Raw genomic sequence first — 51,855 nt, forward strand, 5'->3', positions numbered from 1 at the left:
CTCGCCTTGAATGCCTCAAGTTCACTTTTAAAGGCCTCAAAGTAGCCTTCTCCTGTCTGCAAAGAAAAAAATGAAGTATTCGTTCTTTAGCAATTTGTTCTTTTGAATTGTAAGCTTACACAGTGCTGAAAAAAAAATCCAGGCAGTAATGACATGTTATACCTTTTGGGGAATAACAACTGTGAACAACTCAGGGATAAAGTTAGTCAATTTAAAGTTATGTTTCGTGTAGATTTCTTTTTAAGACAATCTGTAGCATTTATATGCATAAGTAAAGTAGCTGATTTGTCTGAGAACATGTAAAACCAAACCTAATTTTAGCCTGTAATTTATTCCAACTCAGAAGGTATCCTTACAACAGGTGCTTGTTGAAGCCCTTTGATCAAAAGTAAAGCACAAACTAACCCACATTTTAACTATACTAGTTTAGGTAATATTAACATCCATTAGAGTCTTGAACAACTAAACACAGTCTATAACAAATCACAGTTTCAGTTTTCCCACCTTTTTCCTACAAAGCTCTGGATTGTCCTATTTCAGTCATGAGAAAGGGACACTTTATATAGCTGCCTCACAGTAAGGGGAGACTTTGAAAACGTTTGTAATTAGTTACAATAGTCAGACCAGTTTAAGATCAGTTGGTGTTTGCTGTTGTTACTTAGTTATTACTTGTCTGCGACACACCTGCATTTTGCTTTCCACCTACAACAAGCAAAATTCACTAAGCTTTCATTTAAGCAGAACCAGAATTATAACGAAATGTTCTATCTAGAAAATAATTGCTATCAAAACTCTTTCCCATAAGCCTAAATCAGTCAAAAAATTATTTAGCCTCACATGGTTGGAAGAAATCCCTTCTAAAACACTTGTACTGTATCAAGAGTTTCTCACATTATTACCCAAGTTGACTTACTTTGGCTTTTTGGAAAAAGAGACGAAAACATCCTCTTGGATCCACATTGCAGCTTCTGGCAATTTCTATAATAAACTGCATTACAACTGCTTGGTGTGCTACTTGCTCCATCAGAGCTCTTTTCTGAAAAAAAAAGAAAAAAAGTTAAAGTTATGATTTAAAGATATATTTCTAAAATTCAGCAGAATTTCCTTTTGTTCCAGTTCCTAAGCAGATGTGAACTGATGCTTACAGAAACAAGAGGACTCATAGTTAGCTATAACTAGACATAAATGTGACAATGCACTATCAATAAAGTAGAGGGGGCTGGAAGAACAGTTAAACAGCTAATGAAATTGGTCACATTTCTACTATGCAAATAAGAAAATGTGCGCTTCTAAGATTTAAACATCTTCATACCTGTTCAGCTTCTAGATGAAAACACCACAACATGAGATACCTAGATGTTTCTTCACATACAAGGTATGGGTGATCAGACAAAAACCTTTGACTATCATCCCATCTGCTCAGCATGCCTAATAAGAGAAACACAGTTAAGATATTCTAAAAAGATAAATTATTTAATGCAGCAAGGAAGTTACCTGTATTGATACCAAGGATACATAACAACTTGGCAATTTACTAAACTCAGAATAATAGCATGCAGCTAAATTTGGGGGTTTTATTTATACATCTAACCAATGCTGAAAGAGCACTACTAGAAGGCATAATTAGTCTTTGAAGATACTAAAAGTAGATTATAACAGTCATGCACTTCTAGTAATGCTGATAATTTATTTTTAATCAGTTTTCACAAGCTAACAAAATGGTGCAGATATCTACTAGTTACAACACCAAATAGCTTAAAAATTTTATGGACAGATATTTACATTAAGTGATTCTAACAAACACAATTCCTCTAAATGTTTGCAAATAAAAGAACAGAACCTGTAACCTGTCAAAAATTAAAGTGCTTCTAAGATACAGTTTGCTAGACTTTTAGAGAATTCAAATTAATTATACAAACAGTTTGATTACAAAAACAAACCCCCACCAGTATTGGAAAGTTAATTAGAACTTTGAATGGCAGTATCATGGCACTAACTTCAAGTAACAAGCCAAATGTAAAAATCAGAACTCAATACTCATAGCGCTTCTTCAAGTTGTCCTATCTCTGACAGTCATTATTGGCAACAGGTACTAGATGTACAGCTTCACCTGTCCATCAGCACATAATTACAACAGGGCTGAAGATAATTCAATGGTAATGACCTGAGCTAATCTTAGTTCTAGCAAACAAATGCTGAAAGAGAAAGCAACAGGTTGTATTTCTTTTGACTGTTTTCAAGTTACTCTGTGTAAGTTCTTCATTGTTTTGAAGCCAGAAGAGGATCCAGAAGCAGGACTCATGCAATAACGAAGTCCACACTGCCGCTCGGCAGCAGCTAGCATGCAACAAGTGACTTCAGAAAGCATTAATGTACTGTGGCTTTCTACAATGGACTTGTGTATCACAAATTAAAATAATAACATGGCTTTGAACACAGGAAGTATAAAAAAAAATTACCTTCTGTAATAAGACTGCTTCTTTAACAGTCTAATTTGAATTTAGACAAAGAGTAATTTTGCCCAACTCTCAGCTAGGAAGCCTACAAGATAATATCCTCTTTTTTTACCTGCTGAAATGAACAGCAGGAGAGATGTTTTCTAATTCCAATATCATTACACTGAACAGTTAAGGTACTTAAAAGAACCTGTGCCAATTTACTACTATTTGCATACTCTTGACAGTGTTTTGCCTTTACTTGATACTTGAAAGGCTTGCTAAGGTTAACAGCCCTTTCTTTAAAAGCCCTTTTCTTTTTAAAGCCCTTTCTTTAAAACAGCTTTAAGTCACCCAGAAGCCAAAAAAAAAGTAAAAACAACTTTGTAAGAACAACTGAATTCTGCCAATACAGTCTTATTCTTGATTGTTCCAGAATTCCAAATATGGCTGTACAATACTATAGCATGAAACCAGTCCGAATGGCAAGCACTTCAGAGAACCATAGAAATTTTACATTACGTTACAAGATCAGCTTTGTGCTCAGTCGGATTTAAAAATTACAACAGAGCTAAAGTGACACCTAGCGGATAACTAAGTATAGTTTTAAACACACAATTCTGAGCATACATACTCTCAGTGCAGGTGTTAACAAATATGTCCATTTAATCAGCCATTACCCTTATAAATTAACAAGTAACAGAAAATAATTTAATAAAACATTTAACTTAATCTCCTTCAAAAAAGGAGAGAGCCATGGATTACCCATGCACTTTTATATACATGACTTATATGTCTAGGAATGTCCCTGCCTTTTCCCACTGGTGTGGGATATCCCTGGAGTCCTGATAAAATAAAACTGAACAGTCTGTCATTTAGGTCTTTCATTTATTAGCATTCATTCTGTACAAGAAGGAGCAAATCAACAAATTCTGTAGGAGCCACAAGATGTTGGAAAAACACACTCACCGAAGTGTCTAATCTTTTGTTCATGTTTTTGCATAAGTGGTTCAGACACAGCCTCATCTTCAATTTCTTTTCTTTTTTGATTAATAAAACTCTGAGGAAGAGAAAGATTGTACTATCACATAAAATCCACACATACTGTTTAGTGACATAAAGGAGTTATTATACTTTAATATGTTACTATTTAAATGTCTATGTTCTAATTTTAGAGTTGTATCATATTTGAGGAAGATTTTTTTCAGAAAGTGTCTTACCTAGTAACAGAATTTCAAAGTTTCCTTAAAATCTCTGAAAAACTTCTGTTTTCATATAGGAACTTACTGATTTATTAGTAATGAGAATCATGTACATTGCAGTCTGGATCAGGAGAAATTAGGAGATGTGATAGTGATGAGAAACTCATTTTTGCTTTTTTATGTTCTTCATGTCCATTTGTAGCTCTGCAGCCTATTATTGTATAACTATATAGATTCATAACTACAATTTTACCTACTCAGTTAGCAAGAAAGACAAAATACATTCCTAAAAGCTCAATCCTCATCTAGTTTCTTCTGAAACCAAGGACAACACTCCACCATAAAGCACTAGACAGGAATGGGGGCTTCAGAAGAGAGTTGAACAAAGAGGGGGAATTATCTCAAAATCTGTGTTTTTAATTGGACATTCTTCTCAATTATGCTAATTTGCTACACTCATAAAACTGTAGTTTATGTCACATGTGCACCTTCAGTGCATTTTTCAGTGTGTATTTCGGTGTGTAGCGCATGTGAAGGGACCCTTCACAAAACGTTAACCAAATTTATCACCCGACTGTGTCTTGCTTGTGACTTTAGGGCTCAGGAAAAGGCAATGATAGCTGTTGAAATTAAATTGTGAAATCAAAGATAAGATCCTCCTATTAAAAAAAGGTCATGCTAAACAATTTGTATTACAGTAGACAGTATTAGAGGCAAACTAACAGTTTCATACTCTGGGTCAGATAGGACATTTAAAGACCAAAGAGTTTTAACCATCCCTGCCCAGGCAAGAACATCTTCCACTGGATTAGGTTGCTCCAAAACCAGTCCAATCTCTTGCTTCTAGGGATTGGGTATCTACAGCTTCCCTGGGCAACTGGTTCCAGCGTCCTAATATCCTAATAATAAAAAAGAATCTTGCTTACATCCAATCTAAACCTACCATCTTTGAGTTTAAAGCCATTTCCTCTTGTCCTTCAGCTCAGGCTGTGATAAAAATGTTCTCCCTCTTTCTTATAAGGCGCTTTAAGTACTGAAAGGTCACATGAAAGTAAATTAGGGCTACCTGGAGCCTTCTTTTCTTCAAGTGAACAACTCCAGCTCTCCAAGCCTTTCCTCAAAGCAAAGGTGCTCCAGCCCTCTGATTAGCTCTGTAGTGCTTCTCTGCAGCTGCTCCAACAGGAGTCCTTCTTGTATTGGGGACCCCAGAACTGGGTGCATTACTTTGGGGTGGGTTTCAGCAGAGCAGAGCAGAGGGGCAGAATCCCCTCCCTGCCCACCCTGCTCTGGATGCAGCCCAGGACACGTGTGGCTCTCTGGGCTGGCAGTGCCCATGGCTGGGGCATGTCCAGCCTCTCAGCCACCAGCACCCCCAATTCCTTCTGGGCAGGGCTGCTGGGATCTGTTCATGCCCAGCCTGTGCTGACACTGGGGGTTGCCCTGACCCAGGTTCAGCACCTTGCACATGGCCTTGTTAAAACACATGAGATCCCCATGGACCCACTTCTGCATCTTGTTCAGGTCCTCTGGAAGGTTTCCTTCATGTCTGATAACTGCACCACTCAGTTTGATATCTGCAAACTTCCTGAAAGTGCACCCAATCCGTCGGTTTAATTTTAATGAAGACATAACACTGGTCCCCGCACAGACCCCTGACGGACACCATCCTTGTGCCATTGGACTCTGAGCCATTGACCCTTTGCATGCCACCAACCAACTACTTCCTTATCCACCTAACAGTCCACTCATCAAGAGAAGGATGCTGTATGAGAACACATCCAAGGCTTTGCAGAAGTCCAGATAAATGACATCTGTAACCCTTCACCTATCCACTGATGCCACCGCCTCGTCACAGGACACTGATAAGGCCACTGAAGAATTGGTCTGGCAGGACCTGCCCTTGGTGCAGCTGTGCTGAATGTCCCGAACCACCTCCCTGTCCTACAGGTGCCTGAGCACAGCTCCTAGAAAGGTCTATTCCATGGTATATTCCATGACCCTCCCAGGCACAGAGGCAAGTGACATATTGTGTTTTTGTGCTGTACATGACACAGAAGACACTCAGAGACAAGTAACAACTGGAATGAACAAAACAGGTTAGTACTTGCTTCCATGCACAATGATGTAGGTCATACCTTATTAAAAACTTCTTTACTAACAGGATCTGTGTTCCATAGATTCTGTCGTTCTCTCTGGTTTAGCGCTTCTTCTTTTCTTCTCCACTCTTCCTCTCTCCATCTCAACTCGGCAGCTTCAGTCCTTGCTTGAGCAGATTCCTGATCACAGGATTCTGAATTATGCAGTGCTAAACTACCAAATTTTTGCTGGGCTTCTGCTAGGTTCCATGTGCATTCTACAGAGTGCTTCACAAATTCTCTTTCTTTTTGGCAGGCTAATTCAATCCCTTGGCTGTATGTCTGTGAGGAAAATCAGACATGCTATTTATGGAGAGAAAAATGTTGATTTACAGTTTCTATAGAAGCAGACTGGCCTAAATCCCAAAGCTAATAAAAATGCACCTGGAAGGCACCTTAGATATGCAGCATTATAACAGCAGAAGTGATGAAGCATGGCAATGTACAGCTATGTCTTCCAGAAAGAGATTTCCAATTTGAGTCACCCTAAGTTTATTTGCAAAATCATGGATCATATGCTGCTATCAGCAATAGTCTCCAGACTGCAAAAATACTTTTGACACAGCTGAAATCCCTCTGGCTGTCTTAGGACTGGAACATTAGCAGCAGCCAAGTGTGAGAATACTCTGAATATAAACTTCTGATAAGAAAGGATTGGGCTTACGATGTCAGATCACAACAGTAAAGTAACTGCTGCCTGCATTTCAGTATTAGTACCCAAACAAATGGCCAACATCTTCTCTTGAACTGGCACAAGAAGTGGTATTTAAGTTATAAAGCAGCCAAGGCCCAGCACAAACACGTGCTCCTTCAGGTCAAATCTGTTGAGGATGTCACCACTCATAGCTGGGAGAGAAAAGGGACACCTTAAGCAACCCTATTTATATTATTTCCAGGTGTGTGCTCAGAATTCACACTCACTAATATGCCAAGCCTTTCCCACCAAGAGTGAAGAAAAATGCATCCATATGCATTAGTTCCTCAGCCTTCCACTGCCACGTTATGAAATCTTCAGTGCTGATAGCCTCTGGCAGGGGCATACGAAGGACAATTTGTGAAAGACTATCTGAAGGAAACTTTAACGCAAGTAAATCAAACTTATTGTCCCAACTTTGTTTGAGAATTACAGCATTTTTATTTCTGCAGTAACAAGAAGAAAATTCCACCGTTGGAAGGGTAACGTAATGGCAGCTGCTTGCGAGACCACACAGAATTCCTCACAACGCGTTTACAAATCGCCGCCTCGCCCCGGCCAACAGAGACACATACCGCCTCCCTATCTGCTCCCTGAGCACGGGGACGCCGGGATAACTCCATCCCAGCTCCTTCCGCATCGCCTGCCCGCGGTGGAGCTGTTACCAGGGCGGCCCGCCAGACCCCACCTGTCCCCACCGGCCCTCGGAGCCCCGGCGGGCGCTCCGGCACGGCCCCGTCCCGACACGGCGACCCCGCTCCCGCCGCCGCCCCTCCGCGGGCCGCGCCGCCCGGCACCAACCCGCACCGCGCTCCCGGGCGCCAGACGCGGGGCGGGGGGCCGGGTCTGCGGGGCACGGGCGTACCTGCACCTCCGGCAAGCGCTGGCGGAAGGCGGCAGCCTGTGTCCGCTCCTCGTCCTCCTCCTCCAGGGCGCCGCCGTCCCGGGAGCGCGGCAGCCACAGCGCCATGCCCGGTGCCGTCCCGGCGGCGCGACCCGTTCGCCGGAACTGGGGTAGCGACACTTCCGCCGATAGCAGCGCGGCTGGGAGCGCCCGCCCTCGGCGCGTCGGGAGGAGCGAGTGGCGGGCGCGCCTCAGGGGCGGCACTAGAGGCAGCGCGGCGGGCGGGGCGGGCCCTGCCGCGGGTCCGCCTCGGCCCCGGCTCCGCCCCGGCCCCGGCTCCGCCCCGGCCCCGGCTCCGCCCCGGCCCCGGCCCCGGCCCCGGCTCCGGCCCTTGCTTTGGCGGGCGCCCCTGTCCGTGCGTCCGCCTTTCTCCCTGCTTCATCGCTGTCTCTGCTGCTGGCCCGGTCCTGTGCCGTCGGCTGTCCCTGTGCCTTTCCCTAATCCTGCCTTTTCCGTGCCGCTGAAAGGCCGCTCACCTCTCTGCAGGCTGCTGCACGGCGCTGGCAAACAACCACGTGTGTGTATGTGTGTACATATATATACGATCCTTCAGTCCTAAGAGCTCCTGGGGTGCTGTCTAGGGTGTTGTAATAGCTTGGCTCTCATCTGGGAATGGAAGTTAGGATATAATGAGGCCATACCTTTGTGATAGCGCCCCTGCAGAGATTAAAATGTGCCCTCGTTGTAGCCCAACTTTTTTACCCATGGATTGGCTGTTTAGCTCTTCTCCCAAACACGAGGTGATGACTGATTCTTTGGGGGTGGTAGGTGTGGAGTCTGCAAGAAAAATACGCCAGGATAACTTTACATTAAATGGGAAGGTAGGGGACCTGTTGCTGTGTGTTGTTTATATAACAAAAGGATTACTGCTGTGGCCAAAGGGATAATACTAGTATGTTGCTCACAAAAGTCCTCATCAGATAGAAGAAAAAGAAAATAATGGTTTTCATTCAATCATTTTCTTGTAATCAAATGTTTCTGTGTAATGCTAAGGCCTATGAAATTTAGTCCCTGTTACAGGGGACGATAAAAGCCAAAAATACAAAATGAAAGAACTCCCAATGATAGCATTTTGAAGTTATCAGTAATAACACCAGGGGCCACTGAGTCCATTCTGAGATAGGGTCCTGCAGACCTGGACTGGTGCACATGCCTAAGACTAGACCAAGGAGTTTCATGTGAAAGTATTATTTTCTTTCATAAGATTACATTTTCTGGTGTGTTTCTGGCTGAGAAACCAAGATATTTCTCAGTTTGTGCATCTTGGACGAACACAAAAAGAATGAATACCTTCCCCCTGTTACTCCTCTCTTGTCTCATAAAGTGTGCTTTGAAAAGGTATCTTTAGTTTGTTGTATGTTTTGGGATAGAAGTGGATGTCTCAAGTCTTGTATGAGATGTAATTCAGGTGTAATCTTATTTATCTTTACAAGTGATAAGTTATTGTTCTTTCACATGTATCTCAGCATAATAAGATGCATTATTAGGCCCATTCCTCAAATGGAACTTTACATTTCTTTAAGATTTTATGATCTGGAACGTTGACATAAGTGGTAATGAGAGGTCACCGCCCACATGGACAGTTCTTACCTAATATTAGTAACAGCAATAGTCTATATGAGGATAATTGAAGTTATTTTGATTCAGATATGATTGATCTGGGATCCATATGATGCCCTAATAATAATATGGCTATTGTCTGTTGAGATTTCTGTCTGTATAGAAGACACATGATGTAAATGAAGATCTAAATTAATGATGGACTAGTGGTTTTAGTGCCCCTTTACATACCTGGAACTGATCATAAGAGGAGTCTCAGTGTTTTTCCTGTACCTTACTATATGTTAATGTATGTTGTGTTTGAAGATTGTTTTTTAAGAAATGGTGTAGGCTACTGTGGCTACTGACAAGCAAGCCCATGCTGAAGCCATCTGCAAAACAGGTATGCAACAAGTTTAGAGGAACAGTATATTTCTTATCTATTTGATCCAAAGTCTTCTTGATGGTTTTCCAAATTACTCTTACTACCTGTGTGTTTCTCTAAAATTGTTTACATCTGGCTCTCAAGACGCTTTTCTTTGAGTAGCATGATTGCTTTTCCTTTCCCCTCTGGTTGTCCTTGACACAAGTGGAAAACTACACATGGAACTATTATTCTCATTAATGCCTTTTCCCAGTCTCAAGGCAGATGCAGCTCTGAGCACATGACTCTTCGATGTCTATGCAATGAAACCCCACAGCCATGTTATGACCAGAAGTGGGAAATATAACCACTTCCAAAGAGTAGTTTCTTACACGTTTACTAAACCAAGTAATTCACATGAAGTACGTCTTGTTAGATAAGTTCATCTTTTTTCTTACCACACATTAGGGTTTTTTGTGCCTGTCACCTTCATCAGTAGGTGTTGACAAACAGTGAAGTAGCACATTTTCTTAGAGAAAACGTTGCTTAGGTCAACCATCTTTAAAAAAGACTATTGCTAAAATATTGTCTGAAAACACTCCTGTCATTCAAAGAAGGACGTTGATGCCTTAAAAAAAAAAGAGTAACAAATATTAATAAAACAAGAAGAATGCAGTTGAATGCATCTTCTCTAAATAGGTAGAATGTCTGACATTTATGCCCAAGTAAAATCAGTGGTAAAATTCCAATTTACTTCAAAGGGGTCAGAACTTCACTCCAGGGTGTGCAAAGAGCATTTGAATAAGACATAATTCATTGTAGCAAAATAGACAAGAGCTAAAGGCAGACAAATTTGAATTTGTTTCTTAAAAGGTATTTCACAGGTGATATCTTAACTGATTTTGTTTTTATATGACATTCAAACATACTTTACATAATACAGAGAAACATAAAGGAAAACTTCCTTACATTTTCTAATTTCCCCATAACTTCTGTGGAAAATTACTGTCCTTTAAGGTGTTTACAGTTACAGCTTTTAATATTTTAATTTGAGATGTGTCCTATAGGATTGGCCAAGAATTCAAGTGTTTTTCAAATATATATTTCCCAATTGTACTTGTGGTTCTTCTGGTTTACAGTTCAAAGAATTTTACTCAGGGTACTGTAAACCTGATATTTTTTCCCTACAAATTACAGGCTGTTCTGAAGTTGATGCCTATATGAATGAATATAAAATTTCAGCTTTGTTTTTTCCAAAACATTGCATATCTTAAAAAATGTAAATCACATCCTAAAATACTCAGTAACTTATAATATTAGCTAAATGTTTTGCTCAGTGGCAGCTTGGCAAAAATATGAGAATTATTTTTAATAGATATTAAAGTGTTCCTGTGAATGCTGGTTTGTTTAATGAGTGTTATAATTAATTTATTTGCTTCTTACTGTTTTTCCATAGATATTTGAAGGTGCTTTAGATCCTGCTGCGGAAAGGAAAATACAGAAAGTATGATATTTGAATAGGTGATAATTAAAATTGAAAAAGTAGATCCATGTATTCACATAATGAGTCTGACTGTCTTTCTAGAGTACATGACCTGGTACATGTTGGTCCCCCTTTATGTTGCACTTATTTGAGCCACTTGAATGTCAGCCTTTATAAGCAAGCTGCCCTCAAATAAATTACATGATTTTTCCATTCTTAGGACAGGCTGTGTCCTGACACCTAGTGTGATACACTAGGCTGACCTGACACTGTGCTTTTGATTTTTCTATCAGCAGTTTTGCATTTTGAAGTCTGACAAGTCATGTCACATTTAATGGTTAGGCAGTCTTTTAAAAGCCAAAATCTATTGCTTGTAGGGGGATGTAGGAGAGAAAAGAAATATTTATAACAATGGCCTGTCTACATTCTGTCTTGCCATTGCTAGTAAACTTTCAACAGTCAGTCATACCTACAGAAGCACATGTTTAGTTAAAATATTTTCATCCCTTAGCTTTAATTCACTTGGAATTCCTTTGTCTTAAAAGGGTTTCAGGTTTTTGTCTTTCTGGAGCAAGCCATTCCTGTTAAAATCAACAGAAGCTCAAGCAGAAGCCACTGACTGTCCCATTGTCCTGATGGATTTACAATCCATCAGGTGTCAATCACAGAGATCGACTGTCCTGATATTACTTTTATGTGTGTATCTATTCTAGTAATAATGAAAATAATATTAGAACAAACACTTAAGGAACCAAAGTAGAAAGTAGCTCTGCATCTATCTCCTTTCTCATCTATCATTTATCCACTCTTCTCATTCCTTTGCTGTTCTTCCTCCATTCCTTTCTGTATGGGTAGCTTTTGATTACAGTCCCAGGTGTAAACAGTACATCTATTCTATCATTCAGACACCCTGCTATATTTTATTTTTCATCTCTCACTTAATGTAATAAAATTTGAATTAACTCATCTTGTGTCTTCAGGTAATAGGCAAGTAAATATTTTTCCATATACTAATTGATTTGTTACTGTAAAAGATATTAGTATCAGGATACTAAGGAAACTGTGTTAGTTTTATGTCATGCCCCCTAGCTTTCTCTCCCTTATAATTTTAAGGACCTCCTCCCCTGGTATTTCTTTCTACTCCATAATTTCTTGTATATTGTGGATACACACTTGAGTAGAAAAAAAATTCTTTTCTGATTTGAATAGTTTGAATGATTTGTTAGGATCAGTCATGATATTTATTTTCTTCATCCTGATCTTCTTATTTCTGATAGCAGTCTAGTTTTCTGGTTACATTCAACCAGAACACAAAAATGTAAAGTTCATCTTGTTAGATAGTCATCTTCAGGCTTCATATAGTGTGTTCTTGTAAGATGGAAAAAAGGCAAATGGACATCGGTTGGCAGGTGAGTGCTACTGTTGAGGTCATGGATTATGGAGCATTCATGTATGTTCTAAAACTGCAGGCTATTTGCTAAAATTGGTTATTATTCTGTTACATCAAATAAAAAAAAATGCTTTATGTTCCCCATGTAACAAATATTTCCTGTACATTTGGTATTTGTTTCCAAGATATTTTGCTTGAGATAGTAATCTTTCCCTTTCCTTTTTGCTTTATGCTTTGAAGAGTTGCTGATATATTAAAGGGTAATTTGTGATATTATTCCTGGTTCAAAAATCTCAGCGATACTGGAGAAGGATGCAAAAACTAAATTGAGATAATCTATTATTATTATCTCTACATAAAAGCCTAAACAAGGGAAAAAAAAGAGAGTGATCTAGCTTAGTACAGAGAGTGCTCATTTTCTTGTATGATTACTTTCATGCAAGCTTTGTGGGTATCATGCTGTCAGATGAGTAGGTGTAGTGTATAAAGGTTGTTTGTCCCCTGGGCATAGCATACTTTTTCTGTGTGTCAGGACGGAAAAGACTGATACCTCTAAAAGGGATGAGACTCTTTTACGTAATGCCAAAGGATTTAACAATATCATCACCATATTCTGGCCCTTTAGAATATCTGTTCTTTATTCTGCATAGTACTGACATGTCCTTCATCCATCAAATGCCATCTCTTTTAATTCTTGTTGTTGTTTGGCTCTACAAAATTATGCAGCTTTGAGATTTGGCTTACTTATTGTACTGTGGGGTATACTATCTTCTTTCAACTTTTTAAATTTAAAAGATATTGACAAACGCAAAGTCTATTCCTCACAAGAGGAACCAGTGCCTGCCTATGTCCTTGGTACGGCAGAAGTCAGATCTCATATGGCAAAACTTAGTATTGCCTTCTTTTCAGAGTGTCAAAAGCTCACAAAAGTTTTTCTTGGTTGTTGTAAAGCTGGGATCCATTAGAAAGGCAGAAAAGCGGTGCAACTAAAAAAGATGAAACTTTGAATACAATCAAATGTGGTAAACTCACTATTAACTTCTACTGAAAATTGTCAGCCTTGTAGCATGGTTTGCAGGGTTTGCTTTTCCTCTGATTAGAAGTGAACATGTCCCCGCTTCTGTAAAGACACAGAACCTGTCCAAGTGAAGGCAGCAGCTTTTTTAGCAGAATATACATTGTGGCCATCTTAGTGTCACACCTCAGGAAGGCTCTAGTTTCTGCTATAGTTTATAAACCAGATGCTTGACAGTGTGCCATATAGCTTTTCTCCTGTGCTGGGAGCTTATGAAAGTATTTTCTTTCTCTGTCTGTGCCACCTGTATGGCGCAGCACTGACCTCCTTTACTCAGAACACAGTTAATAGGCTTCTGAAGGGAAAAAAGAGCTAAAGACAAGTGTGTTGTAGGGCTTGACAAGACTTTGCCATGGTAACCCAGGATGATTCAGCTCCCTCATCCAAGTATGTACAATCCCAGGTACATCATATCTGGTCATGGTAATCTGGGGTACCTTACTTCTCCCCATCCACATATGCAGAGTCCCTCATATGCTTTATGTTATAAAACATAAAGCATGTTTTATCTTGTGAAAGTAATCAGGATAGCTTGCTTCCTTCATCATCTGCACTCAACTTTGCACAGGTACCAGTGTGATGACCAGTTCCCAGTCTTGGAATTCAGACAAAAGCAGTGAGATCCCTGGGGAACAAAACAGAACTTTGCGCATATATGTAAGTCAAGCCAGTTAATCAGTGCAACTTTTATTATCTGTCCCTGCACTGCTATCTTTTGAGCTGTACTCCCATGCAGTTCCACTGGTCCCCCATTTGATTAGGATTTGTGTACTGATAATGCCATACTTTCAGCAAAGCCAAAGTTGTTGACTGTTGTGCCTTGTCCTTGAGAGACTGGCATCACCTTTTTGCTTGTAATGCATGGATACTTACACCCTCAGTTTGTAGGACACTGCTTGCATGCTGTATGGCTCGTTGGCCAAATTACACAATGTTCATTTACTACATGCTGGCTCTCTGGAGGAAATACATTTTGAAAATTATGGTGATTATCTTTCAACACTACTTTATGATGACACATCTGCTGAACAAACATTGAAGTGTTGTAATTTCATATCAAAAGTTTTTATTTTATTCCTGCAGTAGGTGGATTAGAATATTTAATTCTTTTCCCTGTGTGAGACAGTTTCTAATTGTACTGAAAACACTGAAAAATCAAGATCAAGATTTAGTAATCTGTGTATAAACATATGCCTTATACATATTTTATAAAATATGCACTAGCACAACATCCTCTATCACAGCTGTGGACATTCTCTACAACCTAAATAAGTAGTGTGCCTTCAAGTCTTGTAGTTGTGTCCATCCCCAATGTACTTTTCTTTAATGCTTTGAAAGTTAATGACAGCATCAAACTTCAGGACTGCTCTGCTAAACCAAATCTTTCAAAACCAGTGCAAACATAAATGGTTTCCCAACCTCTTACCCTCTTAATTTCCTGTTCAGAAAACAAAGTAATCAGCTGCAGCAAAGTAAGAGTTCTGGGGATATATTGAATAAGCCATTTTCTGGAGAAGTAGTTATCTTTTAGTCAAGCAGGCAGAAAACCCCTGATGTTGTTGTGTTCTTTCCTATATACAAATACAGGACCAAATGGTTTGGGCTTGCTGTATTTCTCTGGTTTTGTTTGCTGTGTTCAGGAATGCAAACTGAAATGTTCCCTGACAACAGAGAAGGACAGTATGCTGATTTCCAACATCTACAGGATTCTTAATCCTGTAAATATGTGCCATTCTTGTACCACGCTTCCTAGGCCCACTAATGTTCCAACCACCACCTGCTTCTGAAAGCATCACTGTGCGCGAGACGAGCAGCATTCTGTCAAAAGCATTCACTCATTCATTCACATTTATAAATGTATGAAGTTTTCATTGCACAGCAATGGCAATTCTATATAACAACCCTGACAGCTATTTTTGATAGGTGTCTCTTTCTTCTTTTAGTAGAGGATGACTGCGCATTTTTTGAAGGGAGTACAGGAGACTTTCTGTTCCCAGAATGCAAGCTGACTCCTGCCTGTTGTGATATGGATAGAGAATTAGCGATGACAGTTTCTCCTTATTTTCCGGTAAGTTGCCTGAAACTAGTGCTTATCATACGTGTCTGAAGAAGGGACTGGAGTGGCAGTGGCAATTTTGTGTGGAATGGAGTTTGACTCTCTTTTTAATTTTCTTGAGCAGAGGGGAGTGCTCCTGCGCGCTTTTGAATATAGAAGTGCTGAGAGAATGTTCCAAGTACAGGCCATCCTAACAATTAAATTTGTTAGTCACACCCTGTAGGCTGGTAGAAGATCTAATAACAAAACATTATGTTTAGCTATATGCCTTCCTCCACAGATAGTGTGAAAGGTCCAGTCACTTAAAAGATTTTCAAGATTCTTTGTGCCAGTGGCCCTTGGGGATGCCAGATTGCTGTCCATTTTCTTTATCTCATGTACATGCCTTGTTTTTTTCACTTTGCCTGTTCTCACTCTTCTCTTGGGGGTATTTTATTTTTGTAAGGCCTCCCACTGCCTATTTTTTCTAGGGTTCATTGTTTCCAGAAGGAGAAACAGCAGCCTAGAATAATTATTTTTTCATACTTCTCACTACATTATGGATTAGATTATGCAAAAGAAGCAATGAAACTGACTTCAGTTTTATTAATATGAGTGTATTTCAGCATACAATAGCTTTGAACAGGGAGGGTCATCTTTCCTGTGAACTCACTTTTGCACTGATTCATTCAGAAGGTTCTCATGCTTACTCTACAAACTAGTAATGGCATTATTTCACATCACAAAATCAGGTATTATATATAAATTGCAAGTATAGAAATACTGGACTTAAAAAAAAATCTAACTGTTACAAAGTTCTGCCTAATACAGGAATACTTTCCATACATTTGGAATAGAAATTTAGAAATATATGCTCAGGTTAACTGAACATTACATTGTACAATTTTTTAACTTGGTCCTTAAGAACCTGATGAAGACAAAGAAGGTGGTGACATGTTTTAAAAGAACAGGTGATTTGAGGGTACCCTCAAACTAGCTTAGATCCAGAAGGAGAAATGGCAGCATCACCTCATTTCTCTGGCTAGGTCTGGGCCAGCCAGATTCTGCATTCAAATTACTAATATGTCATCATATTTCCTTCCAAGTGTACCTTACGTCTTTCCTTCTTTATCACTACTGCTTATATATTATCCTCTTTGCATAAGGGTAGGGGCAAATGAAGTTTGAAGGTACCGTACCATGATTTCTCTGTCATTCTTGTGGAAGAAAGAGACTAGCTTCTAGAAATGCACAATTCAAAGTCTAAGGTAAGTGAATGGCTGTTGTTCATTAGTGTCTTTACAGTATTTTTCATGGCATTACCTGCCTTGAAAAGCAAATCTGAATTTCTTTTTCACATCACTTTAGAAAGTGTCTTTTGGGTTAAGCTAGTCCACCTCCACCATGGTACAAAAGGAGCTGCTACTTACAATTAAAAACTGTATGTGTTTTTTGTAGATCAAGGGTTTCTCCTCCCCTTTCTTCACAATACTGGCTTTATGAGGAAGTGTCAAAGTCACTACCAAGTGCCTGGGTCAGTGCCTCAAGTGTGTGTTTGGAACATGCTGGCCTTGTGCATCGTGTTCCCCTTCTGGTACAGTTTATACCAATTAAAAGAGCAGACTAAAATCAAAGTGCTGCTTTTCACAGGAAAACTGCCACTGTTATTTGCTGGTGAATTTGCTGTAAGGCTTCTTTAGCTAAAATGCCTCCTTTAGTAATTTCTGATTATGCAGTTTCAATGGAGGTTTTGAAGTGTTCTGATTATAAGAGTGATGCATATGCAGTGATTAACAGTTATTATCAAGGGAATAGCACCAAAAAATAGAGTTCTGCATGAAGACAACTATTGGAGAGCTTCCACTTCAGTACAGAAGGAAAAATTAGGTAAGCATTTATGCTAAGGATGAAGGTCTGGTTCCAATTTTTACAACCTATTACTGAGTCTGAGTCTACTTTTACTATTGCATTTGTATCTAGATATCATAGACAAATTTCTGGTGAAAATCAGGTTAATGAGTTAGGAATATTTAGGAAAGGAAAAGATATTCCTGAATTTCAAATTCAAAAGACACATTAAAATATTTTTTCTTTTTAACCTTCTCCTTTTATTTTGGACATAAACCAATCTGTACATTTCAATATTTGGTAAGGATTTAATGAGCAGGTTTTTTTCATATTTTTGAGCTAGGCCTCCTGTTTCCTTCTGAAATCTCTGGGCCTGTTTGCACTTACTGACGGGCCAAGTAGGCTGAGGCACCTGGTGATATGGCAATGTTTGTCTGTCCCCCTTAGATCCATCAAATTCTTTTTTTAGTCATTAAAGTTAATGGAAAAGGTTTCTGGGGTTTCATCTGTAAGCCTTTGAGTTTAGTCAGTGGGGTGTTCCATCTGAATGTTTCAAAGCACTAAAAATTACTAGGACAGTGCTCTTCTGATTATTTATATATATAGAGGAACATATCTCAGGTGATCAGCATTTCCAATCTAAAATGATAGCTAGCTAGAGTAACTTGCCTTTGCCTAGGTCCTGGTCTTGTATTCCTCAGTATGCATGTTTTACCAACCCTATATTTAAGAGTCATGTGTATTTTAAGTGCTACCACAAATATGTTGAGCTGTTATGAGTTACATTTTTTAAATCCAGCCATGGAGAATCATGAAATGCTTCAGCTTGAGATGGACCTCTGGAGGCCACTTAGTCCAAATTCCCCTTAAAGCAGGTGTGGTTAGAGTAAACTGCTTGAGGCCGTGTGTGGTTGAGTTTTGAATATTTCCAAGGACAGAGGATTCATAGCTACTCTGGGCTGACCACCACCATGGTAAAAAAAGAGTTTTCCCTCCATCTAATTAAAAGTTACACCATTTATTCTTGCCTGAAAAAAAGCCTGGCTTAATCTTCCCTATATCCTCGCATTAGATAGTCATAGACAACTGCACAATCTCAGAATAACAGAATTGTTTCTATTGGAAAACATTTCATGAGACCAACTCTCTTGCTCACAGCTAGAACTTGTTACTCAAAATCATGCCCAGTTGCTCATTGAATGTCTTAACCTTTCTGGGCAATGTGTTTGACCAGCCTCACAGTAGAACAGTGTTTTCTTGTATTCAGATGGAATTCCATGGTTTTCAATTTGTGCACATTGCCTCTTGTCTCTGAACAGCACTGAAAAGTGCCTGGCATTGCCCTCTTCATTCCAACCCCTCAGGTATGTGTACATGTGGGTAAGGCACCCCCAAGCCTCTCTTCTCCAGGCTGAGCAGTCTCAGGTCTCTCAGGCTTTCCTCATTTGGAAGATGTTCCAGTCTCCTAGTCATCTTTGTAGTGCTTCACTGTCTTATTTTTGTACTGGGGAGCTCACAGCTGGACACAGTGCTCTATGTGTGGCTTTAGAGATGAGTAGAGACAAAAGACCACCTCCCTTCACATTGCTTTTAGTTCCCTTCCTAATGTGGCCTGGGAGGCTGTTGGCTGCCTTTGCCATCAGCTTGCATCACTATATCATAGTCAGCTTGTTCACCAAAGTCCTCAAATCCTTTTCTGCAGGGCTGTTCTTCAGTCAGCCAGGCCACAGCATGTATGCTGTGTTTTTCCTCCCCAGACACAGACATCTGCATTCATCCTTGTTGCTCTTTAAGAGATTTCTCTCTGACATCCTTTTTCTGTTGGACCAAGAGCCTCTGAATCTTACCTTATCTCTGATCTACAATCACCTTATAGATCAGCTAGTCCTTCTAGTTGTGTACTGTGTACTTGCTGAAAGATGTACTCATGGTTATTGGTGAAGATGTTTAACAGTGCTGGTCCCAAAACTTGGATACGCCACTAATGTCTTGTCTCTAAACCAGGGATCACAGCAGTCTGGGCATGGCAGGTAAGCTGTTTTAATGCACCTCTTTGTATGCTTCTTTAACCTGTATTTTGCCAGCTGTTCTGAGTCTGTTAGGAGAGCCAGTGTCACAAATCTTACTGAAATTGATGTAAACAACTTCCACTGTTCTCCCATCATCCACCAAAACAGTTACATCATCCACATTGTGGAAAGTTATCTGGTTAGTCAAGCATGGCCTCCTCTTCATAAATCCATGTTGACTACCATGTTGTGCTTCACCTGTTTGGAAAAATGGCTTCTAGGATTAGTTGTTCCTTTATCTGCCCAGAGATTGTGTTGAAGCTGCTCTGCCTGTAGTACCCTTGATGTTTCATGTTGCCACTCTTGAAAATAGAGGTAACATTTTCTTTCCTCCACTCTTCAGGAATCTTTCCCAGTTGCCATGGCATTTTGAGGTAATAAAGAGTGAACTTGCAGTGGCATCATGCAGCTTCCCCAGCACTTGTGGGTCCAACTTCTTATGCTTTAGGAACTTATATATGTACTGTTTGTTTAAGCTCTCTTTAATCTATTTTTCCTTTTGTGGAGGGCCAGGCATGTTCCAAACTTTCCTCTGTCTTCTAGCGCTTGGGATTCCTCAAGGACAGTTTTACTAGAAAACATGGAGGCAAAGAAGTATTGAATATCCCAGACTTTTCCATGTTCTTTTTTATCAGCACCTCTACCCCATCCAGGAAGAGTTCATATTTTCCCTGGCTGTCCTTTTATTCCTTTTGCTATTTGCTACAACTACACATAGAACTCTCTTTTGTTACCCTTCATGTGCAGAAATGTTGCTAGATTCATCTCCAGGCTGGCCCTGGCTTTCCTGGTGCTATCACTACAGCTCTGTATCCCTCCTGCACAATCTGTCCCAGCTTTCACTGCGGTGTGTGTTTCCTTTTGAGTTCAGTTAGGAACAACATAGTCATTCCAGTCTCCAGCCGCCTTTCTTCTTCTACTTGTTGTGATGGCGCTTGTTGATCTTGTAGGAGGTGATTCTTGAATATCAACCAAATCTTCCCTTCCCTTCCCTTCCCTTCCCTTCCCTTCCCTTCCCTTCCCTTCCCTTCCCTTCCCTTCCCTTCCCTTCCCTTCCCTTCCCTTCCCTTCCCTTCCCTTCCCTTCCCTTCCCTTCCCTTCCCTTCCCTTCCCTTCCCTTCCCTTCCCTTCCCTTCCCTTCCCTTCCCTTCCCTTCCCTTCCCTTCCCTTCCCTTCCCTTCCCTTCCCTTCCCTTCCCTTCCCTCCAAATCCAGAGCTGAAGAAGTTTCCCTGCATCTTGCACACTTCTCTACCATTTGAAGGAGATCCAAAAAAGGGAGGGAATTTGGTAAAAACAACAAAACCAACCAAATAAAACCCCAGTCCACAATCAAAATAACCTAAAAAACAAACAAATAAACAAAAACAAAACAGAAAACCTTTCCAAAACAACAGCAACAAATAACCCTAAAACAATGACAAAAACAACAACAACAACAACAACAACAAAACAACTCAGAAGAAAAACAAACCCCTCCAGATCCTCAAAACTTGAGCAAAACCCAGCTGCCTGCATCTACCCAGTTACTTGCATCAATGTGCTGACACTCTCAGCTGTGCTTGGAGAGATGCATACAGGCAATATCTGTCACTCATAAAAGCTCTTTTGAGTTGAAATTTGCAATGTTTATATATGAACTTTGCATGATGTGCCACTCGTGCTCTTGCCTGTGTTATTTCAATAAATTGAAGCAAACCAGTTTGATAAGCTTTTATTAATGCCACAGCCCTATCAACACTGTGCCCAAAGCACAGGCCTTTCTGATCCTCCAGCTCAGGGGTTCATCTGTGCCCCCAAAACTGGTCTTGATCCTCATGGTAAGAGGATTTGCAAACCCTGAAATCTGCTGCAAAGCTGTAATGTGAGGATGGGGCTATTTCACCCCAAATATTGGCAGCAAGTGTCCTGTGGGGTGGGCATTTTGGGGTGCATGTTTGTCAGATGGAGGCATCGCTTTTCTCTCCATCTTCTGCTGTCACAGAGCAGAGAAGGAAAGGCTTTTTTTTGCAAACCCACTTGTGTTTAGCATCACATCTTTTAACCTCAAAGTCCTTGGCTCTCAGTGTCCCACACCCTTCATCCATCTCGAGCATAGAGGTGCCAAGCCTGTAAAACAAAAATTGTGTTGCTGAAGAGGAGGAAACTCTCCAAATCTTGCAGAAAAGGAGATGTGGGGTGGGGTTGTTCTGCCCTTTTCCTGCACTGTCTCACTGTGCATGCATAATTTCTTGCTGGAGGATGACCAGATTTGAGGAGAGTTGCTGTACCTGCAGTAAGATCTATGAGGACCACGTGTGGAGCATGAAAAGCTCCACACATTTTTGCATGGGTTTGGTGGGAGCTGTGGGGTTACTGTGCTCCGGTACAGTTCCCCAACCTTTGTTCTACAGAACTTTGCTGGGGGGAATATGAGACTCTTGCAGAAACTCCAACATCTTGGAGAGATGGGTCAGAGCATGAATTGGGTCTGGAATGGAGCAAAGCTGCTGTTTACACCAGCAGACTGTGGATATACTCACATTTTGTGGTTGAAAGTTGTGTTGTCTACCCATCTCCACACCTTCTGATGTGACCTTAATCCAATCCACACTGGTGGTGGGCTCTTGCCTGTAACAGTCTTGATGTGCTCCTGGAAAATAGAAATGACCAGTTGCTCCCAAAATCTCCCTCTGGAGGGTTTCATGGCAATCAAATTCACAGAGTAAATCTGACTCTCAAATTCATGAGACATGAATTTCCCCTATACTTTGAATGCTTCTCCAAACCCTCCTGTTGATAGGCACTTTTTTCTTCCCTGCCCACCTAAAAATCAGGACTTTTGTGTCCTTTTTAAGCCTTCTTCTCCCTATTTACCTTTTCTTTCTTGTCCTGGAGCACCACCAACTGGGAGTCCTGGTTCTCACAGCTTTTCATGCCTTGAGTCCAGTTTCCCAGTTCCTCAGAAAGCCAGTAGCATCTTTCCCCGTGAAGCTGCCAGTCCTGGGGACACAGCTTGCAGCCAGCATAAGCTGAAGGGGAGAAAAAGCCATGAGACACTCTGAAAGGCTTTCAGGTTCTTCCCCAGCCACCAGCTGAAGGTACTGAAGGTACCCCATCCCACACCCCAGCTCTTTCCCCATTGCTGGGTTTTTCACATCGATGTGGTTTTACCAGCCACTGGAGAGAAGGAAGGTTACTGAGGCTGGGTGACCACAAGGACATTATTGGCCAGTGGAGGTGGAGGAAGAGTGGCAAGGAACCTCCTCCCTAGGGCTGATGCTGCTCCTCCATGGAGGAGGGATCAGCACAAATTGCATGGAAAAGAGGATTCTTCCTTGCAAGACTCCTCTTTGCCAAATAACTCTTGTGGTCTCACAACCCCAAGGGTCTCTCTTCTTGCAGTAGAAGATCCCCACAAAGGTCTCACCTGAACATCTCCCAGAAGAGTCAGATTGACAGGGGGATTACCTGTGGGGTTGTCCCCTTGGGGCTTGCAGAAATACCGCACCAGGGGTGAAAACATGCACTGCTCCACTTGGTTCCTTCCCTGGATCCCACTGCCTAGCTGTGGAGCGCTTCTCACCACTGGCTGTGGGGACCCCTGAAAAACTTGGAGCAGTAATCCGGGGTGAGAAGCTGCAGCCATTTGAGGATAAAAACCACAAACCCCACCAAACTGGGTTTCATTTTCTTATACAGTTGCTTAAGCCAGCCTGAAAAACATGGCTTGTATTCTTCACTCTTCTTTGATAGCTATGGGTATAATCCAGGTTTACTCAGAATGGGCTTATTCTTGATGTCGCATCTCTACAGGACAACCTTGTCCCCTCCAAAGACTTAAATGTTGAAATAAACCCCAATTTCCCCTCCCTGGCTGCTCACTGGAGTGTGAGGTGTAGATAAGAGCTGGTTACTCACCCCATACACTCAGCACCACCACCAGGACCAGCAGGATGAGTTGCCCCAGCCCCCCAGCTATGAGAAGGAGCCTGTGCCACCATGGACAGAAGGCAGGTGCTGAAAGAGGCCACATTTGCTTTAAAAAATGAAAGATGAAAATACTGGGGGTTTAGAGGAAAAAGAAAGCCCCTCTCTCAAGCTGGTGAGCTTGAGCAGAAGTTTACAGCTTCTTTGCTTCCTCCAAAGAAGTAAATCACCACTGATGTGGTCTAGGGTGAGGGTGGCTTCTCAGGTGGAGGAGGGTCTGCAGGAGCCTCAGGAGCATCCTTGGGCACCCAATGATGGATCTTGGGGGATGGGAAACCATTCTGAAATTGGCTTAATTTAAAGCTCCTGCTAGAGCTGGGAGTTGGTGAGACAAACGTCACTCCAGCTCTCATTTCCACCAGGATTCCAGACAGGATCTCAGCAGCTTTCCTTCCCATCCAGGTGTGTTGGCTCATGTTAGGTTTCTTGGCATGCATTTTGCCCACCAGGTGAAGAGTCTCAGAAGCAAAATGGCTTCCAGATATCTGTCACGCTCTCCCATCCCTTCCTTTCTCTTATTCTCCTCTTTTCAAGCCAGGATGCTACCTTAGAAGACATTTCACCCACAACAATGTTCTCCATGATCTTGGAAACCTTAACATGGAGATGAAGCAAGCAAGCAAACCTAAAAGTAAACAAATCCAAAAAACTTCCCAAAATTTGAAACAAGCATTTTCTCCCCAAAATAGCACTTACCATGATGCTTCTCAGCAGAAGAACTGTCCCCAGGATGCCTTAAATCAGCATAAACAATTTCCCCAGCCATGGTTGCGCAGAAGGTCCCAGAAGCAGCCCAAAAGTGACACTGTCCTTGGACAACCCCTTGCCTTGTGAACTACGCCCTCACAGCTGCATCTGCTCCAGGAAATGGTATTGGCCGGGGCTTTTATCTGCTTTTCAGTTTGTATATATGAACATATATATATGTGTGTGTGTGTGTGTGTGTGTGTATTCTACACCCTTCCCTTGTAAATGGAACTTGGTGAAGAGAGAATGGGTGTCCTGCAGCCAGGAAGAGGCGGCACACCTGGAGGTGTAGAAACATCTGTGGGTTTGGTGGCTGTGTTAAACATCTATAAAAGCAGAATTAATAAATAATCATTTCAAAAAGCCTTTAAATAAGGTTTTTGACTGTGAGGAGGTAGATCAGTGTGACCACAGGCAGGTGGGGAAGAGACAGGTGACATTTGGTGTTTCTTCCTCAGAATGTGGGCTGGGAGTGACTTGAAATGCCTTTTGCTCCATGTGACTTATTCTGCTGGTTTTGACATAATATTTGGTCTCTGTTTTATCCTGGGGCAAAGAGATCCAATGTGGTCAAGGGTTGCCCAGCTCCTGCCCAGGATGAGGTAAGAATTTGGATTTCCATCTGGCTGCCTGCTGCTAATGAATTTTATTTTGTTACTTTATTTTATTTTGACTTTTTCACCTGCAAGCCCATCTTCCCACTCCTGATGTGTCCTTTTACACCATCTAGACCTATGTTTCCTCCAGGTTTGGGATTCTTTGACTACTGCATGGAACCACCAACAATTTCCAGCCTACAGTAACCTTTCCCCCTCCCTTTTCTTAGGGTTTTTTGGTGTTAAGCCCAGGTTTTAGTCAGTGCCACAGTATCCCAAAGCAACACCTTTTTACAGAGGCAAAAATTACGTTTTTTTCCTCAAACACCCCCCCAAAAAAAAGCAAGCAAAATGCAGAAATTTTCCATGAGTAGCTACCACCACACAGAAATAGGGTAAATAAGAAGATAAACCCAAAGGCCTCAGTAAGAAAAGCACTGTGTTATTTTATTTTGAAATAATTTTAGAATTTTTAGTTAAAGTAAAATAAATAGTTTAATTTTAAATTTGTGTTTATGTACTTTTTATTTTTTATTTTTTTATTGTCTCATGATTATTTTTAGTTTCTTTTCCCCCCTCAGCCTTTTCTTTGTCACAGAAAGTTTTTGTGGTGAGCTGCTATCAGCCAGCCTTCCTGCCCTCTGCAAAGGCAGCTGCTCCAGTGGTGTGTGACCAGCGATTACAAAAATCCCCTAAAAATACAAAATAAATTAGGTTTTAGGGTAAAACCTGCAGCTGGGTAGCTTAATTGCAAAAACACTTATTTTTTTATAATTTTACAGTAAAAAACCTTATAAAATGTGCTGAAGGGAACTGTACTTCTCCCTTGTAGAATCCCTGAACGCTGTTCTGGGGTGCCCTGACATCCTGGAACAGAGTGATGTCCAGCAGTGTTTCCTCCAACTGCACACTAAAGAAAGCATTTTTGGACTGTCCATCTCCCTAGCTGAGAGTAAATTCCGGAAATGCTGGGAAAGAGGGTGAAGTGTTGCTGGGTGGAGCTGGAGGGGAACCCCTGGTTCCGTGGGTGGGCAGGTGGCCCCTTCTTCGTTGCCCTCGAGGAGGCACAGGAAAATCCCTAAGAGTACAATAAAATAACCCCAAACAACATTCTTTTTAAAATACTGAGTTTCTCTTCACAAGAGCAGGTTGTGCCTCAGCACTGGGCTTGTTCCCACAGAGCAGACACAGGTAACAGGGTTTGGGATGGCTTGGGGGCTGAGGGGAGGTGGTCTTAAATTTTGACTGGAAGAGAGAATTTCAATTGCAGGGAGAAGTTTTTAATTGCAGGAGAAAATTTAAATGAGGGGATATTAAATAAGGGAAGATTATTTTAAATGGGGGGAGAAAACTTTAATTTAGTAGAGAAAACCTTAATTTTGGAGAGAAAATATTAACTGAAAAGAAGATATTAATTGAGGGGAGAAGGCATTAATTGGGGGAAAACCTTAAATGGGGAGAAAAGTTTACAGGGAGGAAAATTTAATTACAGCAGAAAATTTTAACTGCAGGGAGAAAATGTTACCTGAGGAAACTTTAATTTTAATTTTTAAGATTTTAATAGGTGGGGAAAACTAATTTGGGATGAAAGTGTAATTGCAGGGAGAAAACTTGACATAGAGGGAGAAAATTTTAACTGAGGGAAGAAAAGTATAATTAACCAGATAAAACTAACTGGGGGGGAGAGGAAATTTTAATTGCAGGGACAAAATTTTAAATGTGCAGGAAAACTTCAGGGGGGGGAGAAAAGTTTAAATATGGAACAGGGATAAAATTTTAAATTGTGAGAAAATTTGAATTGAGCATGGAGAGCCTTTGTGACACCTCTGATAGATGAAACTTTGCTTGGCAGGTGAGGCAAGAGCACCTGTAGAGGTGGAACCCCAAAAATGGAGGAAATAAGAGTTTATTCCGGATTTTTGGGCATGGAAAGGAACAAGCGGGCAGGTAACTGTAGGGCAGTGAACTGTAGAATCATTGGGTTTGGGTTTTATTTTGATACTTCTGTAATTTGAGGATCAAACCCAGCTGAAGTAAGGTTGTAGGGGGGAAAATCTTTTTCTGGCACTTCCCTTGAGGGAAAATTTTTGCACTCAGCAGAAAGAATTTTTGCTCTAAACAGACCAATTTCAGACATGATGGGTTATTCAGATTTAGCATTAAACTTTCCTGAGGCTCTTGAGTAACTGATTCTTTAGGCATATTTTTTTACCCACAAATATTCCATTTTTTGGTTGATTTTTCATTTGTTGATTTTAAATTTTTTAATATAACTTTTTTTTTTTAAATATTTGGCTTCTGACTTACTTTCTAATATTTTTTCCAGGAAGAAGAGGTGAGAGGAGGGTTTTTCCCATAACATTTGGTTCATATGATGGAAACAAAAAGGGAAAATCTTAAACAAAAAATGGGGAAGTTGTACTAGATGAAAACACTAAGATTTTTGTATAAAACCTCTAGGAAAGAGAATTTTCTTTGCTCATGGTGAAGGGAAAGTGCATATTCTGGATCACAAGACACGGAAATGGAGGCACCATGACCCAAAGTGTGTTAGTTTAGGTGGAGAAAAAAAACACCACTGAATTTTAATAATGAGGTAAATCCCAGAAATTAAATCAGATTTTTAATTGTGGTACATTTCATGAGTTTGCATCTGGAGCTGGGGAGGAAACTGTTCCCCAAAGAGCTCCCATAAATTAAAAAATAGCTACTTTTGTTCCACATGAAGAAGAATATTTGGTGTTTCTCACACAAAATGACCCCAAGTCCGGTGCCATTGGCACAAGACCAACCCTTGACACTCCTGGCATGGCCTGTGGCGTGCTGCTGCCCTGGGAGCCCTTGCAGAGGCACTGAAGGTCTGTTCTCCTGCAGGTCACAGCATGGAGATGAAGCCAGAGGCACGTGTCGCCTGCCAGGTGATGCTGGCAGTGCTTTTCACAGCTCTGCTCATCACAGCCATCGCTTTTGCAGGTGAATGTCGAAGTTTTAGTCTCACAGGTAATGTCTCTGAGATATTTTGGCTTGTTGAATTTGTGACAGATTTATTTCCATGTTCCTGCGGAAGACAAAGCCCACCCAAGCTGCTGTAGTCTCTGAGAGAGAGAAGGACATTTCAGAGCAGTCTTTCTACAGAAGAACAAACCCATCCCCATGGTGTGGGAACTGATGTCATCAAGAAACCCTTAGAAAATCAACAGGAAGAGCCATTTCAGGAGTACAGTCACACAGAAGTATTCTTTTCAGAGAAGAAGGGGCCTGGAGATGTTGGCATGAGTCCCACCAAGTCAAGAAGTGTGCAGGAATAAGAGGACATTTGCCCTGTCTTTTTCACTACTTTTGCATTAATGACAGAGAGCAACACCCAAGGGCATGTTTAGCGATAGAACTACTCTGAAACTCCTCTTTAAAATGTGTTTTTTTGAAGTCTACCACCCTATTTCCTTCTCTGAACGTGCAGCACCTGTATTTCTTATCCAACATCACAAGCTGGGCCATGATGAGCTTATTTTCTCACAGGATCTCTCCTGGTATCTTAATTTTTCTCTTCTACAGTTGAGACAGGTGAAGACTTTTGGAAGCCAAGGGGTGGAGGATGATCTCTCCACCCCAGAGAGACAAGGGGAAGATGCTGCTCGTTAACGTTGTTCTATTCTTAATGACAGTGCAAGCTTTTCAGCCTCATGCCCAGCCCTGCTTTCAGTGCCCCTTTGACTGGATCAGGTACCGAGGAAAATGCTACTATTTTTCTGAGGTTGAAGGGAACTGGACATACAGCCAGGACAACTGCTCAGCACTTGGTGCTTCCTTGGCTATGCTGGACAGCACGGAGGACTTGGTAAGGAGACATGAGAACTTGCTTGGCATGGGGGGGAAAAACCAAAAGCACTGTATTTGAAACCTTTTGGTTTCTGTGACTGCTCTTCCAGGGTCTTTTTTGAAGATCTGGGGTGAGAATTTGGGGAAAATTTGAGAATATGTCATCATGGGTCTCTTCAAATTCCTCACCAAAGCCAACTGCTGCAAGGACTGTAGGGATAAACTCCTGTTTCTAGATGACATTTTCTGGTAGCAGATTGAAATGTTCAAGCCCCAAAGAAGCCCTAAAGCAGCATAGGCAACTGGTAAAATGGAGGGCTTTGGTTGGAAGAAGGTAAAAATCTTTCCCTCTCTTTCAGAGCTTTGTGATGAGGTACAAAGGCATCTCAGAGCATTGGATTGGCCTTTTGCGGGAGGATGAGGAGCAGCCATGGATGTGGGTGAATCGCTCACCTCTATCTCACCTGTGAGTCCATGTTTTTCATTATTAAGGTGTTGGTTGGTGTTTCCTCTGCCACAAAATGTGCATTTCTTCTTGTACTTGAGGTAGCAATGGGACAATATTTGGTAAGGGCAACATTGCATCTGGAACTGGTCTTTGTTTTCCCCTTTGACCTAAAAGATGGGAGTGATGCATTTGGTGAGAAAATCCTAAGTTTGGATTTTTTATTTTAAGTTTGTTTCTCTCTTGCAAAGCTTTGGGTTTCATATTAGAAATAGATCAGTGTGAGTATTTTGGCATGCTGGTGCCCATGAGGATGCCTGAGAACTGAAGGGGAGCCTATATGTTACTTTTCTCCTTTTTCCTGCTGCTCCATCTGAAATGGGTTATGTCCTCTGTACTTCCAGGTTTCGGATCCATGGTAGTGGGCTCTGTGCTTACCTGGATGACAATGGGCTCAGCTCCTCCCACTGCAGCACTGAGAGGAGCTGGATTTGTAATAAACATGAGCTGCAGAGCTCAGGCAAGGGCAACAGGATGAGACGGCCTCCAAACCTCTGTGTCAGCTCCTTGGGCGCTGCAGGGAGGCCTTCTCACTCCCAGATATCTGGTGCACCATAGGGACATGAAAGAAAATCTCAAGAAGACTTTGGAATCCCTGGGCAAGGGGTTATTGATGTTTCCAGAGGCCAACAAAGTGTTTCTGGGACAAGGCAGACTTTGGGGATCCACATGAAATAGTTCTGAGGGAGTGGGGTGGGGTGGGGTGGCAGGGCAGCTCTGGGGGCTCTTTTTGGGTTTGGGGCAACTTGGTGATGGCCTGAATACAGATTTCTTAGAGAAAAAGAAATTTATTCTATCTGGAGCATATTTACATGCTAAGTACTTGGAAATAAGTCTCAAGCATAGGGAACAGCAGAGGAAAAGAGTGGGGGCAGTGGATGTGAGCACATCCTTGTGATAACAAGGGGATTTAAATGATATAAAACAATATTAAATTATAAGTTTTAATATGAGGAATAGCTGCTGGTATTAATACAAAGTCTGCAAAAATCAAGATTTTTAATTTGTGCTGGAAGCCCAGCCAATCATAGGCACTGAGGTCAGCAAAAGGAACCTTCCAGAGGAAGCTGTATTTGGGAGAAAAAAAATGAAGATTTTAGCTCAAAACAAGCTCAGGGAAGTCCAGCTCCTTTTAACAAGCTTTGCATGAATTTAGCAACTTGAGATGAGCCGTACTGAGGTCAGACCCAATATCTCCATGGCACAACCCAAAACAGAGACATCTAAGATGAAGGAATGACCATGAACTGAGTTAGAAATTACTTCAAGACTTGGAAAATTAGAGTTGAGGAGCATCAACCAGCATTTCCAACCACTGTGATGCAACCAGCTTTTGGGAGGATCCTTTCAGGGCATCAGCCCTTGGGGGACAGTTTAATGGTTGAGAGGAGCACACAAAAGTAGGGGAAGACCCTCTCCCCACTGAAGGAGGCAGGAAAAGTGAAGATGCGTTGGCGGCTGCTGACAGCGTAGAAAGAGACCTGTCCCACCTCATAATCCAGGTAGACCCCAATCTCCCCATTGAAGAGTGGAACAGAGGTGTGGGAGGGAGCTGTGAGGGCAACACAGAGCTCATCATACTTCTGCAAGCCCCAAATTTCAGTGTTGGGCTTGAAGAGGACCCGGCCTTTCCTCTGAACTGACTCACGGGCCACCCCCACGGCCCAGAAGCGCCCATTGGCCTCCACCTCCCAGTAGTGGCGGCCCGAGGTGAAGCCCTTGCTGCCCAGCATGCACGGGTCTGTGTCGAACCGGCCTGGACCCTCAGGCCTCTGGCATCGAGGTCTGCCCCAGGTGGCTTCCTTGAGGTCCTCAGAGAGGATCACCTCTGGGCCCACTGTGGCTGGATCCAGGGTTACGTCCACTGAAAAGCAAAACAGAGAATGGATCAGAAGCCAAATTTAAGCCCAGAGAAAATGCACCCCCAAAATGCCTTCACTGGTGACTTTTCAAAGAGAAAGGGAGAGGAAAGGTGAGGCTGCAGATATAAGTGTGAAGAGGTGGAAGTAGGAGATGGAGGATATATATCCAGTTGAGGCTGGAGATGGAAGAACAAAGAGATGGAGGTTCGAGACAGAGGCCCTAGGGAGACAGAAGGTGGAGCTGGAGAATCTCCAACCCCATTGAACATCTCAGCCCAGAAAACACAAGGAATAGGTACTTTGCTCCTTTTGAGCTGCCTCTGATTACCTTCAAACTGTTTGGCGGTATGGTAGTCCAGGGCAAGGTCCCATGTGCATGGCCGTGGTTTGAGGAAGAAAGCCATTGCACCCTCAGAGTCCTCTCTTCCTGACTGGAGGCACAGAACAAGGAAAGAAAGGATAAAATCCAATTATCATCCTTCATTGCTATCTCAGCTTCTGCCCCTTTCTATGTAAAAAAATGTGTTTAACCACTACATTTAATCAAACTACTTCAAGAAAATAGCATTATTTTTCTTCAACAGTTGCAACATAGCTTGGTTCATTTATGGGAAGACCCTTGGAGATGGGTTAAATCAATTCATTCCCTAATGACTATGAAAGGAACAAGAGTAGCACATTAGAATGAACCCATCTCCATTGTAGATATTATTATACCCCCAAATCCTTGAGCTGGCTGAAGGCTGAATCTGTCCATCTTAAATCTGTTTCTGCCTCCACCATTCACCAGTCAAATCTGACAAAGTTATTTGAGTGAGGAAAGTCCCTAAAATTGAGATAAGCCACATTCATCTCTCATATCCAGAGAAATCTTGTGAGAGGGGAAGTTTGTTATTGATCTTGGAGAAAATGTGTATGGGGGAGATAAGAGCTGGCACCAAATGGCTTCAAATTCTTCCTCTGGAAGTCAGTGTGGGATTTTGCACGCAAACAAGGGATTGCCCATGCTAAAGGGCCCTGGCATGAGTAATAAAGCCCCAAAATGATTGAATAAACCATGCTGTGAGAGTTGAAAACAAACAGGTTGCTTCTTTTCCCTGTGTTTTCATCTGCAAATCTGCAGATAAGGGGATTAAAGCAGCAGGGTAATGAGTAAAAGTGAGAAAAAGGTGAGAAAATCACCCAAATGGAGATAAAATCAGGAGCCATGCTGTTTCTCACCCAAATTCCCTGGCTGGATTGTTACAGGTAGAAGAGAAGTAAATAATCATCATGACCCTCCATTGCAAAATACCTTTAAATCCAAAACAAAGATCTTGAGACAAAAGCAAGGGTAAATCCCTTCCCTTCTTGAGTTCATGGGATGGGGAGGGGGCTCAAAATCCCCTTTCTCCCCCCTCCCCAGACATCAGGGTGATGTAACCCCCCTATCCGCACTGGGATTTTCCCTCTTACTCAAACCTTCTTGGTATTTTCCTTGCTGTCCTGGTGCTGTATGTGCGTTCCTCCAGATGGTTTTCTTCTACTGGCTGCTTCTCCACTGCGTTTTTCTTGGGATTTTTTTCTTCCTCTCTCTGGCACAGGCTCAGCCAAAGCTCAGTCCTGTCTCAGCCTCTGCCAGCTTTTATCAGCCAAGAAGGGAGGAGCCCTCCAATCTCGTGCCTGCAGATGGGGCCATGACGTGTTTGGACACCTGCACCATCTGATTGCCCCTTTTTCCCCCATATCAGGGCCATTTATTTTCTCAACACAGGCACTGGGGAGGAAAGGGAGGAAAATTAAAGCACTGCAAAAAACCCCATTATTGCATGGCACCACAAAGGAAAAATCGGTTAAATTTTGCCTCCCTAGTTCCCCAAACCTGACTCTGGCCCCTTACACATGATGGAGGTGAACAAGGCAAAGTTTGGAGTAGCTTCGAGGTGAGGAATGTGACAGCAATGCCTGGAAATAAGACAAACTTGTTTAAAATTTGTTTAAAGACTACTTGTGGGTGATGACGTTTGCTTTTCCAGCTGGGGCAGCTTGTGAACTGAGCACAGGAACAATCAGGGGCGGTTCAAGGGCAGGCAGCTTCACCCCGTGCCATGGCCAACCCCCAGCACTCCTTTCTCCTCGCCAGGAGGGCAGCATGGCCACAGCAGCCACACAAAACCCCTGTGCTGACACTGGCCAGAACTTCATCTCTTGGTGCTGAAGAGACAAAAACCCCTCAGGAGGCAATGAGTGAGACACCACAGGCTGTGGTCATGAAGACTTTTGGAGGACTAGATGAGATCTCTGAGGTGAGATCACCTTCCTGTGACCCATCAGTCCTTCCCCCTCTCTCTCCCCGTGGAAAAAAGGGGCAAAGTGAAAATATTTTAATTTCTTCTTGGGAAAGCAAAGCTCTAGTGCCTGCTCCTAGCTGTGGAAGAAACACAAAATGAGTTGATCCCTGCTTTCCAGGGAAGGCAATGAGGGGGCTTTTTTAGGGGGATTATTTGCTTTCCTCCCCTGAATAATGTAAGATTTTGAAGTTAGGATTATAGAAACAAGCTGATTGTTTCACTTGTAAGTTGTTTTGTTGTTTTTGTTGTTTTTGGGTTTTTTGGTTGGTTTTGGTTTGGTTTTTTTTGTTTTGTTTTGGTTTGGTTTGGTTTGGTTTTTGTGTGTGTGTGTGTGTGTGTGTGTATTCAGGAGAAAATGCAGTCTCATGTGCAATCCTTAAGGAAGGTGTTGGCAGAATTTCTGGACCGGAGAGAGAGTGAAGAGACACCAGGACTACCTGATACAGGTTCTACGGCAGTCTGAATGAGCCTTTGGGTATTTATTTTTCCCCAAGCCCCTCTTGAAGAAACGGGTGGGATCATATCCAAGAGGCATCCTGGCACCCTGTAAAGCCCTACATCCAGTTGGAGTGGTTGGCGCAGATCCTGGGCAGGTTTGGCAAACACCACCTCCATGTGCAGCTGCTTATTATCCACACTTTAAATCAATGTAATGGTGCTGCTCATTGTCATCCCAGACTGAGTCACAAAGGGACATGTGTTAACATGGAATTAACACTCCCCCCTGCTTCTCAGGACCTGGATTGGTTTTGGACAGAATATAGAGAGGAATGGCAAAAAGGGAGGCAAAAGGAGAATCATGGGGTTGTGGTGGTTTGACTGAAAAATGGGAATTCTAGAATGCTGTAGTCAAACCAATGGGTGCTCAGATTTTAATATTGGCACCTGGTGTGGCCATTGGGACATTTGGACATGCCTCTGAGAACACAGGGGTTAAAAAGCAGAGCTGCTGCTCCGAGAGGCTCCAGAGGCAAAGAGGTCGGATCTCCCTGCCTTGTTCAGCTGCTGCTGCTGGGCGGGTGAGGGGCAGCCATGTGGTAGGCCTGGGGCTGGACAGAGATGGGGGGTGAGGAGGCCCTTGAGGATGGAAGGGTGGAGGAGCCCCAGGAGGCATCGGGCAGCCATTCCGCCCACCCCTCACCCCATGGGAGAGAGAGGGAGAGCCGGCGTCTGAATTTGATATCAGCCGGCGAGCAGGAGAAGGCGGAGTGCAGCGAGAAAGTGCCCGGCAGGGCATCGTGGTAGTTCCAAAGCTCTGGGACAGGCAGAGACTGAAATATTTAACCCTTTTCTTGCATGATAGAAATCTTGCAAATGCTGATCCTCCTGGAGCTGAATGAGAAGAGAGATAAGAGATGAGATAAGAGGGGATGGGCCACTAGGGAAGTGGAGAAGACTTTTGAGTGGGGGAAGAGATGACAGAGTGGCCTTTTGGCTGGACTTTTCTTGTGTGGCCATAGACTGAACCATTTTTTTTCCCTGTGACACAGAGACTGCATTTAGGGGGAGGCGATGGCTCAGAGCCAAGGGAGTGCAGTGATGTTATGTGTAAGAGTGAACGAACAGAGACAACAGGTGAGGAGCGTGGTTGGTTCTCTCACTTCAGTGGAAGAGAAGATCTCTGTTTTTGAGACCCCTCAGCCCCAGGGGGTGAAATTTGGGGGGGACAGGTGTCCCAAAAGTGAGAGACTGAGCTCTTTGTTAGAACTGGGCAAAGCATCCTTAAAGGGGAACCCTAGAAGCAGCTCTGGTCCATGTGCAGTGGTGAGAGCACTGAGCATGAAAGGAAGATGTCACCACGACAAAGGCTTTTCCGAGCGGTGTCACCTGTGACAGGAAACACAAAAGGTCTCAATGGTGTTTCTGGGGGAATCCTATGGCACAAGAAGGACTCCTTACTCTTGATAAACTGAAGATTGGGTATTCTAAAGGGTGGTGCTGGACTGAGAGTTGGTGATTTGGGAGATGTATTGTACTGGGAAATTTGGTGGGGGGAGGAGGAAAATGCTTTTGTAAGGTTTTTATTTTCCTTGTGTTTTTTTTTTTTTTTTTTTTTTCTGTCCTTGTAGTTTAGTTATTTTCTTGTAGTTTAGCTAATAAAGTTTTCTTTATTTCTAAGTAGGAGCCTGCTTTGCTTATTCCTGGTCACATCTCACAGCAGACACCAGGGAGAGGGTATTCTCATAAGGGCACTGGCATTGTGCCAGTGCCAAACCATATCAGGGTGAAGTACGTAATCAGTCGCTAATTAGCTGCATCCCCAGCCCTACCCCAGTGTTACAGCCCCCCCTGGCTACAGCAGAAGCACTTTGTCCTTTAACTCAAAAGGGGAAAATTCAGGTCTGAGGGTTGCATGCGGATTTCTTGTCTCCTCCAGGAGATAAGTGAAGCTGAGCGGCGCTGCATCGAGGCTGAGTTTGAGCGGCTGCGCCGCTGCTGGCGGAGCGGGGGCGCCCCGTGCTGCGGCGGCTGGCTGAGCTGGACGGCACCTCCACAGCTACCCACGCCGAAAAATCATTGCGGGTGGCTGAGGGAATTGCACAGCTCCATAGACTCATCGGGCAGCTGGAGGCCAAATGCTTGCTCCAGATGAGTGCCTTTCTTACCCAAAAGCTGTCCCAAAGTGCTGCCTATGGGGTCTTGAACTCCCTTTTTCCTTTTAGGATGTTGGGAGGATCCTAAGCAGGTATGTGGCAACTGGTTGCTTCACATCCTTATCGCTCCAGCTGTGGAGAGGTGCTTGGCTGCTACATCCATCACATAACACCTGTCCCTCTAATTTCTTTTCCCAGCTTGAGTGAAATGAGGCTCCACCTCCCCTCGGGGCTCCCCAAGCAGCTGGAGAAGAGCCTGAGCTCCTGCTGCCACCAAAGCGATGCTCTGTGGGAGACCCTAGAGAAGTTCAGAGGTATTTGGGTAGAAATCAAATATTTTAGGAGAACTCGGAGGCTTTGGGGAGGAATGCAGAGGTATTTGGGATAATTCAGATATTCAGATATATTCAGATAATTCAGATATTCATCTATATTGGGGGGAAGAATTCAGAGTTCTTTTGGGAGGAATTCAGTTGCATTTTGGGATCATTTAGTTATCTGGGGAGAAGTCAGAGGCATTTCAGGAGGAAGAGGATTTTGTCCAAGGGAAGAGCAACAGCAGGCTCTTCACCTCCTCACTCCCCACCTTCTTCCCTCCTCCCAGACACGGATTCCCCCATGGGTCTCCCCACAGCAAAGATGATGCTGGAGACTGGCACGACTCCTCTCCTACAGCTTTTGGCAGAGAGAAAAAGGGTGTAGTGGGATGAGAAGGAGGAGCAGGATGAGGCCAGAGAGCCCTCTGCTGGGGTCAGGAGCTGGCTAGTAGCTAGTAGGGGTCATTGCCAGGAGATGCAGAACGTGGACACAGTAGATGGACTCTGCAAGATGCCACCTGTGCATCCTCATTCTAGGTGCTGCCCATACTCCTAGGGAGACAAATGGTTTTATGAAAATTCCCCTCCCAGCTGCTATAATTATTGACCAATCTTCTGTTGCTGCTCATCATGTAGGTCATGAATTAAAGGCGAAAAAACCCCCAACAAACAAAAAAGCCACCCTCAATTTTTCTTTTGTGCAAGCGCCTGTTCGTGTGTGTGTGTGTGTGTGTATGCATAGGCTAGATTTTAAGGTATTTCTTGGTTCCGCTGGGCCAGGAAGAAGGGAGCAGGCGAGTAAGGGGCATACACCGGTCCCGGTTCTCGGGTGCAGGGTGGCGGGCCTGTCCCGGGTCCTAAGCTATACAGCCTTGACTGAGAACAGCACGTCCCGCTCTTCCCCGCCGCTGGAAGCGGCTGCCGCGGCTCTGGCTGTCGCCTGCCCTCACACGATAAGCGGCCGCTCCCCACGGGACCGCGCCTGTCCCGTCCCGCCGTGCAGCTCTCAGCGGCCATCCCCCGCTGCGGCTCTTTAATTCTATTTATTTTATTCTGCTCTGTACGTTCCATTCACATCTCGCCCCCCACCCCCGCCTCGGTGCGGCCCCTCTGCCGCCGCCCCGCCCGTACCGTGGTGCAGCTCCCGGGGTCTGGGCAGCGACCAGCGCGGCTCGCAGCTCGCAGCGCACCACCCGCGCGGTGCGCCTCTCGTAGCGCCGTCTCGCCCTCGGGGCAGCTCTTCTGGTGGCACCGGCACGGCTCGGTTCGGCCCCGGTACCGCCGCCTTGCCCGTCCCGCGGCGCAGCTCTTTGGGACGCGGGCAGCGGCCACCCCGAGGGGCAGCTCACACCGCATTGCCACCGCTACCTAAGGCAGCGGCCACTCCGAGGGGCAGCTTTTTTCTTTGCCTCGCCTCGCCCGCGTGTAGCCCCTTCACCGCCACCTCACCCCGAGGAGAAAACTCCTGGGAAAATATTTATACCTAGCATATTCCTGACTTTTCTTGCTGCTGCAGAATCCTTATGTAGGCTGAGATCCTCCTTTGAAAAGAACAGTAAGTGCCTGAAACAATTAAGAATTGACTAAGCATTAGGTTGGTCTGCTGATAACCAAAGTAATCTTCCGGGTGTTTCTTAGAAGTATAATTAAATTTTTTTTTTTTTTTTTTTTTTTTTTTTTTTTTTTTTTTTTGCCCCGAGACAGCCATCTTCGGGTTTGTTTGGGCTCGGTTTCGCAGTCCCGCCCTGTCGCGCTCCACACCCGGAGGAGGCAGTGGCGGGACCGCACAGCGCCGCTGGCCCAGATCAAACAATGACAAGGAGTTTTCCATGCTACCCCACGCCCCCGGCAGAGGCAAATCTGAGGCTATAAACGGCGGTTTTTTGCGATTTACGAATGTCCGGTGCGGTTTTTTTCCTCATAATTTCTCCCTAATTATTTTTCCCCGTGAAAAAGCCAAAGCTGAGCAGTTTTGGGGCAGAGCGGATTTTACAACTGTTTGGGAACATCAGACTGCTTTTAATGTTTTATCTACCTTATTCGTAGCTACAATTCCTGATTAGTATTTTAAATATTATGTGTTTCTTATTATTTTATAGCTCTATAATAAAAATTGCAATTATTTTTAAACATATATATGTCTTATATTAAAATGAGATATAGTCTATTGAAACTCCGTTAACGTTATTATAGTTAAAATACACACAGCGGTGGGGTTTTATTTCACTTTAACCCTCCCGCTGCAAGCTGGTATCCACATGAGCTCCAGGGAACTCTGCTCATTCGCCTGCTTTAATCCTTGTCTCCTGGAGCCCCCTTCTGGCCTCACTCTGCTTCCCCCGGCGCAGCCGGAGGGGTGAGAGTTCGCCTCGTCACTAACTCGTCCCTCCTGGGCCCCAGCTGCCGCTGCCTGCCTTCCCTTCTGTCCGTAACCATGGCTGGCGCTAGCCCGAGGGGCTGTTCCAAAGCGGTGGGAATGTCGGACCCGCCCGGGATTGCCTTTGCTCGGGAGGGTCCGGACGCCGGCCCCAGCGTCCCGGCCCGCCGCCGCCTCAGGAGCACCGGGCCAGGCCTCTTTCCGTGCACGCCTCCCCGAGCGCGTCCTGCAAACAGCCATGGCCGCGGGAAAGGCCGTCAGATTTCAGGTTTCCTCCAGGAGGAAACCACCTGTGCTGTCTGCTTGGATTTCTCCCGGGATCCTGTCACGATCCTGAGCTGCGGCCACAATTTCTGCCGGCGCTGCCTGTCGCGGTGCGCGGCGGGCGGCGCTGCGTGCCTGCAGTGCCGGGTGCCATTCCCGCACGGTGGTGATGCCTCAGGTTTTAGCTTTTATATTTTCCGGGTTCTGTACTGCTTTAGTGTGTAGTTCTGAACTTCACAGTAAAGGATAGTTAGCTGTCGTCACAGAATAGGTAGACAAAACAATAGCTGGGAGCCAAGGAAAACTGATCCAAATCTCAGACCCAAAAGCATAAACAACAGTGGACCGAAGAGAGGAAAACAAGAAGGATGTGGCTTCCAAACCTAGAGCTATAATTGGACAATTAACTCAAATATGCTAATGGACTAGAACTTTAAAAAGTGAGAGGTCTCGTGATCGGTCATCCATTTTGTGACTATTTAGGGTTGATCTTGGGTGTAGCCCTGGCTGGGCTCTTGTGCTGCCCAAGGTGTATCCATTGAGGCCTTTTAATAAATACCTACTTTATTCTTTAACTCCATCTAGCCTCTGTTCTAGGTCAGCCTTCACAAGGCATCAGTGGCTTCTGCCCCAGCCAGCAGCTGGCCAATGTGGTGGCAGGCGTGCAGGAGCTGGCCCCGCTGCCGGCGCAGGATCTGTGCCACAGGCACCTCACTGTCTTCTGTCACTGTGATGGAGTCCTCGTCTGCACTGCCTGCATGTGCATCGTGCCCACCCCACTGTGCTGCTCGAGGAGGCTGCTCGCTGCTACAGGGTGAGTGTATCCCCATCTTAGACACTCCCCCCCTGCCTGAACGACTCTAATTTCCCTTAAAACTCAGCCCCCAGAATATGTATTTTGAGCAGAGGCAAGCTGTCTTTCTAGAGAAAAAAAGCAATGCAAGCATCTAGAAGCCAAAACCGAACTGAAATGCTGCAATTTAGTGAGGGCTAAGTATGAAACCTTATAGTGGCTGGTAGTTTTGTGACCAAACCTAAATATTGGAGATTCCAAACTCCTGCTCTCACCTGGCACCTGTGCTGTGGAGGGCTCCTATTCCACTTCTGGGCGCAGAGGGGAAATGGAGGTCCCCAAAGAGGGTTTTGACCTGGCTGTGGGTGCAAGGAGTGGGGGAAGGGGATGGAAACTGAAGGGTGGTCAGTGAACTTTTTAAGGAGTGGTGGCAACTTTTTTACAGGAGACTTTGGAGAGGTGGGCTATCCCAGCCTGTCTGGGAGACCTGTATTGCTCAGGTATCACTGTATGGATAAGGTGAGGGTGTGCGTGCAGCATAACTATGAAATTTGTTATAACATGGGTATGAATGTACATATCTGCTTCAGTGCAGCTGCAGAGGAGGGTGAGGATGGGGCCATCTGCACATGGATATGGTACTTTAGGGGTTCCAGTCCTTTCTCCTTCTTTTCTTCCCTTCTCCAGGAGTATAAACCTCTTTTCCCTGCAGAAGCAGTTTGAAGCTTCCCAAAAAACCCTGCAAGAGGAGGACAAGTGACATGCTGGGCTGACTGAGGCAGCAGAGGAGACAAGACAGGAGATGCTGGTGGGTGGTGCTGCCATCTGGGTGCGCCATGGGGGCCACACTGCTTCATACCCCCTCCAGCATCCTAGTCCTTCTCCTTCATCCCCCAGACTCGAGGCAGGGCTGACAAGCAGAAGCTGCAGGCCATGCTGAAGGGGCTCTGTTGGGTGCTGAGTGACCAGGAATCGCAGTTTCTTTCCTGGTTCCATTGCCTGTGCTGGAGGCTGGAGGAACAGCAACATGGTGAAGCTGCCGAGATGTCATGGATCCAGCAATGCCACGCAGAGCTTCAGGCCAAGTGCCAGCAACCAGATGGTGACCTGCTATGAGTGAGATGAAACTTAGCCCCAGAATCTGTTCCCCCACTTTTTGCTTTTATTTACAGGAAAGCAGCCCTAAGCGTCTTTCTCCCTTCCTCTCCAGGATGTCTGAACCATCTTGAACTGATATTGGAGCCAAAAATATCACCAGTTTTGGCCCCAAGCCCTCCATTTTTCGGATTATCTTCTCTCCCTGCGTTCTTTTCCTCTGGGATTTTTGCTTTGGAGCTGGAGGGGGTTGATGGTTAATCCAAAACTTGGTGGTGATGGGGGAATCTTCCATCATATCTTGCAGGCGTGGGAGCCTTGCCCACGTGAGTAAAGATGTCCCAGTGGTTTTCTAGCAATGGGGAAAGGAAATTTGGCATTAAACACCCCAATTTACTCCTCTCGAGGTGCACAGAGAGGAAGGTACAGCCATGACTGTTGATGTCAGAGCTGGAAATAGCTTGAGGATTTTACTTGAAAAACCAACATGCTGGTAGAGGCGGTGGCAATTTAAAGGTGCTCGGAGTGTAAAAACTGGGAAAAAGGGAATTAATTAAGCAAAAATGGGAAGGCAGATTTGGCTGGAAAGTGAAAGCATCACAGATGCTCATTTATTTAAAAGAAAATCAGGAATTTATTCCTGATTAGCCTTAAGGGATGGAAGACTGAAGGTGGGAGGTGCAGAATGCTGTTGATGCTTAATTAGCACCCAAATTAGGACACTAAATTGGGTGATGCCTGATGAAGGGCATTGTGTCTCCCACCTCAGGTGGTCTTGCCTTCTCTGTGCAACAGGGTGGATATGGAGAAGGCCCAGGGTGACATCCAGAGGTAAAAATCTTTGGGGTCGTCTTCTTTTTCCAAACATCTTGGAGTGCTCTCTGGAGGAAGACTCAGAGGGATATGGAGAGGTGAGTCTGGCTTCAGGGACTTACTGAACTCCCATTTGGGTTCAGTACCTGGAGCTGATGCTCTGGTGCAATTTTTGGAGGTGATATTCCAATGCATATAGGCTCATGAACATCCCTCTCCCTGTCAGCAACCATGACCCTGGATCCAGCCACAGCTCACCCCAAATCCTGGTGTCATTGGATGGCTGGACTGCAGGCTGCCAGGAATCACCCCCAGCTCCTCTGCCCTCAGGAATGGAGAGTTTTGAGTTCCTCTGCTGTGTTTTGGGTCAGCAGGACTTTGTGGGGGGCTGTCACTGCTGGGCCATGGAGGTTTGTCCTGCTCCTGACGGGGCACTGGAGATTGGCTTGGGAATTCGTGTCCCATAAGGGCTGCTTTGGTCTCAGCCCCAAATGTGGGGTTTGGGCCGTGGGGCAGTGCTGGGGCAGCTGCAGGCTCTCACCTGGCCCAGCCCATGTTTCTGCCCCACAGCCACACTGTCCGACACATGGAGGTGGATTTGGATTATGCTGGCGGGCGGGTGGCTTTCTGTGATGCTGATAGTCAGACTGAAGTCTTTGCCTTTCCCCCGCAAAGGTGAAAGACTCTGGCCCACTTTCACAGGTGAATGACTCTGGCCACTGCTCTGGCTGGGCAAGGGGCCAGCTTTGCTCACACTCTGTTCCTGATTTCCCCAAAAATCCACTCTGAACCTTGCAAGTGCAAACACTTCCACCACCCCAGCAAACACTCCACTCAACAACAAACAGCCCCACTCTTCCCCCAGACCCATTTCATTTTCCTTATAACATCTAATTTAACAATCATATTTCTCTCTTTTGCTTCTCAGTGGGAGAACAGAGGTATTTCCAGTTCCTCAGCTGTTTGTCAGTGGAAGAATGGACCAGAGAAACAGGGAGAATGTCCCTAAAAGCTTTCCAAAACTCATCTTGAGGAAGAAAATGGGCTTTGCTCGTGCTGCTAGATGTCTCATAATAAGGTTTTGCAAGTGGAAACTTTTCTGCTTAGGATTTGCAGAGAATTTAGAGGAAGTGGGTTAAAACCATGTTTTATGTCTCTGAGGATCACTCAGGATTGGGCCTTTTCAGGGTTTTGTATTCACTGCCAGGATGTAAGCAGGAAGAGAGGCCACAGACAGAATTTCATCCCCCATTTCACTGCCTGCAAGTGAATAGAAGGGGAACAAAACTAAATGAACCAGTATCTTGAAGCAGCAGAAGGTTGTTGTTAGGGTTCAACCATGGAATAAAGTGCTTTTATCAGCAAGCCCAGACAGGACTGGGCAGGTCTCTGCCTCTTGCAGTCCCAGTCTCTCCTTTGCTGCCAGAATTGCCTCCCCATCCACATGCAGTCTTCAGCTTAGTTTGAGGAAGAGGAGAAACTATCAGGAAAGGCAGAAACTTTTACCTTTGGGACCTGAATTTTAGACAAGGGTCCTGACAAAACACAGGTCACAGTTAAACACACATTACAGCCCTGCTCAGTTTTATAATTAGTTTTTTCCCTCTTTGGCTCATGGTGAAGTTGTCTTTCCTTGAAAGACAAGGTCCAGTGATGTGTAAAGCAAAACACTTCTTTGCAGCATCCTGCTTCAACAGATGAGCTTGCAACACTCCATCCACTTTTTGTCTGAAAAGTTTTTTTGATATTTAACTTGAAAGTCCATACAAAAAACCCCCAAACCTCCTTCCTTTTTGTGTAATTCAGTAGCCCCACAGCTGGCTCTCTGGCATTGTGGTGGCAAGGAAATCAGCCTCTTTTTGCTCCTGGGCAGCTCAACAGCATCCTGTCAGCAGATGGGAGGGCAGATGGTTGGGTGTGGAGGGTGCACAGCCCCCACTCCTTGAGCAGAACCAGCAGATGCACCTTGCAGCCCTGCCACATGGACCCTTGGACCCCAAAGCCCTCCTGAGTGACAGGCACACCTCATACCAGCCCATGAAAGAGGGGAGTACTTGAAGGTTTCTTTTTTCCCCCACAGGAAAGTTTTTTCCACAAAGCTGGAGCCAAGGGTGCATTTTGCAGGAATTTGGGGCTTGAGGGTGAACATTCCTGGGGGGAGTTTTAGCCATTGCCTCCTGCTTCTCCTCATGCTGCTCCTCTTCCACTAACACCTCAGGATCACACTGAGTGGGAACTGTGCATCCAAGGGAGGTGCAGCAGGCATGGAGGGGCAAACCTGAGTGAGAACTTCAGGCCCTCCACGATGGTGAGGGTGTTAATCTTCTCCTGCTCCTCACTGAGGTCCATTGTAAGTGAAAAGAGATGCATTTTGGGGGTGGGTTTACAACTGTTCAACTTTTTATCAACTGTTAATAATTTGTTGGTGCCGATGGGTGCTTATAAAAATGGAAATCAAAAGGCAATTTTAAAAATCAGCAGCTTGTTGCATCCAGAAGGCAGAAAATACAGCTCTAGTGCAACCGGGGGAGGGGTCTGTGTTTTTAATCATCTGGTTTTGGGTATGTTTGCTCTATTTTGGGCCTTCTCCCCAAGGGAGCAGCTGGCACCGCCGGAGATGGGGATTTTCCACCTCGAAACAATGCCCACAGGGAAGAAATCTCCAAATTAGAGAGGAACTTGTTAAAGAAATGGTGGCCTCTGCACTGCTGCCTTGAGGAGAAAGTGCTCCCCAACCCCTTTGTTTTTGTTGGGGGTTGATAAACACCCAACGCCTTTGTTTTTGAGACTGTCCCCTTTTAAGTGAAAATAATACTTGTTTTTATCAGCACTAGCAGTGGACATGGGGAAGAAACAGCTCCAGAAGTATCCCTAAACCCTTCCAGAATTAACCTGTATGCTGCCTGGGGGGGAGTGGAGGTTTAAATTTTTCATGTGTCACCGGTTTGCCAGTTTGCCCAATTGCCCCCTCCAGGGGCCTTTCCCCTTTTCCTATCCAGTTTGTTGGGATAAAATTTCATAATTTCATTTATTTTTTTCCATTTTATGTATAATTTCTCCTGCTCTGGGAAGAGGCTTTTTCTCCCCAGAATGAAGCAAAGCAGGATGTTTCTCCCTCCAAGTCCCTTCATTGCTCAAAATCCCCTTCAAAAAGCCACATCTGAGGGTTTATTTAAGCTAAAAGGGGCCTTTTTAAAGGCCCATAGGATGAAACACTGTAGTGCATTATAGGGCATCAGCAGCATTAATAGAGCTGATAGCTGGGATGAGCAAAAAAGAACTGAAGATTGGGTAATTTTTAGGTTTTGCCTTCTATTCTGTAAAATTGTCACTCTGTATGGGCCCATGCTTTAGACCTGAATTTCCCACATAGAGGAACTTCCCCCTGGAGCTATGGTGAGCCAGCTGTGCTTTGCTGCCCACCCAAATCCTCCGCACAAAAACTCACCAAACTCCAAAAAAAAAGTATGAACTGAACTTTATGTTTAAATAAGCTGGCTGAGCTTAGTGATTTATTGTGTCACGCATAACCCGGAACTGGTGTTTTAAATGAGGTGGTTTTGAGCCACACTGCAGTGTTGCCCCAGGTGGGACCCTCCCGGGAATGGAGACAGCCAGAGGTGAGGATATTTAGGGAGAAATTGACCTGTGAGAACAAAGACATCTAGGCTGGGGGGTTGAGGATCTTGGGGGGAAAGGGACCTCTGTGACTGGCTGGGGACCCAGCGGGTCAGGGAGCTCTGAGGCACGCAGATGACATGCAGCGTTGCAGGTCAGGGGTGGGTGACGTACCCACGATGAGGTGGGCCCGTACCCAGCTCCATGACCCTCTGCTCCCCCTGCATGCTTTTGCTGGGTCAGGGCCAGAGTTCGCCGCTCATGTCTGTCCTCTACAGCCCGCCCAGAGGAAGAATGAACTTCTTATACTGGCACTTTTGTTTGACCAGCAGTAATTAATGTGACTGCTAATGTGATATAAAATAATGATGCCAAGAAGCAGAAGGACACTGATAGTTCAAAGCAGGTCCAAGCTGTAAAGACCAGATTAATGCTGTGAATCCAGTGTCCTGGGAGGAGTCAGGAAGGTGCACTCTAGTTTTCAGGCCACGAGGAGGTGCTTCAGCTCACTCCTCACTCAGAGTGTAAATCATGGATGATGATGATGATATTAAATCCTGCCCTGAGCCTGATGTGGGAGAGGGAGCAGTGCTTCTTGGGCTCATCTCAAGTTCCCCCAAGATGTGTGGCGCTGCAGCAGCCTTGCCAAAGTTCAGTTCAGGGGCACCAGCAGCATAGGTGGAGGAGCTACACCTTTTGCACCTCGACAGCCCGTGGGTTGAGGCACCTCCAGCCCCTCCACGAGGCTCAGAGACACCCCCCACATACCCAAATGACCCAGTCTGGGGCCTCACCCCAAATTGTATTGCTCCTGTCCCCACCAAAACTTTGCCCTTCCCTGTGGCACCTGTCCAGCTTTAGGGTAGCAGCTCTGAAGTGAGAGGTTAGTTTTGAAATCAGTCTTGCTTAGAATATCTCAAACACAGCAGGTTAAAATATTTTTATTAACTTGAAAAAGAAATCCCTTTGGGCAGCTGTCCTGGTCCTTTATTTCATGCAGGGCTCCAAGCATCCAGTCACATCTAGCTGCCTGGCTACTAGTTCCATCCAGGGGAACTGGATTTGCAGTGCTTGGGATCAGTTTTTGACATCTGAAGCTGGCTGGTCCTCTTCTAAGGTGGTGGGGCCTGGGGATGAAGGACAGAGGTAAGTGCCTTGAAGCCCAGGGTCATCTGCATGGCCGGAGACCCTCAGGGACAGGGTACTGGCCCCTGCCCTCCAAAATATGGGCTGTTTTCCCACACTGGCCAGGGCCATCTCCACACTGCGCTCCGTCTTGAACACACCCAAGGACTAGTTGTCCCATCCACCAGTCACCCCCCTCCATCCTGCTTCCACCCCCCGTCAGCCTGCCCAGACCCCAGACCCTCCCGGCACCTGCCCAGGTGTGCAGACAGAGCCCTGCCCACCCATCACCAGCAAACAGCTGGTGCTCTCTCCCCCCAGCACCGGTAACCTGACAGGCCATACCCAGCTCATCCTGTGCCCTCTTTTCCACCTGGTCCACGCTGCCATCATCTCTGCTCAGCAGCTCAATCATGCTAGGCTGGGAAGGAGAGAATGGCTGGCTGCAATGTGGGGCTCAATTCAGCATCCCCAAGCAACATTCCCAACCGATCTCTCCTTGAGGAAACTGAGGTAGGGTGGCTTTCAGATGCTCAGCATCTCTCTCCCAGCCTTGTTCCTCCCTGATGTTCTTCCCTTCACCATCCCTACCTTTTTGGAGAGCTGTAGGACATGCTTGAGTGGTGCACTGGATGTGTCCTGACCCTTGCAGCTCTGCGACTTGAGGAACTTGCTACTGACCAGCTTCCTGAGGGATGGAGCATGGAGATGTGCTCATTGTCCATCACTGAGCTTCATCCCACTGTGCCAGAGAGGTGGGCAGAGGGTGCTCCCTACTGACAGGTGTCCCTGCTGACTCCCCAACAACTGCTGCAGGAAATTCATGCCTGTCCCACTGTGCTGAGTCCCCACCAAGCCTGAGGTCAGGCTGAGACCAGATACAACTGATAATACCTGGCTTCAGTGCCACTGAGACCAGGGCTTGAGCAATGCAGTATAGGCTTTAAAAACCCAGACACCTGGGGCAAGTACAGCTGACCCTCTGCTCCCCTACCCTACCCTGCCCAGGCCCCCTGGCGCCCTGTGCCTCCCATTCAGGGTCGAGATCTCCCTTGCCAAGGCAGGACTACCCAGCATACCAGAGGCCAGTGATGGGTCCTTATGTCCCCTACCTGTGACTGTTCTGTTGTGCTTGCTCCTCTGTGCCGCTGGTAGAGGGGTGTGGAGCATGGCTGCTGGGCAGCGATGGAATCAGTGGCAGTGTGTCAATGTGCCTGGGGAGGGCAGGAGCCATGGGTGGGTGACAGGGGACAAATAAGGCACCCCAGCTTGGGGCAGAGTACCAAAACCCATAGACTTGTACCCCCCAGCACCACTCTGCTTGCTGCCCTCAGAGAAGTGTTCCTGGAGGGAACACTCCACATCTGAAAAACATGGCTTCAGAGGGGGCTCAGCAGAGTCAAGCCCCCCAGACCCCTCAGCTGAGTCTAACCCCTGTGCCTGAGACAGCTGGGGACAAGCACACCCATCCCTGTCCCACCCACGCAGCCCCCCAGTATACCAGTGCCGGGTGCTACTCACGGGCCAGGCACCTGCACGTTGAGCTGCCGGTCGCAGGACAGGCACTTGAAAGGGACCAGCAGCTGCCTAAGGGAGAAAGGGCTGGGTGAGCTCCTGACAGGGCTGCAGTGCACACAGCCAGCAGCTCACAGGCAGCAACAGGTGCCAGGCACATTGCTGCAGGGAGCCTCAGTGTTTGCACAGGGAGCTGTGGCATGTTGAGCCTGGTTTTCTTCCCATCCAAGGGAACAAGGAGATAAGCTCTGGAACTGCTGAACTGTGTCTGTGGCCCATAGCTGCCCAGAGCAGGCAGGGACATGATGGGAAGGGGGCAGGCACCCACACTGCCATCCAAACCAGCTCTTCCCCTGGTGTCATCGCCTTGTCAGTACTCACAACTCCCCTCCATCTTGCCAAGGTGGGCAGGTCATGACTGAGGCCTGTGGCACCATGAGTTGCACCCTTGCCCAGGCAAACAACCCTCTGTTCTCCATCCTTGAACCTTTGCACCCACACCCCAGTTCTGGTTTGCACAGCTTCGTTTTGCAGATGCCCATTCTTGTGCCTCCTTTGATGTGGGGAACCTGATACTGATCGGTGAAGAAGGTGCAGCTGCTTTGTCAGCATCCCTGCGGTTTGTTGGCTGCATTGTTCTGATGCCAGGGTACCATACAGGAAGGAATGAGGCCAGTGCTGCTACCAAAGCCAGTACCATCCCACTGCACTCACTTCTTAATTCCAGCTGCATCGCCAATCTCTACTGTCAACTCATCCTTGAGATCCTTAATGATCTTTGCCCAGTTATCCTCTAGCTGCTTCTGGAAAGGCCCAAGCTCCAGGCGATCCAGCTGTGGACAGATGCATACCGTTAACCAGCTCCTCCAGGATGGAACATGGGAAAAGCCAGCAGAGGGGGAAACCTCACAGGGAGGCTGCCTCAGGCTGCAAAGCCCCCAAGGAGCCAGTTTTGTACCATGAGAATAAGGTACCCCTCACCTTGGAGTCCAGGGCATCACTGAACTGCTGCTGGGCCTCCTGCCAGCGCTGCTCCTGACCTTGCACACGTCTCAGCAACTCCCGCATCCTCTCCTCCAGATGCTCCATGGTTTCATCAAAATGGGCGCAATTGACTTTGCTGCCCAGGGCAGCTTTGTCCACTTTCTAGCAGGGAGGAAAGGCAGGAGAGAGGTGGGACGGGGCAGAGGTACAAGAGGCAGGGCCAGCCTCTGTGTGTTGGGGATAGAGGCAGAAACATTCCTGTGTGGCCTGCTTACGCCATCACCCCCATGGGGTCAAAGGGATTTAAAGAGATGGACAGAGGGACCTGGCAAGGGATCTGCAGCCAGTCTAGAAGTACTCACACCCTCCCCCTTCCCCATCCAGCCAGTTTGCCATTGCGTGCCCAAAGAGCAAAGTGCATTTGTCACCCTGCCCAAGATCCCCTGGGCTGAAGATGGACCTCTCAAGACCATACCAGCAGCAGCAGGTCCTCCTTGTCTGCTTTCTTCTCAAGACCCTCCAGGGACCGGAACAGAGCCTTCCAATGCAAAAAGCATCTCATGACACCACAGCAGGGTCAGAGCTGTGTTCTGGCCAGCCAGGGCTCCCTGCTCTTTGGGAAAGGCCATTTGAACCAACAAAGGGCTTGCGAGCAGGTGGGCAGGGGATCAGACCTCTGTGTGATCAGACCAGCCTTGGTGTGCCTGGGCGATACTTTGAGCCTCTGGGGGTCCAGCCACCAACCTCGATATCTCTCTGATGCTGGCGATGGTCATCCCGGAGGCTCCCCGTGAGGTAGCCGAGCTGCTCGCAGTCCCCTTCCACCCGCACAACAGTGGCCTGGATGCTCTTTAGCAGCTCCTCCTCCTGCTCCAGGGAGAAAGATGACAAGATAGTGTCATGCAAGAGGTATCTGGCTGCCCTCAAGGACAGATATGGGTTACTTGGCTATGAGCACTCAGTGCCAGCTGGACATTTGTATCAAGGCTTTAATTTCCTGCCATACTGCTGACCTGTCCAAACCAAGCTGGGGGGTAGCAAGGGGCTGCTCTACATTACAGTGAGCACAGACAGAGGGTCCTGATGCAGTCCTCCATGTTGCCAGCTGCCCACCTGGGTCTTGTCTGGCAGTGACTTCTGCACCAGCTGTGGCACCAGTGAGTCCAACTGCTGCTGGAGCCTTTCACAGCGGTGTAGGAGCTTCCTCACAAGCTTGTTGTCTGTGTGTGTCTCTCCCTGCTGCTGCCTCCCAGTCCCCATCATTGCTCTCAACTCATTCAGCTGCAAAAAGGGGAGAATGAATAGATTTTGAGATAGAATGGATGCAGCCAGCAGAACCTGGTGCCCAGATGGCCCTGACCAGGCAGGGAATGTGGCCAGGAACCCCACAAGGAGCAGCCTGCCATTCAAGACAACAGTTGGAGTGCTGCCTCCTAACCTCACCTGATCCTGAAGCTGGTCATCTGTCACCACCTGCTGCAGTATGGCCTTGGTAATATTCTGCTCCTGTCTCAGCTCCTTCTGCTCCTGCTTAATCTCCTGCAGTGCAGGCCTAGCCAACAAGATGAGGGCACAAGGCAGGCTGAACCTCCACAAAATTTGCTCCCCAAATCTGATGCTCCTGGATTGCCACCCTCCATTCCTCCTGGCTCCCCTGCAGCCCCATAGGATACAAAATCCTCTCCCCATCCTCTTACTCCAGCTGTAGGAGGCTCTCCTTGGTGCCACCCACGTCGTGCTCGTGCTCGGCTACAGTCACACCCAGCTTTCCAAGGGCATCCTGCAGCTGTCTGATCTGGGAAGGGTGGTAGTGGCAGAGTCAGAGCATGGACCCCATGGTCTCCTTTGCCTGCCTCCTCTCTGCCAACTCCCCCTGGCATTCTTGCTGCCCCCTTAGGGACTGATATGGGCTTACCTTCTCCTTCTCACCCTGCAGGTCTCTGGCCAGGTTCTGCAGGGAGGACATCTGGCCTTGGAGCTCAGATAGATCTCTGAGGATGCTCTCCATAGTTGGAAGGCCTGCTTGGAAACCAGGCTGTGTCACAGTGGTGCCACTCTGGACACTGGAGGTCCCTGTCTGCACCCCAGGGGTGGTGCTCTGCATAGCAGGGCTCTGCCCCAGCTTGTCCATGTCTGAAGTGTAGGGCTTGGCAGGGGCAGGCTGGCTGTGGAGGACCAGTGGCTGGCCAGCAGCATCCTGGAGGTTCCCCTGGAGTGGAGTGAGAAGAGGGACTGCAATCAGGACCCCAAAACATCCACAACTCAGCTTGTGCCTAAGCCAGAGAGACCCTGGGTGGGCTGTGGCTGCCAAGTACTGGTAGACCTTTACCTTCTTTCTTTCCACATTTTCCCTTTTTTCAGGACTGTTTAGTTCAAAATGCCTCAGCAACCCTTTGGCTGAGGCCAGCAGTGACCTCTACTGCCAGGTTGATCTGCAGGCAGAGGTGGGGGCCTCCTAGTGAGCAAGGCTGAGTTTCCATGCTTCCCTCACAGGACACCCTTCCCACTCTTCCCTCCCAGTGACCTTCACAGTGGGTGACACCCACGGATACAGGGCAGAGGAGGCAGGGAGGCAGAGAGGGCCCAATTCCCTCCCAAAGGCAGCAGCTCACCTGGCGAAGTGCTTCCTGGATCATCCGGATGTCTTCTCCCATGTGGGACTGTGTGGCCTTCATCTCATTGATCTCCTTACAGAGATCCTTGCAGAGATCCGTGGTCTAGGAGAGGGGTGTAAGGGGGATGAACCTCATGGCAGGGTCCCTGGGGACCTGCAGGACCTTTGCCTGCACCTGGGGGCACAGCCAGATAGCTGGGCACTGTGGGTTGCACCCTCCATTCGTCTGGCATGGCCGGATGCAGCTGAACCTCCAGTGCACAGAGAGGTCACTGGCTGCTGTCTCCCACCTGCAGCATGCTGATGGTGGCAGCTCACCTGGCCAAGCGCCTCCTTGATCCTCTGGATTTCCTTTCCCATGTTGAACTGCATGGCCTTAATCCCAGCCATCTCCTTGTGGGACTCCTGGGGGAGAGCAGTGGCTTAGGAGAGACACGTGCTGGGGGTGAGCCCCAGGCAAGCAGCACCCCAGAGACTCCAACTCCTGCCCTGGGGAGCCCATGGCACATCCTGGCTCAGCAGGAAAAGACCCAACATGGGAAGGCCCAAGGCACCCAGAGCAGTGTTTCAGCCCCAGATTTTCTCTCCAAATCTCCCTCCCTTTCCCACAATGAGAGTCAACATGCTGCTCAGAGCTTGGGCTTCACCAAACCCTCAAATAAGGGCACAGACCCCACGGGAGTGGGAGTCTTGGGCGGAGCACCCAGGGGGGTGGGCAAAGCCTCTACCTTGGAGATGCCACTCTCT

At 45.6% G+C, this 51,855-nt stretch overlaps 4 protein-coding genes across 6 annotated transcripts in view; 1 reads left to right on the top strand and 3 right to left on the bottom strand.

The window, feature by feature from the left end:
* CDC37L1 (cell division cycle 37 like 1, HSP90 cochaperone) overlaps positions 1 to 7,557 on the bottom strand; it is an 8,794-nt gene extending 1,237 nt beyond the window's left edge. The window contains exons 1-6 of the mRNA XM_058823814.1: positions 7,332 to 7,557; positions 5,773 to 6,054; positions 3,405 to 3,495; positions 1,313 to 1,428; positions 914 to 1,036; positions 1 to 56 (exon numbers count right to left, since the gene is read on the bottom strand). The exon at positions 1 to 56 is cut by the window's left edge and continues 100 nt beyond it. Of these exons, the coding sequence (XP_058679797.1) occupies positions 1 to 56; positions 914 to 1,036; positions 1,313 to 1,428; positions 3,405 to 3,495; positions 5,773 to 6,054; positions 7,332 to 7,436 (773 nt within the window). The 5' untranslated portion in view covers positions 7,437 to 7,557. The remainder of the gene's footprint in view (positions 57 to 913; positions 1,037 to 1,312; positions 1,429 to 3,404; positions 3,496 to 5,772; positions 6,055 to 7,331) is intronic.
* Positions 7,558 to 20,933: 13,376 nt separating this feature from the next.
* LOC131571515 (killer cell lectin-like receptor subfamily G member 1) lies at positions 20,934 to 23,924 on the bottom strand. Of its 2 annotated transcripts, XM_058824260.1 has the most exons (6): positions 23,837 to 23,906; positions 23,072 to 23,170; positions 22,622 to 22,762; positions 22,028 to 22,182; positions 21,694 to 21,803; positions 20,934 to 21,280 (listed from the first exon to the last, which is right to left on the bottom strand). In XM_058824260.1, the coding sequence occupies exons 1-6, from the start codon at positions 23,904 to 23,906 to the stop codon at positions 21,112 to 21,114; spliced, it is 744 nt and encodes a 247-aa protein (XP_058680243.1). In that variant the 3' UTR covers positions 20,934 to 21,111. The 2 variants fall into 2 exon arrangements, with proteins under 2 accessions (XP_058680243.1, XP_058680244.1); XM_058824261.1 differs by lacking the exon at positions 23,072 to 23,170 and having other exon boundaries at positions 23,837 to 23,924.
* A 2,448-nt stretch (positions 23,925 to 26,372) lies between these two features.
* LOC131570990 (C-type lectin domain family 2 member E-like) lies at positions 26,373 to 29,365 on the top strand. The gene is made up of 5 exons (XM_058823473.1): positions 26,373 to 26,430; positions 27,358 to 27,456; positions 28,149 to 28,321; positions 28,662 to 28,768; positions 29,152 to 29,365. The coding sequence occupies exons 1-5, from the start codon at positions 26,373 to 26,375 to the stop codon at positions 29,363 to 29,365; spliced, it is 651 nt and encodes a 216-aa protein (XP_058679456.1).
* A 372-nt stretch (positions 29,366 to 29,737) lies between these two features.
* LOC131570989 (E3 ubiquitin-protein ligase TRIM7-like) lies at positions 29,738 to 32,171 on the bottom strand. 2 transcript variants are annotated; one of them, XM_058823471.1, is made up of 3 exons: positions 31,964 to 32,171; positions 30,998 to 31,100; positions 29,738 to 30,671 (listed from the first exon to the last, which is right to left on the bottom strand). In XM_058823471.1, exons 1-3 carry the CDS (start codon positions 32,027 to 32,029, stop codon positions 30,163 to 30,165), a joined length of 678 nt encoding a protein of 225 aa, XP_058679454.1. In that variant the 5' UTR covers positions 32,030 to 32,171; the 3' UTR covers positions 29,738 to 30,162. The 2 variants fall into 2 exon arrangements, with proteins under 2 accessions (XP_058679454.1, XP_058679455.1); XM_058823472.1 differs by lacking the exon at positions 31,964 to 32,171 and adding an exon at positions 31,387 to 31,933.
* Between the last annotated feature and the right edge of the window lie 19,684 nt (positions 32,172 to 51,855).

The sequence above is a fragment of the Ammospiza caudacuta genome, chromosome Z, assembly GCF_027887145.1.
Source record: "Ammospiza caudacuta isolate bAmmCau1 chromosome Z, bAmmCau1.pri, whole genome shotgun sequence".
Taxonomy (NCBI): Eukaryota; Metazoa; Chordata; class Aves; order Passeriformes; family Passerellidae; genus Ammospiza; species Ammospiza caudacuta.

Bases quoted from the DNA above. Each gene is read 5' to 3' on its own strand.
- LOC131571515 (XM_058824260.1), bottom strand. From the start codon at position 23,906: ATGGCTGGGGAAATTGTTTATGCTGATTTAAGGCATCCTGGGGACAGT. The intron at 22,763-23,071 runs GTGAGTAACCAG...TACTGCTCCAAG, and splicing joins GGTGGTGCTGAGTGTATGGG to TTTTTCAGGGGTCCCCACAG. The intron at 21,281-21,693 runs GTGAGTATATCC...TTTGTTTTACAG, and splicing joins ACAACTTTCAACCACAAAAT to GCTTGGCACCTCTATGCTCG.
- LOC131570990 (XM_058823473.1), top strand. From the start codon at position 26,373: ATGGAGGAAATAAGAGTTTATTCCGGATTTTTGGGCATGGAAAGGAAC. The intron at 28,322-28,661 runs GTAAGGAGACAT...CCTCTCTTTCAG, and splicing joins TGGACAGCACGGAGGACTTG to AGCTTTGTGATGAGGTACAA. The intron at 28,769-29,151 runs GTGAGTCCATGT...CTGTACTTCCAG, and splicing joins CGCTCACCTCTATCTCACCT to GTTTCGGATCCATGGTAGTG.
- LOC131570989 (XM_058823471.1), bottom strand. From the start codon at position 32,029: ATGAACTCAAGAAGGGAAGGGATTTACCCTTGCTTTTGTCTCAAGATC. The intron at 31,101-31,963 runs GTATTTTGCAAT...CTGTGCCTCCAG, and splicing joins TCTTTGTTTTGGATTTAAAG to TCAGGAAGAGAGGACTCTGA. The intron at 30,672-30,997 runs GTAATCAGAGGC...TTTGCTTTTCAG, and splicing joins TACCGCCAAACAGTTTGAAG to TGGACGTAACCCTGGATCCA.